General features: G+C 35.5%; 5 protein-coding genes across 6 annotated transcripts; 2 read left to right on the top strand and 3 right to left on the bottom strand.

Moving 5' to 3' along the window:
• The first annotated feature begins 12,747 nt into the window (after window positions 1-12,747).
• LOC140860395 (phosphoglycolate phosphatase 1A, chloroplastic-like) lies at window positions 12,748-19,777 on the top strand. Its single transcript, XM_073263410.1, has 11 exons — window positions 12,748-13,062; window positions 15,489-15,556; window positions 15,919-16,011; window positions 16,094-16,165; window positions 16,602-16,673; window positions 16,775-16,834; window positions 17,548-17,600; window positions 18,241-18,338; window positions 18,902-19,001; window positions 19,247-19,350; window positions 19,470-19,777. Exons 1-11 carry the CDS (start codon window positions 12,780-12,782, stop codon window positions 19,574-19,576), a joined length of 1,110 nt encoding a protein of 369 aa, XP_073119511.1. The 5' UTR covers window positions 12,748-12,779; the 3' UTR covers window positions 19,577-19,777.
• Window positions 19,778-20,617: 840 nt separating this feature from the next.
• Window positions 20,618-28,386, top strand: LOC140865576 (ycf20-like protein). Of its 2 annotated transcripts, XM_073270257.1 has the most exons (5): window positions 20,618-20,801; window positions 20,936-21,022; window positions 24,904-25,023; window positions 27,384-27,556; window positions 27,806-28,386. In XM_073270257.1, the coding sequence occupies exons 4-5, from the start codon at window positions 27,399-27,401 to the stop codon at window positions 28,245-28,247; spliced, it is 600 nt and encodes a 199-aa protein (XP_073126358.1). In that variant the 5' UTR covers window positions 20,618-20,801; window positions 20,936-21,022; window positions 24,904-25,023; window positions 27,384-27,398; the 3' UTR covers window positions 28,248-28,386. The 2 variants fall into 2 exon arrangements, with proteins under 2 accessions (XP_073126358.1, XP_073126357.1); XM_073270256.1 differs by lacking the exon at window positions 24,904-25,023 and having other exon boundaries at window positions 20,621-20,801.
• Window positions 28,387-29,256: 870 nt separating this feature from the next.
• LOC140863402 (phospholipase A(1) LCAT3) lies at window positions 29,257-34,982 on the bottom strand. Its single transcript, XM_073266803.1, has 11 exons — window positions 34,657-34,982; window positions 34,411-34,502; window positions 33,913-34,040; window positions 33,622-33,757; window positions 32,567-32,618; window positions 31,675-31,775; window positions 30,849-31,028; window positions 30,517-30,674; window positions 30,050-30,104; window positions 29,707-29,760; window positions 29,257-29,569 (listed from the first exon to the last, which is right to left on the bottom strand). The coding sequence occupies exons 1-11, from the start codon at window positions 34,862-34,864 to the stop codon at window positions 29,369-29,371; spliced, it is 1,365 nt and encodes a 454-aa protein (XP_073122904.1). The 5' UTR covers window positions 34,865-34,982; the 3' UTR covers window positions 29,257-29,368.
• Window positions 34,983-37,067: 2,085 nt separating this feature from the next.
• On the bottom strand, window positions 37,068-38,991 carry LOC140867217 (large ribosomal subunit protein eL38z/eL38y-like). The gene is made up of 3 exons (XM_073272296.1): window positions 38,872-38,991; window positions 37,516-37,699; window positions 37,068-37,269 (listed from the first exon to the last, which is right to left on the bottom strand). The coding sequence occupies exons 1-3, from the start codon at window positions 38,872-38,874 to the stop codon at window positions 37,247-37,249; spliced, it is 210 nt and encodes a 69-aa protein (XP_073128397.1). The 5' UTR covers window positions 38,875-38,991; the 3' UTR covers window positions 37,068-37,246.
• Window positions 38,992-39,958: 967 nt separating this feature from the next.
• Window positions 39,959-46,035, bottom strand: LOC140865195 (uncharacterized). The gene is made up of 12 exons (XM_073269753.1): window positions 45,949-46,035; window positions 45,769-45,824; window positions 45,643-45,676; window positions 44,492-44,590; window positions 44,237-44,385; window positions 43,631-43,669; window positions 42,880-42,972; window positions 42,500-42,598; window positions 41,823-41,903; window positions 41,275-41,358; window positions 40,779-40,844; window positions 39,959-40,357 (listed from the first exon to the last, which is right to left on the bottom strand). The coding sequence occupies exons 1-12, from the start codon at window positions 46,022-46,024 to the stop codon at window positions 40,271-40,273; spliced, it is 963 nt and encodes a 320-aa protein (XP_073125854.1). The 5' UTR covers window positions 46,025-46,035; the 3' UTR covers window positions 39,959-40,270.
• Window positions 46,036-51,591: the final 5,556 nt, after the last annotated feature.

Raw genomic sequence — 51,591 nt, 5'->3', positions numbered from 1 at the left:
TCGGAGCTTCCGATCTCACCCCCGATCAACACTTGTCAAAACTCGCGGCTGAGTCATCGGGCAAAGCTGGCATCCGGAGATCGGAACTTCCGTTCCTGGATCGGAGCTTCCGATGAGCTTCCGAAGTGGCTGGGATCGGAGCTTCCGATCTGGGTTCGGAGCTTTCGATCCGGCCCAAAAGTCAAAAGCCCAAATTCTCTTTTGAAGTCCAATAATACTCCGAAATTGATTAATTACCAACCCTTAATCATGTTTAACATATTATTATCTTAAAATGGAATCTGGGTTACTACACGGCCTCTAGGCCCGGGTCGGTCATCATGGCCAACCTTGACTGCTTTTTGTTCTATCCGTACTTCTTCTACATAGCACTTGCGAGAAATCTTCTGATCTCCCTGAACCTCACCAACTTCATTACCCACAGGAAATTTGAGCTTTTGATATAATGCTGATGCTACAGCCATGAAGATAGTCATGGCCGGTCTTCCCAAGATAGCATTGTACGCAGAGGGTGCATCCATGATAATAAAGCTGACAATCCGTGTTTTGATTGTACGGTCCTTTCCCAAAGTGAGCGGTAAATTGATCAGCCCAGTAGGTCGGATGGCATGACATGTAAATCAGAAAAACGATGTCACCATTGGTTCTACCTTATACTCTCCTAAATCCATCTGATTTATGGTTTCTTGAAATAGTACATTGACTGAGCTTCCGGAATCCACAAAAATCCGGGCCACATCGTAATTAGCGACCAGCTCAAATAACCAGTGCGTAATTATGAGCGGTATCTGACAAGCCCTTAAGATCATCCGGACCAAAAGAAAGGGTCGGGCCTGTTCTAACCATATGATCGGCTATCTCCAGGTTGCTCAATTTCCTACTGCTCGTTTTCCTTGCTCTATTGGAGTCTCCATATGTTGGTCCTCCGAAGATAATGTTAATGACTCCTCTCGCGGGTGGGGGCGGCCCCTAATTGTTACCCGGTTGATTTGGATTCGGGCGCTGAAAGTTGCCCCGTGGTGGCTCAAGTCTTTGTCTGGGTCCTAGGTGTTCGGAATCATCCCGACCCCTCTTATTCGATTGATATCCTCCGTTTTGCTTACCTAAGATGTCTTTTATCCTCAGATTTTGTTGAATTATTCTTTCAATTTCTTGTTCCAATTGTTGACAATCATTGGTGTTATGCCCGTACTCATTATGAAAGTCACAGTACTTGTCTGACTTTGGCCTGCGAGGCCCTGCTTGCTCCATGGGGGCCTTTGTAAAAGTTGTTTTTCTTCGCATATCTGGAGGGCTCGAGTCTTGCTCATCCTTAGGGGGGGTGAAAGAGGTGAATTGTCCAAGCAGCTCGGGTCGAGGAACTGGTTCCGCTCTCCGAGGCGTGTTAGGAGTTCTAACATTCTTTGGACTCAAGGGCTTGTCCGTCCACCCATTCGACCGGGAAACTTGTATCTCTTCTAAATTCACATATTTTTCCGCCCGGGCAAGCAGCTCGTCATAAGTAGATGGTGGTTTTTTGATCAAAGATTTAAGAAAATCCCCCGTAGCAAGTCCTTGGGTGAAAGCGTTGATGAGAAAATCAGTAGTAGCAATAGGCACTTCCAGGGCCAAAGCGCTGAATCGTCGAATATATGTGCGCAAATCTTCTTGGCCTTTCTGTTTGATAGCAAAAAAACTAAGAGTAGTTGTAGGGTGTTTTTTGCTACTAGCAAAGTGGTGTAGACAGACCTTGCTGAAATATTTGAATTCCTTTATATCCCCCGATCGTAGCAGATTAAACCATTGCTGCGCTGGCCCAATCAGGGTATTGAGGAAAACTCGGCACTTGATCGGGTCAGAATATTTGTGTAGCAGTGCGGCATTCTCGAAACGGGACAAATGCTCTTCTGGGTCTCATTTTCCATCATATTCTCCCACATGTGGGAACTTAAAATTTTTGGGGAGTTCGGACTCCAATATTTTGGCAGAGAAGGGAATATTTCGGACTGGCATGGCTAGATATCCGGATTGTTTTTTCTTCAAAAGCTCCATCTCTTCTTTCAATTTCTTGATCTCCTCTAATTGCGCGTTCTGATCTGGTGGTGGGGGAGGGAGATTGGTTGCCCTTGCAGCCATAGCCTTTTCAACAACGGCCGCAACCAATTGCTCCATCTGTGTATCTACTCCATTCGTGCCAACCATCTTAATTCTGTTTTTTCAAATTCCCACAGACGGCGCCAATTGATGATGTCGATTTTTTCCTCCGGGTTCGGTCTGGTAGAGCGGATCTCCAAATCTTCAATAAATCGGTTCGAGTCGGGCACAACAGAGCTCTGCACAGACAGAAGCTAAATTAGGGGGCGCCGAAGGTGTTTCGGCATGACCCCTCCGATGCCTAAGTCAATGCTCGAAAGTAAGAGAACTTGACTAAAAGTAAGAACAAAAGAATATGCATGCGTGAGTGTGTGAATAAGAAGTGAATAGAAGATATTAATGACTAAATCATGAACCATACCTGTATTTATAGGGGCATGTTACTTTGTCAAGGTAGAACATGTGTTAGAGTAGGACTCTAATTGATGAGTCTGAAATCATATCAAATCTTGGATTCATAAGATATTGTCCTTATCTGTTGCAGATCTTCATGTGTCCGAGAGTACTGAAAGGTTCTAGATATTGGGCCCTTCCTGGGCTCAGGTCGGGATCCAACCATACCAGTTAGGGCTCAAGCCCATGAATTTATAATCATGAGCACATTCCCTAACAGGGTCATCTCAAACTGGGTTTTTCATAAAATAAGACTAGATGGACCTTACAATATATTTCCAAAAATATGAATTATTGGGTTCGGGTTGAAAGAGTGGGTGCCCGGTGAGCCAACTTGTGGCTAAGAGCTTTGATGACTCTTTGTATAAACAATCTTTTGTTTAATATAATTTACACTTTTATTAATGGCAATGACTTTATCTTTCTTCATATTGTTGTATTGTGATATACTATTGTTGTTTTGATAAAGACCTTGAATATACTATAGTGTATGTAAGATGTGGTAGAACATGGAGATGTCTATCATGAAACACATCTTATAGTCACTGTATATTCTAAACTATTCCTAGTCGATTGAGCCGTCCGATAATAAGGATAAGGATCGCTCGAGTTTGAGACTAGCATTTGCGATGCAGAGTACCACGTTTCATTGGTAAGGAACATAGAGATGTTCGAAGCATGCAAATGGATATTCATATGATGAATGATCGAACTACCCTATCCGGACTTTCCAAGTGGTTATCACTTATCGAGTGGATAAAGTCCGCGGTTTTGGTTGTACACCATTAGTCCTTACTACTTGAAACATCATTGAGACTCTATATGCTAGTACTGTGCTTTGACTCGTTTACCGACTCTATTGGGGTCATCAGGTGTCGGGATTGGGTACAGTTACAACACATATAGGAGTCGATGCTTTGTTGTCAATGATTTACCACATACTTGCGAGTGTGGATATCCTATGCGATCTGAGGAGATATTAGTGTGACGAATCTCTGGCCAGAGTACATGATGTGATTTAAGAAATGGTTTCTTAGTAGCACATGCGATGTCACTATTTGATCTTCAAGATGTATTGCATAGTTATCGAATCTCGAACGACTCTCGATATACCAATGGTTGTTGATTCGATCGGGATATATGGATGAAGGGACCGTACTGTACGCTAACCAAAATCTATTGGTTCTTGCAGGCACTATCAGTGATACCTAGGGAATCATGGGGCGATGTTGCTAGGCACTCTTACCATGATTCGATGGGCAAGTCGGAAATTGTTGTTCCGAGTCACAAGGAGTTGTGAGCCCACGGCTAGCTGTATCCCTGAACCATTGAGGGTCACACAGAGTAATGGATTTTTAATCCCCGTTGAGATAGTTAAATTTAAAGAGTTAAATTTAATGAACAAAGAAGTTGGACTTCTTAATTATGAGTAGAGGAGTAAGATTTCCTAAAATGACATAGGGATGGACATTTTTGGAAACCACTGAATTCGGATTCAGAAAAATTTATCTTGACTTTAAAAGGTGCAGAAATGGTTTCTGTACACATTGGTGAAATCGGTTTATCAATCGGAGTCATGATGAATTTTATATTAATTTCTGAACATGCGGGCTTTGCTTGTCGGGCTTGAACTTATGACTAATGGGCCCTAAGATGTTAGTAGCCTACATTATAAATAAGTTATTGCAGTACAGAAATTACACACAACAGGTCACAAATTTTCGAAAACCTAGTGATTTTCTCTCAGTAGTGGCCGCCCCCCTTCCCCCTCTGCTCGGCAAAATCCAGTCTGTCAATTTTGAATTACAGTCTGGTTTAACGGATCAAATTCGTTAATCTCTTCATAGAAACTTCTGATAGATTTTCTAGTGCAATCTATCAGAGGGATTAAATATCCGTTCGTGGACCTGATTGAAGAACAGTTCGTCCATCAGTTCCAGGGATATACAACAAGAGCAGAGCAATCTGTTGGTGTCCATAATCTCGCTTCGAGATTGGAGGTAAAAATTTATAATCGTTATTTAATTTTTACACACACACAATTTAATCGTAAGGTTGATACCCATTATGGAATCGTTCCATATAAAATTTTAAACTTTCGCTGCACCGGGTATCAATCCTGATTGATCTGATCGCCGTGTTCTCCAACAGTGGTATCAGAGCCAGGTTGCTCAGATCAAGCGATTAAATTAATCGATTGTACAAAAAATTTTTTAAGCCTCGGTTTTTGAAACAAAATAAATATTTAAAAATAAAAAAAAAATTTCGGGCAAAAACCCGGGCAGCGATCGGCGCTGCCCATGGGCAGCGACGTGATCGCTGCCCTAGGGGCAGCCGGGCTGCCCGGCCCGAGCCCTATGGGGCGCGGGCAGCCCGGGAATGTCCCGGGCGGCCCGCGGAAAAATTAATTTTTTAGTTTTTAAATTAAATTTTAATATGTTAAAATTCTATTTTTGGTCCGATCGAAAATTGTTTTTGATTGGTCCACGAGGCGTCGGATCGAATTGTTCGAGTCCGAAAATTTTAAAATTGATTTTTGGATAAATTTGAATTTTTGGAAAATTTAAATATTTTATCCGTTAAATTGAATTTTGAAATTAATTATTTTTGGTACAATTGATGATAAGATATGATCTTATGGATATATTGAGTAAAATATGATTTTATGTATAAAATTGGATTTTATAGATAAAATATGATTTTATTTGATAAAAAGATAAAATATGATTTTGTATGTAAAATAAAATTTTATATATGAAATATGATTTTATCCTTTTAAATTTAAATTGCCATTGCATGTTATCCAATAAATTAATTTTGAATTAAATGTTATTGGATAAGGATGATCGATTGCCATGACCAATTTTGTAGGTGTATGTTAGGAATTTACATTTGTTTTTATTGTTGTTGGATTTATTAATGGGCCTGGTTTATGGCCCAATATGAATTGTCATATGTAATAAAAGTGGTATTGGTTTATGGCCCGTTCCCACCCCTTAAAAATGTATCCTCTACTTGTCATTGTTATTTATTGTAAATACATTAGATTTAGTGGGAGATGAAGATTTGAAGACGGAGGTGGGCCCAGCAGACAATAAAGACAGAAGAAATGTAAATTGGAAGCTCAATGTAATAGGATTGCATTGCATACTGCATATTACCTAGGATTGGACTAAGACTCGTGATTGGCAACCACGGGTCGATTAGAAATGGAATCGATCATCCTATATAATATGTGATATTATTGTTGTATGCATGTTTTAGACAAAATTGTGTGAATCCGGCAAGCATACAAAAATTTTAAAAATGATGAGACAAATTTTCATAATTAAAACCCCTCATTTTAAATATGATTTAAAATTGATATCAAGATAAATAAAGGAAATTTAAATTTGTTTAAATGTTCCTACCTTCCATCAACGATCAATGTATGAGATGCTACCCGCGGATACGGTCCGGCTCATATTATTGGGGGGGCCCGTTCGTCGGAAAGTTGTACATTGGATCGACACATGTTGTAAGTTGGGTGGAACTCCCATGGGATCGGCTCATATTATTGGGGGATCCACATGGCGACCGTCCATCACAACTTAATATTGACGGGTCATCTTGACATGTCACAATAATCGGCGTCATATTATTGGGCCCTTATTGGACATGAGGTAAACACGTGGAGGTTGCTTTGGAAGCAATTGGGCTCTACCTTTTGAAAATTATGGTTGGCTGATATTATTCGGGACCATAGTTTGTCAATTGGACTCCATGTTCTCACTAAGGAAAACAGTTTTCCGTTTTCACTAGAGGGTAGTGAAATCGTTAAAATAGTGGGAGTGAGATTCATAAAATAAATTTTGCCTATTTTATGTCTTAGTAAATTGCTTAAACAATCACTGATATTTGTCTGTTTCTTTTCAGTATTTCATAAAGATGAATTCGCGTAATCCACTTTTCTCGATCCTCGAACAAAATAAGTTGACTGGCGCAAACTATACGGAATGGTTCCGTAAGTTGAAGATTGTCTTGACTTCGGAGAAGATGCTCTACGTGTTAGAAAAATCTCCTCCAAAGGAAGCACCAGCTGACATAAGTCCGGAAGAGTTAGCCAAACTTGATACATGGTGGGACCATGATATCAAGGCCAAATGCTATATGCAAGCCTTGATGTCTGATGAACTCCAGAGGCGATTTGAGGACACCGTGAATGCTGCTGACATTCACGTACAACTCAAGGAACTTTTTGGGGCTCAATCGAGGGCTGAAAGGTTCGCTACTGTAAAGGAGCTAATGACGTGTCGCATGCGTGAAGGGACTTCGATCCGTGATCATGGGGTACGAGTGATTTGGCTCATACAGAAGTTGGTAACCCTTGATTTGGTGTTGGAGCATGAACTCAACGTGGACTTACTACTTCCGTCTCTTCCTTCTTCGTTTGACGGATTTGTGGTGAATTTCAATATGAACAAGATAGAGGCCTCCCTTGAAGAGATGGTCAATATGCTTGTGACATATGAATCCACATTAAAGAAGGATAAACCGGTTTTCTTGGTGGGCTCCTCTTCTTCTGCTAAGAAGGGGCCAAGTACAAAGGGTAAGAAACGTTCTGCCCCACCCAAGAAAATCGAACCAGAGAAGAAGTACAAGACAAAGGCTTCAAACATGGAAAAGTCCAAGGATGTTTGCCATTACTGCAAGAAGCCCGGTCATTGGAAGCGTAACTGCAAGGAATATCTAGAGCAGTTGCGAATTGCGAAGGGTATGTTCTATATTGAAATAAATGTTTCACTTAATACTACTTCTTGGATATTGGATACCGGATGTGGATCTCATATTTGCAATGATTTGCAGGTGATGACAAGAAGTCGCAGGCTTAGAATGGGTGAGACCCAGCTGAGGCTCGGAAATGGTTCCAGAGTTGAAGCTAAAGCTGTGGGAGATATTTATTTAATTTTGCAGAACGGTTTTAAGTTACTTTTGAGAGATGTTTTATTTGTTCCGGATTTGATTAAAAACATTATTTCTGTTTCTATGCTTGATAGAGATGGTTATTCTTGCAATTTTGTGAATGAGATTTGCAATATTTACAAGAATGAATGTTTGATTGGAAATGGACAACTTGAAAATGATCTATATAACTTAAAACTAAAAGACGTTCCAATAAATTATGTTGATAAACCGGCAACAACAAACAAAAGGAAAATCGATAGTCAAAACCCGGCAAACCTTTGACATGCTAGGCTAGGTCATATTTCCTCAAGGAGGATGAACAAGCTAGTGGGAGAGGGCATGTTTGATATGTCTGATATTAACTCTCTACCTACTTGTGAATCCTGCCTGAAAGGAAAAATGACTAAATCTCCTTTTAAGGGGAAACCTGAGCGTAGTCAAAATCTGTTGGATTTGATCCATACAGATGTTTGTGGTCCATTTAGAGTTGGTACTCAATATGGCCACACCTACTTCATTACCTTTACTGATGATTATTCTAGGTATGGGTATTTATATTTAATGAAATATAAGTCTGAAGCATTTGAAAAGTTCAAAGAATTCAAGGCTGAAGTAGAAAACAAGCTAGGTAAAAGTATTAAAGCACTTCGATGGGATCGAGGTGTAAAATACTTAAGTACCGAGTTTTTGGACTATCTAAAAGAGAATGGGATTCTCTCTCAGTGGACTCATCCTATGACACCACAGCTGAATGGTGTATCGGAGCGTCGTAATCGAACTTTGTTGGACATGGTTCGATCCATGATGAGCTTCACTGAGCTTCCACCTTCGTTTTGGGGCTATGCGCTTGAAACGGCGGTATTGTTGTTGAACAACATCCACACTAAAGCAGTGGACAAAACACCATACGAGTTATGGAATGGCAAAGCTCCTAAGTATTCGTACTTGAGGATTTGGGGATGTCCTGCTTACGTGAAGCGAACAGTGGGAGATAAGTTGGATAGTCGATCCAACTTATGTTATTTTGTAGGGTATCCGAAGAATTCAATCGGATATTATTTCTATTATCCTGCTGAAACAAAGGTGTTTGTTTCAAGGAATGCCACCTTCTTGGAGAAGGAGTTCTTATTGGATAAGAAAGGCGAGATGATGGAACTCGAAGAAATTCGAGAAGAACCCGAAATACAAAATAACGATCCTACACCTCAGGAACCATTGATAGACACGCCTGTACCTAGAAGATCCGAGAGGACTTCTAGATCTCCTATTCGATATGGTCTTCTTCTTGAAGGGGATCAAGATGAACCCGATGTTGGATGTGATCCAAGAAAATTCAAGGAAGCAATTTCTGATGCGGATTCAAATTTATGGCTTGAAGCTATGCAGTCGGAAATAGATTCGATGCATACAAACCAAGTTTGGTCTTTAGTAGATCCTCCCGATGGAATTATTCCAATAGGGTGTAAATGGATCTACAAGAGAAAGCTTGGGCCTGATGGTAAGGTATTGACCTACAAGGCGCGATTGGTGGCCAAAAGTTATACTCAAAGACAAGGAGTTGACTATGATGAAACCTTTTCACCAGTTGCAATGTTCAAGTCCATAAGAATCCTTATTGCCATAGCTGCTTGGTATGACTATGAGATATGGCAAATGGATGTGAAGACTGCTTTTCTTAATGGAGACATTAAGGAAGAAATCTATATGAAGCAGCCTGAGGGTTACACATCCATGGGAAGCGAGCATAAGGTATGCAAGCTTCAGAGATCAATTTATGGTCTAAAACAAGCATCAAGAAGTTGGAACCAGAAATTTGATGAAACAATAAAGGATTTTGGTTTCATCAAGAACCCGGAGGAACCATGCGTGTACAAGAAAGTAGTTAAGGATGCTGTGACATTCTTAGTACTTTATGTTGATGACATCCTACTCATTGGGAATGACGTAGGGATGTTGCAGTCAACAAAGATATGGTTATCAGGTAGATTCTCGATGAAGGATTTGGGTGAGGCATCCTATATTCTAGGGATACAGATCTATAGAGATAGATCTAAGAGAATGATAGGACTCACTCAATCAACCTACATCGACACCATATTGAAACGGTTTTCAATGGATGGGTCCAAGAGAGGACATCTACCCATGTGTCATGGAGTTTCTCTATCCAAGTCTGTGTCCCAAGACGGATGAAGAGATAGAGAAAATGACACATGTACCATATGCGTCAGCCATAGGTAGTATCATGTATGGGATGATATCTACCAGACCGGATGTAGCATTTGCTCTGAGTGTCACGAGCAGATATCAAGCTAATCCCGGTCAAATGCATTGGAAAGCCGTGAAGGACATTCTTAAGTACTTACGAAGGACTAAGAATATGTTCATGGTATATGGAGGAAGAGAACTAAAATTGGAAGGCTATACCGACTCTAGCTTCCAAAGTGACGTGGATGACTCGAAGTCAACCTCTGGATTTGTGTTCATGCTCAATGGAGGTGCTGTCTCTTGGAAGAGTTCCAAGCAGGACACCACAGCGGATTCCACCACTGAGGCAGAATACATTGCAGCATCAGCTGCTGCTAAAGAGGCCGTTTGGATGAGGAATTTCGTCCAAAAGTTGGGCATCATTCCTGAAGTTGTTGGTCCAGTCCCGGTGTACTGTGACAACACGGGTGCCGTTGCTCAGGCAAAGGAACCAAGGTCTCATCAAAGATCCAAACACGTACTGAGGAAATACCACATCATCCGGGAGATTGTGGAAAGAGGAGACATCACTGTCGAAAGAGTGGCCTCTGCAGACAATATCGATGATCCACTTACTAAGCCCTTGCCAGGACCATTATTTGACAAACATCGCGAAGCAATGGGTCTGCGTAGTATGACTAGTTGGCTTTAGGGCAAGTGGGAGATTGAAAGAGTGGGTGTCCGGTGAGCCAACTTGTGGCTAAGGGCTTTGATGACTCTTTGTATAAACAATCTTTTGTTTAATATAATTTACACTTTTATTAATGGCAATGACTTTATCTTTCTTCATATTGTTATATTGTGATATACTATTGTTGTTTTGATAAAAACCTTGAATATACTATAGTGTATGTAAGATACGGTAGAACATGGAGATGTCTATCATGAAACACATCTTATAGTCACTGTATATTCTAAACTGTTCCTAGTCGATTGAGCCGTCCGATAATAAGGATAAGGATCGCTCGAGTTTGAGACTAGCATTTGCGATGCAGAGTACCACGTTTCATTGGTAAGGAACATAGAGATGTTCGAAGCATGCAAATGGATATTCATATGATGAATGATCGAACTACCCTATCCGGACTTTCCAAGTGGTTATCACTTATCGAGTGGATAAAGTCCGCGGTTTTGGTTGTACACCATTAATCCTTATTACTTGAAACATCATTGAGACTCTATATGCTAGTACTGTGCTTTGACTCGTTTACCGACTCTATTGGGGTCATCAGGTGTCGGGATTGGGTACAGTTACAACACATATAGAAGTCGATGCTTTGTTGTCAATGATTCACCACATACTTGCGAGTGTGGATATCCTATGCGATCTGAGGAGATATTAGTGTGACGAATCTCTGACCAGAGTACATGATGTGATTTAAGAAATGGTTTCTTAGTAGCACATGCGATGTCACTATTTGATCTTCAAGATGTATTGCATAGTTATCGAATCTCGAACGACTCTCGATATACCAATGGTTGTTGATTCGATCGGGATATATGGATGAAGGGACCGTACTGTACGCTAACCAAAATCTATTGGTTCTTGCAGGCACTATCAGTGATACCTAGGGAATCATGGGGCGATGTTGCTAGGCGCTCTTACCATGATTCGATGGGCAAGTCGGAAATTGTTGTTCCGAGTCACAAGGAGTTGTGAGCCCACGGCTAGCTGTATCCCTGAACCATTGAGGGTCACACGGAGTAATGGATTTTTAATCCCCGTTGAGATAGTTAAATTTAAAGAGTTAAATTTAATGAACAAAAAAGTTGGACTTCTTAATTATGAGTAGAGGAGTAAGATTTCCTAAAATGACATAGGGATGGACATTTTTGGAAACCACTGAATTCGGATTCAGAAAAATTTATCTTGACTTTAAAAGGTGCAGAAATGGTTTCTGTACACATTGGTGAAATCGGTTTATCAATCGGAGTCATGATGAATTTTATATTAATTTCTGAACATGCGGGCTTTGCTTGTCGGGCTTGAACTTATGACTAATGGGCCCTAAGCTGTTAGTGGCCTACATTATAAATAAGTTATTGCAGTACAAAAATTACACACAACAGGTCACAAATTTTCGAAAACCTAGTGATTTTCTCTCAGTAGTGGCCGCCCCCCTTCCCCCTCTGCTCGGCAAAATCCAGTCTGTGAATTTTGAATTACAGTCTGGTTTAACGGATCAAATTCGTTAATCTCTTCGTAGAAACTTCTGATAGATTTTCTAGTGCAATCTATCGGAGGGATTAAATATCCGTTCGTGGACCTGATTGAAGAACAGTTCGTCCATCAGTTCCAGGGATATACAACAAGAGCAGAGCAATCTGTTGGTGTCCATAATCTCGCTTCGAGATTGGAGGTAAAAATTTATAATCGTTATTTAATTTTTACACACACACAATTTAATCGTAAGGTTGATACCCATTATGGAATCGTTCCATATAAAAATTTTAAACTTCCGCTGCACCGGGTATCAATCCTGATTGATCTGATCGCCGTGTTCTCCAACACGGGTCAGATTAGATCCGTATATTTTTTAGGAACATCAGTATATTTTATGCCAAAAAATTATTGTGAGACGGTCTCACTGATTAATTTTACGAGAAAAATTCTTATTTAGATAATCAATGAAAAAAATATTATTTGATGTCAAAAATATTATTTGTTTATTGTAAAATGAGTAGAGATGACCTGTTCTATAAATAAAAATCTGTGAGATCGTGTCACAAGATACTTACTCATTTTATATATTTCTTTCTTAAAATATGGACTTAGACATTTTTAGAATTTTGACTTTTTTTTCACTTGCTAATTCTATAAATTTGTATTTAATTTTCAAATGAAATACTTTTATTTTATTTTTCCTACTATACTGCAAAATTCATAATTAATTTTTTTTGAAAGACAAATAAAATTTTTAAATGATCTTTTCGTAAAAAAAAAAAAAACTGTTAAAATATTCAACACATGGGATAAAACAAGCGCAATCCCAACCATACAAAGCAAGCCCAACCCAAATATTAAACAAAATTCAAAATCCAACCAAAAACCAACAGCCATCAAAATGCTGACAACCAGATTGTCATCTGCTGCTTCTTCCTCCACTCTGCTCTGGAATCCTCGGAACGGACCAAATTTATCCGGGAAAATCCCTTCCATCGCGAACCCATCATTGTACAATTCCCTAAGACCCATAATCGAATGGAGTTTTCGCACTAAATTTCGTCCCAGAAACAAAATGGATTCATCTGTTTCAAGAATTGCGAGTCCTCGTGCTTCTGCTCAGCAGCTGAAGGACCCTGATCAGCTCATTGACTCTGTGGAGACGTTCATATTCGATTGTGATGGTAACTCTTTCTTCTTTCACCGGTTATCATTTTCCATGTTTCTGATTCTGATGTTAATGTGAAACCAAACTGTTCGAGAGAATGATTGAACTACTGTATGTAATTGGACTTTTGAACTTCAATGTTCCTGTCACGGGATTTTAACAAATCGAGAAAACCATTCTTCCCTGGGTCGTCTTCAATCCATCATGTAGGATTTGCACCAATATATAATCCATACGTCGACCATAAAACTCATATCTAGTTTATCCGGGAGATTTCTACGCAACAACGAGCATTTTCGGTGTATTTGTTTCAGACGTGCAGCCGAACATCTCGCTCGAATACAAAAAAATATAGTAATGAATCCCACGTGTTTGTTTTCAAGATGTTTCCCCTAACTCAATCCAAAATTAGTTCAAGGAAGAGGGTTGTCGTTGTTATCATGGTATAAAAATATACAGAGGGGGTGTAGCATACAATTAGCACCTGGTCTAACTCCAAATCCCATTCAAAGAAAGATTCTTGAAATATTCCCTTATATTTTATTTAGTACGACTATTTTATTGCACAAAATATTTATTTACGCATTTATTTAATATATATCAATACTTAACCATTGTCAAAATTGGTTAGATTCGTTAGTCAGGCCGGCCTGCCTCATGAAATAGGTGGATTGTATTGGTAATATTCCGACCCACCAAAATATCCTCTCAGGTTGATAATTTTGCGACCCGCCAAATGCTAGGATGGGCCGTTTGACCGTGCTAATTAAATTTATGCTTATTATTTTTAATTAATTTAATTAAAATAAGTAATTAATTTTTAAAACTAATCTAATCAATTAAATAATTATTTCAATTCTATGACAAAATTAATTGTTATTTCAATAATCTATAATATATATATATATATATATATATATATATATATATATATATATATAATGAACCAACCCCGTAGACTAACTAGCTTGATCATCTTGATGGATGGACAAAATTACCCCTTATCATTTTTTTCATCCAATACAAATGATGATAATTTACTAAGCATTGTTTGGTTTGATATATTATTAATCTATGTATAACTTATTCCAATGAAATTCGCCTTATTTTCGTCATGTTATTTATCTATTTATTAATTAATAATTTTACATAAATTAAATCAAATAAATTATAATCTATCAAATCAAATAATTTATAAACTATTTTTTTCTTATTTATTTTTAATTTACATTATATTACTTATCTATGAATTACTTATCTTATCACTCAAACCAAAGGGTACCAAATAAAATGACTAATTGATTTGTTAAAAATCTTAAAAAGTAATTAAATATGTTACAAATGTGTGCACACGATAATTCAATTCAAGTTAGTTATTACGTTTATATTAGTTAAGTATTAAAATAATTACATAGTATAGATAAATAAAATGGCAAAATTGATAACAAATATTCAATACACAGATTTAATGACTTTTAGTAACTTTTTTGAATACTATGCTTTGTTGATTTGATTGATTGATTTTGGTTGACTTTTATAGAATCTCACATATTTCTTTATGGACTCTCTCATAGATTTGCAAACAGATTTCTATGAACTTTGATAGACTTTTGCAAGGTTTTTATAAACTTTGTGAAATTTTTCATGAAATTATATAGATTTCATATCTAAATTATACTTTATTCTTTTTCATCGATTTATTTGAACTAAATATTATTTAATGTAGATACAACATTTTCAGTTTGAAATAAATTTTCTTATTTATTAATGCATATAGATTTTACTTATCTAAAATTTAAAACGTTATAATCCTTACATGTATGTGTATATATACTTTGTATATCATTAAATTTTAAAAAAATAGTGTCAATGTATTAACTCAAAAACCTTGAGTTTGAATTTACAATATATATCTTTACGTGAAAAAAATATTTAAAAACATTATTACAATTGTGTAAATATAATTTTTGAATAAATATATAATAGTTTACATAGTAACTGATAATACGAAAAAAATAAATTGAAAGAATTAATAAAACAATTAAATTTTATTTATTGAAAAAATTACTGTAATTTTCAACTCTATGGCTAACAAAATTTTATGATTTCCGTAATATTTTTATTAAAAAAATTCATATTTCAAATCATTGTAAAAAATTTGTGAATTTCGTACCTTGATGGCCAAAAAAAGAACGAAAAAAATCTAAAGATAATTGTTGACAATTTACACTTGTACTTTCAGAATCAACAAGTAGAACTAAAATATAACATGCATATGACACTCCAGTAATCTTCTCTTCTGGAATTGTAGTACTTTTCTTGATACGAGTTCAAAATTATCTCTGTATTGGTTTATACCGATGATAGGAGTTTTTGATATGTCAAGATAGACATGACAGAGGCATTTATCCTGCCAATACATTGCTGCTTAATATTATCCAGGGGTCATATGGAAGGGAGACAAATTGATCGACGGAGTCCCAGAAACTCTTGACATGCTTCGATCAAAGGTTAGCACTTTAATACTTTTCAGGACTCGTTATACATTGCTGTGCTTCATGCTACCAGTCTGTTGCACACTTTTACAGTGGTGAAGCCACAAATATGAAATGAGGGGCAAAACCGAAAATCGTTTTTTTTAAAATTAATTTGGGGTTGGGGTGAACTCCATTATATTTTTCTTATAGAAAAAGGAAAGTACATTTTTTTTATAGAAAAGTTCTGAGAATGGGAAATCTGCCACTGCTTTACTGCCTTATCATTGCTAGCTACAGATGTTGGACAGCACAATCTTTAGTTCAAGCCTTCAAGGTACTAAATTATCCATGCTTCTTCTTTGGTGATTTTTAGATTTGAATGCATCTTGATGTAGGGGAAAAGATTGGTTTTTGTCACCAACAACTCTACAAAATCGAGGAGGCAGTATGGGAAAAAGTTCGAAACACTTGGTCTTGATGTCAAGGAGGTGGGTAGCTAGTCATTTTGTTATGCATTTCTCGTACTATTGAGAAAAAGCAATTTGTCTAATTGACTTTTGATGTTTTCAGGAGGAAATATTTGCTTCATCCTTTGCCGCTGCTGCATACTTAAAATCGATTGATTTCCCCAAAGATAAAAAGGTTAGAAATGAAGTATCATTAAAAAACCATTCCGTAACTGAGATGCTAATCGTACTTCTTTTGTTATAAAAGGAGTTTCATTTACCTCCAGATAATATGTACGGAATTCTTATCTAAACAGCTAGTTATCCCCATGGTTTCCCTGGTTCTTGAGTTAATTTCCTTCCATCATCATAATAACTGATACATGCATGATCCACCGCACATGGATTTTTATTAACTTAAGCGATTTTATCTAAGCCCTGTACGGTTCTTGCTATTCTGCACTATTAATCTTGGTGCCACGCAATACCAATTATGAGTTTTTCTCCAAAACAGTTGAGAGTTTTACTTTTATAATGTCATGTGTCTAACACACTTAAGAATGGGTATAGAGGCATGTAAATCATGGGATGTGAATAACTGACGACTAGTTTTCATTCTGTCATACATCAAGGTTTATGTTGTTGGTGAGGATGGCATCTTGAAGGAGCTTGAGTTGGCTGGGTTTCAGTATATTGGTGGGCCAGTATGTAACAGATTTTCAATTATTTTCATTCCACTCGAAACATACAAAATTTTCTGCTCCTTCTTGATGGGATACAATGATGTGACTTTTTATTCTTGCAGGAAGATGGCGGGAAAAAGATTGAACTAAAACCAGGTTTTTTGATGGAACATGATGAAAATGTATGCATTAATCCTCTTATGCTTCTAAACCAAGTCAAATAGATTTTCGACAGAAAAAACACAATGTGGAAAATTTTTGTTATTGGTGGAATGTGGTGATCTAAATTCTGTTTTGTTAGGCTTGAATTGTTTGCTTTGGGATAATTTTTTGAAAACCATTTGTGGGAAAAATTAGAGGTCTATGGTGGTAATAGATCACAGAGCCACGTCATCTCTTTTGTAATGAGCGGATATCTTATCCGCCTTTTGTAAGATTTTTTGATTGCATATAATATATACTAGTTTCCTATCAAAAAAAAAAAAAATAGATCACAGAGCCCAACAATGAGTTTGTGAAGGTGAACTGCAGATCCCACATGGTCTGAACTCTGAACTAGTTTGTCCTCCTGTTTACTGTTAGGATTTTATGTCTCTCTCTCTCACACACACACACACACATATTTATTCATTTTTTATATGTTTTTTATTTTTCAAGGATATATCAAAGAGCAAGTAAATAATTCTATCAGATAGTAATCCTTATATGATAGAGTCGAAGTTCAGCAGTTTTCACCCTTTTGGTTTTTCCACGTAAATTGTGTGTCCAATTGTTCTATATCCTTTGCATAAGCTTTGCATGTTTCTTACAGTAACAATCCTTCGAAGCATCATCATATAAACTGTTGCAATTAAAGTAGTCAATTCGCATTAATATGTCATGATTTATTGATCAGGTTGGAGCTGTTGTGGTTGGATTTGATCGTTATTTCAACTATTACAAAATTCAGTGAGTTTCCTGACAAGGTCTTTCTTATTTTTTTTTTTTCAAGTGAGATGCATGGTTTCACCTTATAGATTTTAAACTGGAGATGACAAAAACTAGAAATGAGTTGAAAGTTTCTAATGGTGGAAGAATATTTGTATTCCTTTCCCTTGAATTCATTGGAGGGATGAATCTAACCTATTATCATTATTTTTCCAGAATGCTATATTCTCTTCACAAATCATCTTATTTTCTTTCTTTTCTACTTTCAGTCCTTTGTTGGGATCTGAAACGCTACTCCACCTCTCTTGAGATTCCTCCAATTTGATCCACCAAAATGATTAAACTCCTTCGCATCCCTCGATGTTTCCAAAGTTTATTCACCGTTACTGCCATTCAAGTCAAGGGACAATAACAAATTCCTGCTATTTGCTAATTAAATATTTGAAAATTTTTAAAAGTCAAATTTATATACTTAATTGTATTATTCTCTCTCTCCTTCATTGGATGTATAGACAATTAAATATAAACTTCACTGACATCAGCAAATGATATTTTGAGTGAAAGAAGGGAAGGAGTAAAATTTTCCAGGAATTATATGTACATAAACTTGAGTCACTCATTAACCATAGAAGTATGATTTGTTTTAATTTTATTTTTGAAGGTATGCAACTTTGTGCATCCGTGAAAACCCTGGCTGTCTTTTCATTGCTACAAATCGTGATGCTGTCACACATCTTACAGATGCTCAAGAATGGGCAGGTTACTATATTCTAATTATTTCCGTTTGAAGTAATGATGTTAGTTTTAAAGATTACGGGCACAAGTTCATGTCTGTCCGAAAACATTACCATTTTATTTTTAAAAACTGAAGGGAAAAATGTTTTCAGCACTGTATAGGAAACAGAAAAATTGGAGGTTCTCTCTGATAATGTTGAAACATATATGTCTGAGTTGATCTAACCTGCAAGTTTCTAACGTTTTTGTACCTTCACATCTTGGCACTGTTACCAGGGCCTTGCAGGCTAAGTTGACTGCATCAGAAATTAATAAACACATGTGATTGTAATCAATTTTCTGGAGATATGAAAATGTTAATCACTAGGCGTTATTAACTCTTGCCATAGCATTCGGTAACTGTTTCACTTGTGACTCGACTGAGTATGAAAAACATTGCATACCACTACTGTACTGTGTGAATCAGGAAATCAACTTATTCAAGGTGCTTCTAAGTTCGTGAATGAAATACATCTATTACTTTGTAATTGTAACTTACATATTAAATTGATGTCCAAGATGCCTACCTCGTTTTTGCTTGCAATCAGGTGGTGGTTCAATGGTAGGTGCCGTGCGTGGATCCACTCAACGTGAGCCACTTGTTGTCGGAAAGCCTTCAACTTTCATGATGGACTATTTAGCAAATGAGTATGTGACCCTTGACTGCATAAATAAAGGGGCTGGGATGAAATTTAGTGAGAGGAGATTCCATATATTCTGAAAGGCAAAACTTGTTATGAAAAAATGTGAAATTTGATTTCTTTTGTTTGAGGTCACACCCTCCAACCTCCAACCCAAGCATTAAAGTAACGCGAATTTTTGGTTCATGTCATGCGAATGTATTTAGACGGTTGACTAGCTTCTAACAGACATTCATATCTTAAATTACATAGATTCGGCATCACAAAGTCCCAGATATGCATGGTTGGAGATAGGCTAGATACTGATATTCTTTTCGGACAAAACGGTGGTTGCAGAACTCTTCTTGTCCTGTCAGGTACGTGATCAAAATGAACTTACATTTCTGTGTCTAACCTTATGCACCCTTCCGTCCCAGAGGATTTTTATGCTATTGCTATAGTACACCGCGTTTAAGATTTTTGATGTTACTTTCAGGCGTGACATCCATGTCAATGCTACAAAATCCTGAGAATCCAATACAGCCTGATTTTTATACAAACAAGATTTCAGATTTTCTCTCTCTCAAGGCTGCAACAGTATGAGAGCGATTTTTCAGCTCAACAATGCCATTCTTTGGTTCTGAATGTATTGTTACAAACATTAAAATTTCTTCGTTTAGAAAAGTTAAAAGAGCTCATGAATTCGGAAATGCTGTACCTGCCTAGCATCAATGTAAATTTTATCTACATTTATTATTACCAACATAAAGTAGCACAAAGTAGGCGAGATCTACCTATTATACATGATAGGTGTGATGAAATAATACTCATTCAAGTGGTTTATCATCATGGGAAAAGGTTAGAGGTGTGAAGAGATGATGACATATTATTAGCTTAACATCTGATCTTTTACTCAATTTTACAGTAGTTCACTTGAGAGAAATGTTTAAAATGATTTTAATGTGAATGACTTTGAAGTCGATTGTAACCATTTTTATCCTTAATAAATTTATGTTTTCTTTTCAAAAAAATTAAAAATAATAAAAAATAAAAATAACCAAGGGCAATATAACTTTCTCTTAAAAACTGATAAAAGGGTTGAAATTTTCAATGTACTTCCACTTATAAGTTATGACGCACCTGCTCGTTACTCCATGGATGTTATATGGAATAGTGATATTAAATAATAATATTTCCGTTTGATTGATTAATAATGGAATTAAAATTATGTCTAAAAGCTATTTTATAATTTTATCATCTACAATTATAAATAATGCTATATTTATTTTGTTTGGCAGAGCACAATTCAGATCTTAGAATTATAATTTTAAAATTGAATTACTTCCCACACGATAACAATATATTTAACTACATAGGTTTTTTTTTTTAAATTTAATATGTTACGATTAAGACCTATATAACTTGTTGGTTGCACTCCTTTCCAATGTTTTCTTTCCCAGAGAAACCACAAAACATTCAAAAAAATATATATATTTCACATGGCAAAAATAAATTTATTCATATTAACACGAAAAATAAAACTAAATTAAATAAATGAAAGGATTGAAATTTTAGTTTGCATCCGTGAACAAAAAGTCAAAAACCAAGGAAAGTGGATAAAAAGAAGACAGGATAAAGCGTGCAGCCAACCAAACGCGACTCTAGTGGCCCTGTATTGTACAGTTTGTGGACCGTGTTTGATCTGCGGCTTGACAGGCACAATTCAAGAATAGGATCCCACTCCTCAAATATTCTCTCTTTTTTTTCTTTGTTTTGTGTGTTTTTTTTGCTCTGCGTGGAGCTTTGGGTCTTGCTGCAATTCTTGATGGTGGGTTTTGGATTCTGAATGCTATTTATTTTTCCTTCTTTTGTTACTCAATCGAAACATGAAGTTGCGTATCAGCATCATTGCTTTGAAATGTAGTCACCTTGGGATTTTGTTTCTATTTGTGCATTTTGCAGGGGTCTTTTTCATCTGGCGGAGTTTCCCTTTCTTTCTTTTACCAAGTGTGGAATTAATGTGTAGCTGCTGTTATAATTGCATTGCTGGTAATTTTATTGTTTTTGAAGTATGGATGCTTATTCTCTTAAATTTGACTCCAAGGTTGTGTAATTTTACAGCCCTCCCTCGTTTTCGGAAGTTTTAGTTGATGTGATAGTTGATACATTGATAATTCAGCATATGGATGGAGGCATACTTGGTAAAAAAAGATTTAGAATAGTGAATATTTAATTTAAGAACCAGAATGGTTTCTGATAAATGTTTGAAAGAGGACACTTTTCTTTGTAGCTTTGAAAAGAATCTGTGGTATGGTCAAGAATATGAGTAGTGAATAACAAGCAAATAATTGGACACCAGCACTTAAAGTGACTAGTCGTGTGTAATTTTTACTATGTGGTTATTTAGTTACTTCAACATTTTCTTGCTTTCTCATGTTTCTGATTCACTGCTCATGCGGGGAAGCCGGATGCTTGACCATGAGCAGCTTGTGTGCCCCAAGTGCAGCAATGCTGTGGGGCTGTGTTTTGTTTACAAGGCCAAAACCATCAGAAGCACATTACGCCAAATTCTGCCGTTCTTCATAAAATGGCACAAACAACTGCGGAGGGGTTATCCAATGTTGTTCAATGATTTAGTCTTGACCCAAGTGTTTTCTTCCACTTTAGCAGTTCGGATTGGGATGACCTTCACATATCTATTTAAGTTGGTAATATTACGATTTAGGAGTTAAATGAAAGTTTCAGTGGACAAAACCACACTGAAATTTATTTCCCTTCATGCGTACGATATTATATTTTACTTGTATCGTGCTCAGTGTTTTGTAGAGAACATATTTGTCAGAAGAATGTAAATCTCATATCTTCTTCAACGTATATACACTGGTTTAAATAATTACAGGGAGAAAGACTAAAAAAGGAAAAAATATAAACTATGAATTCATATCTACACATTCCATAATCTATAGCAATTTAAGATTCACATAATCAATCTAATTATATAGCCGATTTGATTGTGATCTCCAACACTCCCCTCAAGCTGGTAGATATGGATCTTTCATTCCCAGCTTGGAAATCATGTCTTGAAAGGCTGGATTGTTCAGATCTTTAGTGAGCACATCAGCGAGCTGACCATTGGTAGGGACATACGGTGTACAAATAAGTCCACTATCAATCTTCTCCTTAATAAAGTGTCTATCCACTTCTACATGTTTCGTCCTATCATACTGCACTGGATTGTGGGCAATATTAATAGCAGATTTATTATCGCATAAAAGTTTCATAGGTCCTTCCCACTTGATTTGAAGATCATCCAGAATTATCTTGATCCACAATAACTCACATATCCCCAAGGCCATTGCTCGAAATTCTGCTTCAGCACTTGATCGTGCTACGACATTTTGTTTCTTGCTTCTCCATGTCACCAAATTTCCCCCTAGGAAAGTGCAATATCCCGATGTAGATCTCCTATCCACAGGTGATCCTGCATAATCTGCATCGGTATATGCTTTGATGCTCAATCCAGTATTTCTTTTAAACAAAACACCCTTGCCAGGACTTGTCTTTAGATATTGTAGTAGCCGATGGACTGCTTGTAGATGTCCTTCTCTTGGATCATGCATAAATTGACTCACAACACTCACTGGATATGCAATATCCGGTCTCGTATGAGAAAGGTATATAGGCTTCCCTATCAGCTTTTGATACACTTCTTTATCGACCACAGGGTCTTTAGTGAATTCTCCAAACTTCTGATTAACATCGATTGGTGTATGGGCTGGTTTGCAATTCAACAGTCCTGTCTCCTTCAATAAGTTTGTGACATATTTCTGCTGTGAAATGAAGATGCCTCTGCTAGAATGTGCCACTTCAATTCCAAGAAAATATTTCAGCCTTCCAAGCTCCTTCACTTCAATTTCTTTTGTCAGACATTTTCTTAGAATCTGTTTTTCGTTTTCATCATTCCCAGTCATAATTATGTCGTCAACATACACTAGGAGGATTGTGACTCCCCCTGAGCTTGAGTGTTTGAAGAAGAGCGTGTGATCTCCTTGACTTTGTTTGTACCCAAATGTAAGCATTACTTGTGTAAATCTTCCAAACCAAGCTCTTGGTGATTGTTTGAGTCCATAGAGAGCCTTTTTAAGTCTGCAAACTTTATTATCCCTTTCACCGCCCTTAAATCCTGGTGGTATCTCCATCTAGATCTCTTCATTCAAGGTGCCGTGTAGGAAAGCGTTCTTCACATCAAATTGATTTAATTTCCAGTTAAAGTTGGCAGCAAGAGAGAGTAAGATCCTCACTGTATTCATTTTGGCAACTGAGGCAAAAGTCTCATGATAATCCACTCCATACGTCTGTGTGTACCCTTTCGCAACAAGTCTGGCTTTGTACTTTTCTAAGGATCCATCAGAGTTGTATTTCAATGTATACACCCATTTGCAGCCCACAATCTTTTTTTCCGGTGGTAGATTAGTGATCTCCCAAGTGTTATTCTTCTCTAGTGCCTGCATTTCCTGTTTCATAGCAAGTCTCCAATTCTCATTAGATAAAGCCTCAGACAAAGAATTAGGAATATCAATAGTGTTTAGACTCGTTAAGAAACTTCTGTAGGATGAAGAAAATTTTTTAAATGTAACATGATTTGCCATAGGATAAAGGGGCCTTGTGGTACATTCTCTAGTTCCTTTTCGAATGACAATAGGTAAATCATTTGTTTGGACAGATTATGAGGCTGGGATTTCAGTTTCAGACCATACCTCAGTGACCGGATGTGGTGAGGCTTCTTGGACTTGTGCTGGATCAGCGTCAGGCCTTCTCCTCCTTGAGTATACTTGGTTAAAGCGAGTATGACCAGTTTCATTGGAGGGTGAGGATGAGTCACTCACTGCTGGAGTAGAATTTGGTGCTGAGGTGGTAGAAGGCAGTTCTAACAAGAATGCATCCCTATCTTCATCACTAAGAGATGACAAGTGTTCTTCAGGTGAATGAGGCTGGCTGAAATATGAACTATGTTCATCAAATGTGACATCAATAGAGACAAAAAATCTTTTTGTAGGTGGATGATAACACTTGTACCCTTTCTTAGTAGAGGGGTATCCAACGAAGATACACTTTACAGCTCTAGAATCTAGTTTCCCTCTATTTTGACTATGGATGTGAACAAAAGCAGTGCACCCAAAGATCCGTGGGGTAAGATTATTCGATGGTTGTAGGTCAGGATAAAATTGAGAAAGAATTTCCAGTGGTGTTCTGAATCCCAAAACTTTAGAAGGGAGACGGTTTATGATATGTGCAGCGGTTAGTACATCTTCCCCCAATAGTTTTTAGGAACCTTTTTGTGAAAGAGAAGTGCCCGAGTAGTGGCTAAGAGGTGACCATTCTTGCGTTCAGCTACTCCGTTTTGTTGTGGAGTATTAACGCATGAAGACTCATGAATGATTCCTTCTTTTTCAAGATATGGAGATAAAATTTGGTTGAAATAGTCTTTAGCATTATCTGACCTTAATCTTTTTATCTTAACCCCAAATTGATTTTGGATCATGGTATGAAAATTTCGAAACACATCACTTAGTTCAGTTTTGGATTTGAGAAGAAAAATCCATGAAATTCTAGTGCAATCATCCACAAATAAAACAAACCATCGAGATCCAGAAGTATTCAAAACATTAGAAGGTCCCCAAATATCACTATGAATTAGATAGAAAGGGCTGGAACTTCTTTTACTGCTAGCTGGAAAAGAAACACGTTTGTGTTTTGCAAACTCACACACATCACAATGAAGGTGTTTATTTTCTAAACCTTTAAACAAAGATGGAAACAGAACTTTTAAAATTCCAAAAGACGGATGTCCTTATCTGAAGTGTTGAAGCCAAATGCTACTGTTATTTGATGAAGATGAAAGAAAGGATGAAGATGTTTTATTTGTGCAGGTTTCCTCAAGGAGATAAAGGCCATTTGCCTCCATAGCAAGTCCAATCTTCCTCCCCGAATCCTGGTCCTGAAAAATACAGAATGAAGGATAAAACAAAACATTACACTTCAAATCAAATGTAAGCTTTTGAATGGATATCAAGTTTGTTGATAGTTTGGGCACATGGAGAACATTTCTTAGTGTAATCAATTCACTAATGCCTACATCACCAATTCCTGCTACAGTGGTAAGAGAGCCATCAGCCATGGTTATTTTCCGGTTATGGGACAAGGTGTGTAAGTAGTGAATATAAGAGATGAGTGTGCCATGTGGTCAGTGGCTCCGGAGTCTATCACCCATGAATTTCTAATATCTTTATCTGAGACATTTATTCCTAGAGAAATTGGGTACTTACCTGAAAGCGCCAAGGAACATCCTCCAGATTTTACTCCACTAGACTTTTCAAGGGACAAAATCATTCCCTTGAGTTTTTCAATTTCCTCTTTAAGGTCAGTCTGCATCAGATTTGATTCTTGACCTTGTTGGCCGATGCTGAGGTTGGCCTGTCCAGAATTGCGTGGCGGCTGTGGTTGTGATCCTCCTCGTTGAGTTCCTTCACGTGGTCTGCCGTGAAGTTTCCAACAAGTTTCCTTTGTGTGTGAAGACTTTTTACAATAAGTACACCAAAGATTCTTTTTGTTGTCACGTTCGAATGTTTTTGGGAACTGCACTTCCTTCGCATTTTCTTGGATTGGATGGGAATGTTCTGATTTTGCTACCACCATAGCAGATCCTTCCAGATTTTGTGATTCAAGCATCACACCCCTTCTACTTTCTTCAGCTTGTATCATAGATATTGTCTCTTCCAGAGATGGAACTTCATCTTTCCCTAGAATTTGAATTCTAACTTGATCAAATTCAGAGTTTAACCCAGCCAAAAAGTCATAGACTCGATCCTTTTCGATGAATCTTCGGAGTGTGGTTGCATCCTCAGGGTCCTTCATTTCAATGACTCTATAATGGTCAAGTTCCTGCCATAAATTCAGCAATATATTTGCATACTCAGTAACAGGTTTGTTCCCCTGTTTCAACGATCCCACTTTCATTTTTATTTCAAAGACGTGGGCTGTGTCTCGAGCCTTGGAGTAGGTTCGACGGATTGACTCCCATATTGCTTTGGCGGTGGTTAAGAACATAACGGTGTCACTGATCTTGGGATCCATTGAGTCCCACAGTCAGGACATAACCATAGAATCAGCTTCGTCCCATGAGTCAAAGCCTTTTTCACCAGGTTTTGGTCCCTTGCCCAGAAGGTGACTAAGCTTGCCTTTGCCTTTCAAGTAGGTCTGCACGAATTGCGACCACTTCAAAAAATTTTTGCCATCCAGTCTGTAGCCTACCCGAAGATTCTGCAACTCTCCAATTGATTTATTGGGGTTAACTTCTTCAGTTTGAGTTGTAAATTTTGGTTCTTCAACTGCCGACATAATGATTGACTGGGGCTTTGATTAGAAGGAATAATAGGCTATAAAGTGGATGAGAAAGAAACACAAATCGCAAGGTTTAAAACCTAGCTTTGATACCATGTCAGAAGAATGTAAATCTCATATCTTCTTCAACGTATGTACACTGGTTTAAATAATTACAGGGAAAAAGACTAAAAAAGAAAAAAATATAAACTATGGATTCATATCTACACATTCCATAATCTATAGCAATTTAAGATTCACATAATCAATCTAGTTATATAGCCGATTTGATTGTGATCTCCAACAATATTGGATGTTATATTGGAAAATTTTTCTTAACATGTCTAGATTCTTCGATATCTTATGCATGTTTTTTCAATAAGGTGCATGTATCAACTTATGCCATACACTTAGGTCCAGGGAACCCATGTATCCGCATCTTGCACCCTTGACATCCAATATACATTGAGTTACAGATACTGATATTCCATGAGTAGGTAGTGATGAATAAGAAACTTTAAAATTGTCAAATTTCGCAAGAGAAATGATGCTTCATAACTTTTACTGTGGCTTGATCAAGGTTTTAAACCAATGTTGTTGATCTTGGTGTAAAGTGTAACCGAATCAAATTGCATACACTTTATTTTGTCTCTGTTAGACGATTTCGATTCAGATTTGATTATGGTTTGAACAGATTGTATAGAAATTTATTCAAGGGAACCATGATCTGTCCACATTTAGTTAGTGCTTATTACTTGGACGAAATATTTGGAGATCTTTTGTTTTATACATCATGTATGCTGGCCTTCAATGTTAGAGTGATAGATACAGATAAATAACATTCATGCTATTCACTGGTATCACCAATATATGGAATAGGCCTGGTGATTGTACACCTATGTTTGTATCTCGTCTGTTTGAGGGCAAATAAAAAATGAAGTGTATTTCATCAGTGGATTATTTTCTATTTTGCTTACACATTGGCCTAGATTCTATTTTCTCGTAGGCCTTAGTGTCGTGTATTTTGCAGTTAAGGGCCTCTAGGATGGATGTTTTAATGTTGCAGTCTCTGACCTTCATAGAGAAGGAACGTCCCGAAAGATCATACGAGTTTCTTAGACATTATCATGGTATCCAAGATTGTCTGTATGCGCTGAATTTATCTAGACAAACTTCAAAGCTTGATATTCCTTATAGAAACAGGTAATTTCTGTACTCACCGGATTGTAATTATTTGAGATATCACTGCTTATCCGGACATTTAAAATATGATAAATGATAAATTTTTTAAGTTGAATTCGGGTTGAAAGGTATGTGATTTATTTGAAATCCTTTGTTTTTACTTGGTCTTTTGAAATTATATGAAATAATATTTTGGGTATATTGTTGTTAAACATCGAGCAGAAATTTCATGCCATATGGGCTTTTTTTGACATTTGTTCCTCAAAACAGTTCTTCATCAAGTAGGCGCAGCTTAAAAATAGCATTTGCTTTAAATACCGATGGATTTACCACTGATAACAACCAAGGTAACCTCGATGGAGACAACAGTGTTCTTGGTGGAACACGTTTGGGCAGGATAGTCAGTGCTGGCGGCAGGCAGCTATTGAGCAAGTTAAACTCCGCTCGGAAGAATTTTCCCATGAAGGTGTTTCTTCTGCTTCTGGGTTTTTACATGGCTAACGCCCTTGCTACTATTCTTGGTCAGACTGGTGACTGGGACGTACTGGTAGCAGGATTTGTTGTCGCTGCCATCGAAGGTATTGGCATGCTAATGTACAGAAGAAAGCCCCTCCCTACCGAAAGATTGCAGTCGTTGGTGGTGATGGTAAACTATTGGAAAGCCGGCGTTTGCCTAGGCTTATTTGTCGATGCTTTTAAGTTAGGTAGTTGATTTTAAGCCTTTCTTGATTTCCTCCACAAAATGTGGAAGGATTGTTGTGAAACCATTTAGAAACTTACCTGCCATCTAGGAAATTGGATCATGGGAATGTGTAAACTTCTATAACATTTCTTGAGTTTATAGATAATAAGAGTGTTTAAAAAACGTAGCGTTGTTCCGTAGTGTTTTTGTCATGTCATAGCGTAGCGCACAGTTCAAGCTATTCTGAACGACAATTATTTAATTAAAAAATAGTAAAATACTTATTTACAAGTAAATTAGTGAAATAATTAGTCATGAAACCATAATAATTGATCATGCTAAAATATACTTTCAACATCCAACAATCATTTTCACATCAACAAGACCTAACCTTGTTTGTCTCAACCTTTAATTTTGGTTAAAATATTTCAATTATGAATCATTAGTTTTTGTCCAAATAGTGTACGTTATTTGCGCTATGACTATCACGCTCTTTTCTTGAGAATAGGGTGTGTCATTTGTGCAAAAGGCTAGAGCTATGTAGTGGTACGCCATAAAATTGCGCTATAGCGCGCTACACAATGTGCTATTTAAAACACTGGATAATATAGCAATTCGAGATATTATTTTTCACTTAACTTTGTATGCAGTCCCAGGCATATATATCCTTTTTCTTTGCATCAGCTTTCCAGTACAGGATGAACTGCATTTTTAGCTCTGAAATCTAGGTTTCGCATTGCTGTCACATTAAATTTCACATCCTTAAATGATGCATATTAATTATTCTATATAACTTCCCGTAATTTTTTTTTTTATTCTATATAACTTCAAATTTTATGAAATAAATAGATATTTTAATCTCCAGAATCCCAGATTGATTATTATTTTAATTGATTCCCACGTATATTAAGCTTATTGGAGGCCAATTAAATAAGCCCATATAGCTCACAAGTAGTTGCCTTGATGTAAATTTTTTTTTCCGCAGTCGAAAATCCTTTTCGACACATTATCACAATATAAATTTGCCATACAATCAGAATTCAGAATGAGAAATTCCATGCTTTGAATTATAAAATAATTCAAGTACAGAGCATTATACACATTGGATTACATTTATTCTCAAAAGGATTACTGTGAATACACCCCTGTTTTCAAATAGAGAGTGCTCTTATTTCCTCTTGAGGTTGATTCAAACACACATCCATTACTTTAGAAGTTTTTGAATGCTTCACTTTAACCTCAGAGGAGACGCCTAACCAGTTCTGTATAAGCTGAAACACTTTCTTATTGGTTAACAATCCTCGATGACTAGCAGCGACTCCCACTCTTTCCACTGCATCAAAGCTATCAGCCTGCATGATATACACGGTGAATAGGAGATCAAGGAGATCAAGTTTTCGAATTACTACATGAACTAATTAGGCTATTTGACAGGTATACCAAAATCTCAAGATAGGAGGAATAATATATCAAGAAGAAGATATTCTACCATTGCTGATTCAGCCGGGACAGTTCCATCACCATCTGTGTAGGAGTACTCAGGCTGCAAATGATGAAATCATTCCGTAAGCACTACTCCGGCAATAAATTATATTGTCACGAAGTTTTATATCTAAAGTTGTTCTTGTGGTTAACATTGAAATTGCATGCACATAATACGGGGTAATTCATGTTTTCATGTTCTCAGGACCTTTAGACTCGAAAATTAATATAGCAAAAAAACTGTAAACAAGATACAGAGGGGCTGTGTGCTTGTGTACTTCCCATATAAAGACACTTGGGATTCGCTCAAGTTTCCAGAGGGAGGAAATCAAAATCCAAGTAGCACTTACCATTGTGTGGCATATTTCAGATACTTCACTTATGGGAGAACTTTCTGAACCATAGCTGCAAGAAAGAGAAGTATGGACACCGGTCAAAGTTGGTGCAGATTTTTAACTCTGAAATTTCAAAACACCAATGCAAAATGTCAAATATTATGCAAACTATTTACACCAAAACGAAACTAGCCTCTCCCAGTTGTGCAATCCTACAGAAAATCTCAGATATGAAGATATGGCTGTCTCTGAATGATGTTTCACATCTCCCTTCTTTTGGGTTCAAATTTATCAAGTTTCCTAATCAAGGGTTTCCTGATCCGTGCTTGCTCAAATTTCTTATTCACATATAATCAAATCTCACTGAAAGGTTCATATGGATAGCAATTAGAATTCTCATGACACCATCAAGAGAATCCTTGCAAATTGTAACTTCAACTTCACTGAAAATCAAAGAAGAGATGAACAACTAAGCCACCAACCAAACATCAAAAGGTGTGTCGTTAGATGTTCCGTAGACGTTGTAGAAGGAAACTCCTTGGGGAAGTTGAGTTTCATTGAGAACCTTCCGGGTACCAGTAGCCCACTCTAAAATCTTGAAGTTGAAAGGGAGAGCAATTGTTTTACCATCATAATTTAGCTGCAACATTCAAGAAAAAAGATTACCATAAAATAGGAAACGTGGAGTTGCAACTTGCAATTAAACACAAAAGGTCATATAAATGTGAAGAATAAGAACACAGAGCGACACAATAACATGCATTTACATGTTCCAAGTTTCGAGCACTTTCTCCAGCTAAGGTTAGAGAAGTACCTCGTTGTTTCTTAATGCTTCTTCAAAAATAGTCACACATTCATTACAGCCATAGGATTCCTTTCCAACAGAAGTTTCTCCATCCTTGGATTGCTTTCGCCAGACTTGAATTTCAGGTTGTTTTTTCCAATTAAAATCAGGGTTTGGCAGCATCTCATAAATGGATGGACACTCTACCAACTAGCAGAAGTAAGGTCAAATCAGAAGACAAGACAAAGCAGAACATGAGATAGGGAGAAAAGTCTAGGGCAATGTCTCACAATAGGAGGTATATTATTAGAAACGATACAAAACCGATAGATATTCTAGAGAACCAAATAAAAATTGTAATTTGAGAAAGTATTAGAGAAAAAAGTTCATCATATTTGCATCAACAACCTAACACACAACTAACAATTCACTGAAATGTTATGGGAAAATGTAGAACTACAAAACATAAGCGACTGAATTCGAAGTTCACTTCAAGAGGATCATCCTAACAACTCTAGTTGACATTACCATAAAACTGAAAAGTTAATGACGAATCTTAGATATTTTTCATTACATGCTTGGTGGTTCATGGTATAGCAAGTATACTATGCTGTTCCCAATCATCATCGTGTTTTAGCGCATCCAGACCTGCTTTAATATGATGCAAACATCGTTCATGGTAGCACGTTGTACTAAATATGAATATGATTGGGAGGAGGAAGGAAAACAAGAGTGGAAGAACAAAAATTTGCCTATAAACCAGAAAGAGTAGAATCAAAAGCCCAATAGAAGTGTACAGCAAATGCTACTTTATTTCAAGATTCAACACAAAAAGTACTTGACCCGTGCAGTTTACCAGTTGATGCATTGACCATCTCGACACAAAAAAGAAGCTTTCAAATCCTTCAACGAACTGCAATCCTGTAAGCAGAGAATCATTGATGCATCCTGGTGCACCTGCTCATAATAGATCAGAATCTATTAAATTGATTGAGTCAATGAATGAAGATGATGTACTGCATCAAAAGATGAATCCAAGCATGAGAAGAAGCAGTCCACCATAAAATATGTATTCTTCAGAAAAATCATCAGTGCATCCATGGAAACCCGTTTGGTGAAACCATCAGTACAAACTGACATTCTGACTAGAGGGAATGGACTATAAATCTCCTACCAACCTCCAGGATAGCATTTTTTACTTACAGCCAAACTTCATTGTTCTAAGGCTGACTAGTCATAAAAAGTTTTCCGTTTTGATTTTATGAAACAAAAGTAATGGCACAAAAGAGGAAAATCAGAAAGAAAAAAAAAAGGTTATATTCTCCCAGCTGGAGAGCACTCTATTTAAAGGTTGATTAAATTACATCTCATGCTCTCCAGTGCAAGCAAAATTGGTATGGATTAATAGAAAAGAGAACAAATGCAAGGAATAAGTGGTGGCATTATGCTATGCTTCAAAACACAACTGACATCAAATGATGAATTAATGAGACCTCGATTTTCCCCTTAGATTCCCTAAATATCCAAGATCCAAGGATTGGCGCAACGCTAGTTTCCAATATAAAGAATCGGAATGCACTTCAATGTTTAGAATGACAGCTTGAAAACTACTCTTGTTTATGATGACTAAAGCAAAGAAAAGTGTTTGGTGCCATTTTCCAATTTTCCTTCCCAGTGGAGCAGCATTTCAAATAACAGTATAGTTTGTCCTATAACTGTGTCCAACAATGATACAGAATTAAGATCACCTTGGAAGGGAGTGGCAATGGTAATCCACTTGTTTACATATTTGGAGAAAGTCTGCAGCAAATATTAAACTAGTCGTCAAGCCTCCATTTCCAACAGCATAAAAATAAATGAGTTGATTTGTTCTAAAACAGATACCGAAATGTTCGCATGTAAAGAAAAGAAACATAAATTAGAAACTAAACAAGTGAGGCGAAAATAAATAGATCAATTTCCATGTGTCAGGAGGTTAAAAGAGAAAAATCACAAAAGGTGACAGAAAAAGAGCGAACAGGTTTTCTTCTCAGTGAAATTAAAACATCGAGCAACTAAGGGGGAGCAAACCAAAGTATTCTTGAACTTTGCATTAGCAGTACAAAAAACTCCGATCAATTTCTTCTAATACAAAGAAATGACAACTACGAACAAAAGTATGGTGCTGACTATGTTGACTATTCACATGCACATGAATAATTTTACTTATAAAATAATTCTTGTTGAGTGTTGATTGGTGTTATCTTACAGATACAAGTAGGTTCAACTTTTCACTTGCAATAGTCAAGAATTATCTGTGAATATATGCACTGTAAAAGGGTTACATTTTGAAACTAAGTCTCCATTTAAAAAAAAGAGGACTTTGCACCAAGATACATTCAAAAAGAGAGCATATTTAACTTTTGATGGCGATACAAGGCCGAGTATTCTCAAGATAAAATTTATCGTATAATAAAACGTATTCAGACAAAAGACAATACCGTACTTATCTGATGTTCACAGCGTTCAGGAACTTGTTAGGATGCACATGAATTTCTAGAAACTAAACATCAATATTTGGAGCAAGAAACAACTAATATGTTAATATTTGAACCGTATAGGTCAATTAATGGAAAGTTACAGCTAGTTAGATGTACTCCAGACAGTGTTCCTGGCAATGATTTTCCACGCTTTCCCTCGTGTGTTCATAATTCTAGTATGCGAGGCTCAACACGATAGTGTAGTTTGATTCATTAATTACTTGAAAGCAAGATGATATAGCAGTAATACATGACATGAGAAACCATAAAAGGACTAAGCGTACATCACTATTAAGAGAGATGAAACATGACACCAGCAGTCCGCCCATTGAGTGAGAAATTATATTGACTTTCCTTCCCCCAGAAGCCTTATATGCAGCCTCCAATTTTTCTTTTAGGCCATCGATTAACTTGCCAATCCTGTAAAGCAATAAGACATAAGAAGTAAAGGTATTTAACTATGTTTTCACCACCGAAAAGGATGGAAGCTCAAAAAAGTAAAAACATAATAGTCATCTGCGCATAAATAGAAAAATGAAAGGCACCATGGCGGAAATTTGCAGCAGAAAAACTACCTATTGCTTTGCCGAAAATCATAACCATATCCAAACAATGTTGTTCCTTTCTTATACCCACATCCAACAAGCATGTCAATCATATCGTGGAAATGGTACACATCGGTCAAATGTAGGCACTTGACGAACTGGGAAATCAAAAATTAAAATCAGTATCACAGAGAGACGGAGAGAGAAACTAAGACACTAAAGAATGGCTAAGCAATGGAAACTCCTTATAGCTATAGAAAATGAATTTTCTTGCTGGGTTCAAGTAAACATTCTTTACAATGAGATCACTGGCAAAGTACTCGCCACTAAACAGCTAAAACAACTAGGAATGCCACAAAACGGGAATATGACAATATGTGGTTTAAAATATCATTCTTCTTCTCACAAGGTAGCAAAACGATCTACCCGTCGTTCACAATGTCGGTAAATCAGAGAGAAACGTAATGAAAAGCACACACCCAAGAACGGGCTACAAAATTCAGAAAATCAAACAAATAAAAAGCTTACTAAAGAAGGGTCCAAAATATCAATGGCGTAGAGCCCATAATCATCTTGCGGCACAATTATCTCCGTAGCATTATCCAACGACTCCGTATACCCTGAAGAAAACGTAGTGCTCCACAAACTTAACACAGCAAAAACGAAAGACAAACGAAAAAAGCAGAGATTTTTCAACGCACGCACATTACCCAACAGATAAAAGCAAAGAATCACTAAACAAAAACACAAAAAAGTAAAACCCAGAAAAAAAACCTGTTTCTGAGTTGTAAACGGACCAAGCCTTCTTCTTGAACTCCAAGTCAGCCAACATTATCCGAACCCAAACCCGGGTCTCAAACCCGAATTTCTTCCTCTTGGAATGGAGGATCGAGCCACCGATACCCGACACCAACAGAACCGGGTCACGATCAACGGTATCGTCTGTGTCGGAGCTCCCACAACAGCACAAGTCCCGAAGCATTTTCACTGAAAAATCCCAACTGTTGAAGGTGGGTTGGTGGTGGATTTTGGATTATGATCAATGGAGTTGGAAGTTGGGAGGGAAGCTACTATAAAGGAGGTTTGGCATTCAGTACAAATCTGAACTATTCTTTATTATTTTTTCCCAAATTATATAGAAAATTAAATTGATGACATTTTGTAGAAAGAAAACATTGTAATTAGTTTCGAAAAAAAAAAACATTGTAATTAAAACTTATAATTAGAATATGCTTCTATCCTTATATATTATATTATATTATATTATATTATATTATATTATATATACAGCAAATAAACGAGTCACATTGAGATTTGAGTCATCTTGTGTCTTATAATTAATTACATGTCCCCACATAATGTTACATACAGATATAAAATTTTGATATTGTATAGTTTTTGCAAAAAATTAGAAATATGAATTTAAATATGTTTTAATGTTCTTATAATTATATAAAATAATTTTTAATGTGGTGATAATTGTTGTGTTCTTAAATATATATATGTTGTTCTATAACAAATTTTAAAATTTTCGGAGTATGGACATATAATCATTTCCATGACTACCACGAGATTATAAAATGGTTACTTTAGACTTTCAATATTAATATTATAATATATTATCTTATTTAGGATATAATACAATGATCGACGTGGGTGGCTCAGCATTTCACATTCATTAAATTGTCACCACGTGTATGGGTAGGTGGAGATAAATATTTTATTAATAAATATAATATAATATTAGCTATTAAAATTTTAAATATAAATATATTTACGAGTTCTATAAATGTTTGTTCACAGAAAATTATTATTATTTTTTTAAAATGTGTGTCTTGATTTTGAAGCATCCCCTTGTAGTTGTAACCATTTCTCATAGCCTCTGGAACAAATCACCATCAGGCATCAGCAGCCCGATACGTTTTCTTTCTTTTTTAGTTTTTAAATTTAAATATAAAAATCAAAATGAGATGAGAAAGTATAACCTAACATGTATTTTTAGGGTAAGAATTTATTAAATTTTATCAAAACCTAAAAAAGGTCAATAATTTTCTTCAAATATATTACCAAATAATCTGATCTGAACAAGATATTGTGTTTGCTGCATCAAGCTATATCATTATTGAAAAAAAACGAGATTCGTGATTAACTAATATGTTTACGATTATTTCGACTCGAGGAAATTAATTTTCGAGTTTAGAACTATGATTTACGTTCATAATCCATAGCTTGTAGCACAAGTTTAACTCATAGAAAATATTGAAGATAATCATTTTCCACATTTATTTGAAAAAAAATTACCTTTCATCAAGAAAGTTCTATCTCAAGAGCACGTATAAGTTGAAACTTGAGAATTAAAAACAATATTTTTGAAGGAATATTCCGAGAATATATATAATTGTTGAATAGTTTATCTTGAAGTTGCCCAAATAATGGCGCATATGAACGATAATGTCCTTGTCAACTCAGGAAAAAAATGTACCATGAATAGGGTAGAGACCCTATAATTTTGGTCTATTGGCATTTGGAGCCAAAGAAAAAGGTGATTGACGGACATTAATTGGGAGAAACGCACAAAAAATTATCATTGCAGAGCGTCAAAATGCGAATTATAGTGATTATTTTTCTGGAAAGAATAACTCACTAATTATCGACCCTATCTTATGGTTATTTTGATTGCACATATGAAAATGAAAGACTAGAAACCAAAATCCAAATGCGAAATTTCAAGAACTAACAGTAATAGGAGAGAGGGGTATAATTAACTAGGGATTCAAGGCGCCTCAAATGTAAGTCTAGATGGGAGAGTCGCCTAATAATGAACTCGACTAGCATTTAACATATCATCTATGATTTTAGCAAGAAACCTTAGTTCGAGAGGTATTTTGCTTTTATTTTATCTTTCCCGATTCAAAATCAGAATCGGTTTATCAATAGTGTTCGGCCAAAATCCCCTTGTTGACTCTGCACCATTGATTCCACTATTATTATCGGTTATTAGTCCAATGTGAAACCAAAAAGCTACTGAAGCACGAATTGCCTGTAGGATCTGGTAGCCGACCGAAGATGAATCCTTGACCACTTTCAGAGAAACTTTGAAAGATCTGAAGGATGGTTTCTCTATATTAATATCTTTTGTTCTTTAGTTTTATTTTATTCGTCCGAGGTTCTAAGACAAATCAATCCACTTCATAATTCATTCAGCTTTAATGAGGAGAAACCAGGCATAGATTTCAACAGTAAATGACAATGCATAAACTATGATAAAAAGGGTATCTGTAACAAAACCAGAAAAGCGTAGAACCCCAGACTTCTACTGCCAAATGCCTATGTCGAAAAAATTGTCAACTTCTGCCATCAATCTCTACAGTTCTTGTACAGTCAAACCTACACATGATAGAGAAAAAATCAATTACTCAGTGTAACCTGCCGAGATGATGAAATGAACCGACGCTACAAAAAAGCACAAAAAACAGACTACCTACAATAAAAGTTGTCAAAAATGTGGGCAATCATCTAGTAGCTAGTTTTGCTTCAACACAACAGATTAGAGTTCATCGTCCCTCAAACACACAACTATTTAAGAACTGACATAAATGTATAGACATGCCTTGAGGAAAAAGAACAACGTACCTGGTGGGAGGGATTGCTTCAACTTGTCGGCCTTCTCAGTGTCGAACACACAAAGTGTGTAAAGGTACTTCGAGCAACGAACCTTAAACTTCACTGCATCCTTGCTCCTCTTAATTTTCACAGAACGTGCGTCCTTCCTTCTCGCAGTAAGAAGGAAATCCTTGATCTCATGAATTTGCTTAGGCTGGAGATTAACAAGGGCCACCATATTTTAATTGGAAACTCATACAAAGTACTTTAAGCTAACTAGAATAAATATAGTCAAGGCACACAAGAACAGGCTATTTTTGGACCCATATATTTAGAGAAGCTTAACCGAGAGTATTAAGGTAACAGGTAGAAATGCAGAATGCAGTAATCTTTTCATGTCCAAGTAAACTCTCTCTGATTTTAAGATGAGATTGAATCACAAAATAAAATAAAATCATCAGCACTGGATTTTTTTAAATGAATTTGATGCAGAAGATTTAGCATCCGCATAGGTTATAATTTTATGGGTTTTATAGTTTATTTTATTAACTTGAAAAGTAACTATATTGTTAATTTTTAACTCAAAAACAATGAATTTGTAACAAGGGGTTTCACAGGAGTTGTGTAATAGACTTTAGATTTGTCATTTCTATTCTTTTATGCTGATAACATCATTACAGAATCTAAAACATCAACAGCAACATTGGTTCCAAATTATCTCCTAAATTATATACTTAATCATTATAACATAGAATCAAACCCATTCAATATTGTTATCATTCATACTCCTTGTTGTACAATGAAGTCAAATCCCATGATAATCATATTTAAAACTTCATGAATCATCACTATTTGCACAAAAAACCCTCGAATAATGGTAAATGAAAACCATTCGAACCTCACTCCCGAGAGTAGTAAATTGCCTCAGGCCCCTTACAGAATTATATGTTTGTCTGGGAACGCTAATGAGCATACTAACTACTGAGGACACAATCAACATAAAGCAATATGAAATATCACTAACCAAGAAATTTATGTTCGCCATCTCAAATACACCAATTGTCTTGAGTAAATCAATTAATAGTCAGTGATTTTAAACACAAACTAACTCCTTGAACATCTAATCTTTCACGAAGAATTAAGAAAATGAGGTATTGTTCACAACAGCATTGTTCTAAAAGCAGTAAATCACATCAGATGAGCACGAAACTTCATTCTAAACATGGGCGGAATCCATATTCTCTATTCATTTTTCATAAAATATATCACGAAAACTTATAGCATTTACCACAAAGATTCAAGGCATCGCATATAGAAAAGTCTCAATTACAAATATCGGCTAAACAGGATAATCTAGCTTTTCAATGCGTGAAATAGCACACTCACCATTGTCTCCGCCGATCCTAAGCTTCTGTCCTAGCTTGCCGGGAGTACTTGCAGTAGGAGCAAAAACCCTAGATCTTGAATTTGCATATTTATACCAGAGGGGATTTAGCTATGTGCTCGTCTTAAAAAAATTAATTATGGACCCGAGTTCGACAACGCAAGTGTTTAGCCCAATATAAATTGGGCCTACATTGGGTCCATTCGGAAACTGTTTTGGGCTTTTACGCATAAACCGTGGTTTTATGAGAAATCTTGGTGAGATGAATTATACTGTGATTTTTTATTTTTATTTTTTGGAAACAAGTTTGTTACAGTCTGGTTCCAAAACCCCATATCCTGTTTAAAATGTGAGATTTTGGTATTAAATAGGAATATAGGATATGCGTCATCGATGTGTAGGCTGAAATTTGATTACAGGTTATAATGTATATAATAATTCTTGGTATAAAATATAATCCGCAAGTTTGATGCATTTTTTTTAGAAAGTTTGATATATTTTTATGTAAGTTTCATTTTTTTTTTTGTGACGTGGGAACCCGCAGCCGCTACGGTGCGCACTGAGTAAACCCCTGGACTAACGCAATAACCTCCAAACTACGTTAGCCAGATAAACACACTGAGCAAGCCCTATATGACAGGCTAGTCCAAGAAAGTGCGCAATTGATTATATATGACATGGTTCTCTCGCTTATTTTAGGTGGCATAGATAATAATATATAATATAATTCGAGTATTCAAATGGCGTATGAAATTAATCATATTTGCTTAACACAGTAAATTTAAATAGTAAATTTTAATTATAATATACGCTTAAGGTTTTTTATTCAAATTTATTTAAACTTTAGGTTGTATATTGGTTTCAATTTATCACGTTTGGTTATTATTTTTTAAAAAAAAAAAAAAGCGTTGAAAAGAGTATAAAAAATTTATTATGAGTTGGTATTGTCGAGGAACATTTAACTTAAAATGTTATAAATGCACAATAGATTCAATACTCGAGGATTGGAAAATAGAACTAAATTTAGATTGTCCATTTAGGTTCATCAAAATTTGGAGTGATAAAAATTGGATGAAAGATAGTGACTGATTAATAATATAATATTTGTGCTTTTTTTTATAAAAAAAAATCTGAATTTGAGACACACGTAGCCAAGTGCACTTGTCAAATTCGAAAACGTTTGTGTAGGAGTCATGTTTATCTAACATACAAATACAAACACGAGAGAATGGGGTCTATTGCTATGAGAAAACAAACGTATCCCAAAAGAGAATGAAGTAGTGATCACATCGATCGATGACCTACTTCTTCTTCCTAGATCATGCAACAGGTATTCGTGAGGAACTTATTCCTATTTCCTTCCACACCCCACGAGTTCGTGTTACCTACAGGCGTCTTCAGTCACTGTGACTTGGTCTTCCCGAAAAGCAAATTTATCGAATATGTGTTCCCCTTCTGTGCCGCAGTTTCTACGCGCTTTGCACCAATCTAAAATCATTTGCAACAAAAGTTTAGATGGGCAGAGAGAACACACTACCAGATTGAGTTCCCGAGAATATGAAAACTTGAAATAATCAAACATAAAATAATTAAATAACTCATGTTCAGTATGCCATACATTTTAGCTTGGATACGGAGTAGTCAAAAGTTTTCTCATGACATGTAGAAAACCATGGATCTTTACCCATGAGCAATCAACTAATGATTTATTTGTTGTCAGATATGGATTTAGCAAGGCATGGGAGAGTTACATGATCAACTTGACCGGGTAAGGTTCAAAAGGGGTTCCAGGGAGTAGGAATATTAGGAATCAAGTTGTCGGTCTCTGCAGTTTTAACTTTCTTTCTGTTGGTAGCTAGACAGTGAAGACGGCAGATGGTAAATATTAGATAACAAGAGCTGGTAATACCTTATCCATGAGCCAGTATCCAACTGTCGGCATATACTGCATTATGTACATGACAGCAAGCACAGGCTGCACTAAGAAAACCTTAGCATCACAATTCTAACTTCTAACTTCAAGTACTTTTCATGAAAACAAACATGAAGAGAAAAGTTAAGAAATAGATTTTTTATTTAGATAAAAGAAATGGATTTGTTATAATTCATATGCGCAGGATGAAGAAATATTATATCCCTTCATTAAGTGAAAATCACGAATAAAAAATACAACCCGAACATATCCCTGACCCTGATCAACTCCATTCCAGTCTGGGCCCTCCAGAATCCAGAATCCAGAATCCAGATCCAAAATAAGATCAAAGTAAGATTTGGATTCAAAACCTGATATTTTCTCTCATTTTTCTCTCATTTTAGCCAGCTAGAGACACATGGACAACAAGGTGTCGATGTTTGTGCAATTCTAAATTAGACTATGACGTTGAACCACACCTCAATTAACGAACCTGATATGAAATCCAAGCTTCCTTCAGACCATGAGTTGCAGCGATTATTGTGAGCTCTGCACACCTCTCTGATGACACTCGTTTCTGGAAGTAATAAACAAACACATCAGAAGAACTTCATCAAGTCACTCTTTTTCCATCCAAAAGTTATGCACCAACAATAAACGAAGTAATAATGGCTCAATAACATAGTTTCTTCAAATTGATGAAACCAGAATCTGAAATGCTGCTTCCCCCAATGGAAGACTAATATTGAAAATAAATCCTACTTTGAAAAGAGCGTAGAAGACTGCACAGGCAATTCAACATTTAAAATTTGATTGGCCGTTGGCATTAGTAGATGCTTAAAATATTGATGTACTGCAAGGGTATAGTAATTCACTTAGCATTATTCAGTGATTCCGGATTCTACGCAAACTAGAATTCTGATGTGAATAGTGATTGAGATAACAATCAGGTCGATTTCATCCTTTTATCCTACAAGCCAGAAAGAACAGTAGTCAACAAGGTAAAGTAACCTGAATGGACAGGCTATTAAATGCGTTTACCTCAGAAGAACTCTTCTCTGAGGTACTTGTCTTCACAGGCCCAGGATGAACGACAGTCACCTTGATTCCTCTCTTACAAAGCTGAAGATAAAAAAAGAAGGCAAAGGTAGAAATAAGAGTTATATCTAGGATTCCACGTTCGAAGTCAACAAACTAGTTTTGTGAATGTCATCATGCATAAAACATAATTTCTTCGTCAACCCTTTCAAATATCGTAACCCAAGTTTTTCAAAAAAACACACTGTTGAAAATGATTAACAAGTTTGCTCCAATATTTAATGCTATTTTATTTTCAATAATATCCAAGCTACAACTTGGATTGGTTAGGATGTTATCTTCCTGATTTTTCCAACTCAAAATTACAGGACCAAATGTTGTTTATATTCACTGCAGATGTACACATACAAGAGACTGATAATACAGAGATTCTATTTTCCTCAACTTTTACGGTATCAGAGCAGGTTCGTTAAAACCTTTCTCCCATGGTAAAATGGCAATGACCAAAGCCAGAAAAGGAGATTCATCTAAGTCCCCAAAGTTATATTACAAAAAAAGGTTGTCATGCTTCAAATGGATACTGTGTGAAAAAAATAACACCAAAAATGAATACTGTGTGGAAAAAAATAACACCATACACACTTTATGAAAAATATTATAAATATAAATGAAAGCCACACCTCAGATCGCAGTGTATGAAAGTACCCATTCATAGCAAATTTGGAAGCAGAGTACACAGCCTGTCCAGGAGCAGGCGCCTTTCCTGCAGCACTGCTCATCTATGCAAAAGCCGTGGAAAAGAAATTTAACGGGTGAGAGATGGATACAACTTGAAAACAAAATTTGTAGGACATTCATACAATCAGTCAGGCATATGACATGCTGAAATGGGAGAATAAAGAAGTGTAGAGGCTTGGAAATCTTGGACATCGATTTATAAAACAAGATGGTTGAGCATAACTCAGTTAAAAATGCAGCTTATTTTCATGTCAAAGTAGTTCCAGACACGCAAGATGGACCACCTGCTAGTCCGCGAAATGAAACATTGCATGAAACATACCACTACAAAATGGCCACTGCCCCGCTTCAACATGTGAGGTGTCAAGAGTCCTGTTAGAGATATTGGCCCCAGTACATTGACATCAAATGTAGCCTAATAAAAAAGCATATAGTCAGATGATTAATCTCCGTACAACATAAGTAACATAATTCAACTCTAATAATAAACTTATTTGATGGGTAACTGAATTTGATATTCCTTCTATGCAAAAGAAATAAATGAAAGTTGTATGTTCAGTGAGTCAGCTTAGTGATGCAGAACAGCAGAAGTAACAATACAGATACTGTATGGATATGATATGCAAGAGTACATATTCTTGTCGATTCTATTCAGTTATGAAGCATGCCACTGCAAACTATGACTTTCATGTAAGGAAACAAGAAAAAATGAAAGATGGGTGAAGAAAAATGCTGATAATTCTAGAAGCCTATTAGATGCAAAGTAAAAATATGGTAATTTTCAGTTGCCATTCAAACGTTTGTATAGTCCCTTTCTACAAAGTTACACCTTCATGCACCTGGTGTGTTCCCCTACTATCTTCTCATAAGAAGCCAATTATTCTACCACTTGAATAACTTGGTTGGCCAAGTTTCGCATATAGAAAATGCTCAAAAACTTGATATTACAAAATTATTTTTGGGTTTCCAATCAAACTGTCAAGCTAGACCATGAATATTAATCGGAAGAAACAAACAAAAGGAACATTCGTGACAGGTAAAATAAAAGGAGACATTTTAACCCCAGGCAATACCTTGAGACTTTCTTCTGTCACATCCAATGCCGTTGTTTTCTGCAAGGAAAACAGAGTTAAATAACTATCCCAAGAGAGTCACCACTCTGGAAATACTCAAAAATAGTTTCATCATAAAAGATCACAAAAGTCCAAATTAAAGTTAAGAGCGGAAAGTTAGTTGGATCTAGCGAGTCAAAAGGTCTAATTATCTATAGTTATGGCATTTAATATCAGTGGTTAGTGCCGATGGACCTTAACTTCCAAACTCCAACCCACGAAAGTCAAATGATACATAAACGAAAAAAAAGAACAAAACAAAACAAAGGTACAAAGAAAGGGTGCTTCTAATTTTTGCTATGAACCTTACTTATATTTATTCCTCACAAAAACATATTGTAAAAAAATCTTTCATCTCACAGTCAATTTATTCTCACAAAATCACTGTTAAAATTCTAGAAGAACCAGCGGGTGTCACTTGAGTCTTTGGTTTCTATTCAGAGAAGAGTATACAGATATTATTTCTATCCGTCTCTTACATAAAATATAGTATTAGTTCATGAGCAATTCACTTGCATATATATTCTGTTTTACTAAAGCTATTGTACGAGAGGCATATCCACATACAGGGCGTTCATATGCTGCATTGTGGAACATGTAATCCACACCAGCACCACCAAAACAAGATTCTGCTTTCTGTACAGCCGCTCTCAGATGTTCTTCGCCTTGAGACAAATCCAAAGGTAATATCATTACCTCATCTGGTGCATATTTTCCTGTCTTAGCCATTAAATGGTCAACAAAATAGAAGACTACAGATTTTCATATCAACATTTCCAAAAGATGTCAGAAAGGTGGTAAAAAATATTGCAATTCACAAACCAGTCAAATTTTTCTTCACTCGCTCCAATTCCACTTCATTTCGAGCAGATATGATAAGCTTTGCTCCAAAGCTAGCAAGTTGTCTAGCAAGCACTTCCCCTTTACACCAAACACATACACATAGAACAAGTCAGCTGTCAACCATTCGTGTCTGTGAAGAACAGCAATAGAAGGTTTACATAAATGCATTTTGGGGACATGTAATAATATCATTGGTCCAAGACCGACCGACCGAACAGAGGAATAACATTCCAAGCATTCTCATTCCAGCATTCATTTCAGAAACCAATGCTAACCAACCTAAATATTTGAATAAATCTAGCTGTTTAGTTACGACGGTAACTGCTTTCATGCGTTAATTGTTATACAGACCTTGAATATATAGCTAATGATTTTTGAATTTTTTTTTGGTGCACTTTGTAATCCCGCAAGACTCGTGTTTCAGATATTGGGTGTTCTAGCTCTAGTCCCCCTCCCATGTACATTCTTTCTAGTGCTCAATAAAAATACCCTTATATTAGAAAAAATCCAACTGTTCAGATCAATTTATAGCTAAACTTAGAGGAAAACCAAACTGAAGGGCTGCAGTTACGTAACATGATAAACTTCAGGAATATTCTTATTCAAATGACACAATTTTACAGAATCTTGAACACCGTTAGACAACCAAAATTTTCATTTACAAACAATTACGAGAGAAGATATCTATTTTCACAACCAAGTGAAATAAGTATCCACTAAAAAAGTTTTAAATTTAACATTCAGAAAATAGTTTTTCCAAAGTTTTCAAGAAATTTACTATCTCACATTTTGGATTGAAAATGCAGAACAAAAGTATCACAAGTTCCCAGATTTGCCGCCGCACCTTGTTCAAACACATCCTTTCATTTCACCTTTCTAATTCAATCATCACAAATATCCCTCACTCACCATAAAAATTTCAAATCCATAATCTACTCGTTTCGCAAAGATCATACAATCCATTTTTATACATTTTTCACTCGAGTTTAGTACAGAACCCCACCAAACTTCGTAACAGATATTGATGAAAGATTGCCAACACTTCAAATGATAGCATAGCATAGGGGGCTAGGCAGAGTCGAAGAACCACCAATTAGAAAATATAATATCAACATTTTAAAACCACGTACCAATTCCGCGGCTGGCTCCTGTAATCCACACAACCTACTCATTCATGCAGAAGAAACGCATATGATTAAAAAGAAAGAAACCACTTAAATTCAACAGTACAAACAAAGAAACAAACGCTTCCTAACCTTGTCCTCAATCTCTTCGCGCTTCGCCTTCTTCCTTGACATCAAAGTAAAATCCCCTGTAAATTTCGAGAAAGAGATGCTACTGAAAATCCTATATTTCGCAACAAAAAAAAAAAGAAGCAGCAGCACATAGAGAGCAATTCATCCAGCTGAAATCAGTGAAACAATCATCAAATGTACCATCCGCCTTCAGGAATTTGAAGAAGAATGCAAGGGAAAACACGACGAGCATTGAAGAACATATCAGGATCAGCATATTTCTCTCTGGTTAGCTAGCTTGTTTAAGGAGAAAATGAAGATAACCGCGGATGATTTATATAGATGATAAGTTGCTAAAAGGGCAGCACGTTTCTATGACTAGATGCGCCTTTCCGGTTCATTTTATAAAACCGCATCCACGGGCCGGGTGGTTTTTAACTCTAGCGTGTAGATAATTATGTTGTACTAGTCTGGAATTATGTTCTACTTATGGAATTAGCTAGTATATTTGTTTGCATACTCTCAAAAAAATAAAATTTACTTGTTCGCATGCTAATGCGTTAAAATAAAATATACTAAAATAGCATTTTGACATTACTTGATCAAAGCTCACATCAGAGTTTCCACTAATTTCATTGAAATGACGGTAGAGTCAATAGTATACAAACTTTCACTAGTGAAAGATTCGAGAAAAATAATTAAATATTTCGATCATGAATTATGATAAAAAAAATTTCCAACCTCGGAGACCTACCACCTAGGTGAAACCCTCAGCACTTCAAATAGACATTCGACATTCTGACAAATAAAAATACCAGCATGCTACAATATAAAAATTCATTTAACTCGAAGTCGTCATCTAACAAAGGACTCTTAAATTAATCATAATTATTATTATCATCACCCTCGCTGCTTTGTTGAATTTTGGTTAAGCAACCGATTAGCTATTAATAAATAGTGTTTTTTCCTCAAATAACACATATTATATAGATGTATACAAACTCAAAATTTGATAGAAAGTTTAAAAATCACCAACATTTAGTTTGGAGGATTATTTTGCAAAAATTTGAGCACAAATGTAAACTCGCAAATAAATTGAATTACTCATAAAAAAATTTAAAAATTCCTTTTTGAGGGGTCCGAGTTATTTTTGCATATTTCAAAATTTTCAATTAATGATTTACCAATAAAATTATCAAAATATGTGTAAGTTGTAAAAGTTCATATCCCTTTAACACTTATAAAAATATATAAATAGAGGAACATCCTGACTATCCAAAATACATTTTACGTCTTAAGCTATTTGTTTGGATATCATTGAGTTGTTTATTAACTTTAATACTAGAATGTCTTTGTCGAGCAAGTACTCTCGACGTCTCTTACGTTTGTTAGTTACGCATGTGACAAAGTTACAAAACTTATTGTTCATCGATTATTTTGACTCATTTACAAACCATTCAAATGTTTTTATTTAAATTTACGTAACTCGGCTACATTTTTTTTACCCTATTATTAAAAATGGTATTAAAAAATAAGAGACGTAGAATCTTCTTTAATATCTGAAAATACTATATGTTACTAAAAACGATAAGAGTTAAAGCGGATTTTAAAAGGGTTAATTGTCAATCACTCCCTAAAATACTTTATAACTTATTTATAAATCCCTATATAAATAAAACTTACTTTCAACTCCCTGGAGAGAGAAACTTTTGTTTCTAAATACCAATTTTACCCTTATCTCTTAAAAAAAATGAGAGAATAGATAATAAAAACAAAACTAATCCAAATAGTATATATATAAAAATTCAAATTAAAATCAAAGAACATAAATCATATCATATACATGCTTATGTTGATACAGGAGCAAGTATATGTTTAGGAAGCAAGCATATACTTCCAAATCATTATTGGAAGAAATATGATAAAGGAGTAAAAGTTCGAATAGGAGATGGATCAATAATCATGCTTAATACAGTAGCAGAAAAATTAAAAATAGAAATAGAAGAAACAAAATTTGTAATACCCATTATATATCAAATAGAATCAGGAATGGACATTATAATTGGAAATAACTTTTTAAGATAATATATTCCCTTTACACAATTTGAAGATCACATAACTTTAAACAAAGGATCATCAATGATTTACATTCCCAAAATACGAATAGCATTTCGCGTAGGAAATGAAGGATTTACAAAGAATTTTCATAAACGAAATACAAATCCAATAGAACTAAAAATAGAAAATATTTTAACGATTAATCCTGAAAAAGAAATCATGAGGAAATTTCATGATATATGTTCTGAAAATCCCCAGGACAAAATTAAGAAAAGAAAATAATTCATTGCTTCAATAAAACTCAAAGACCCTAATATCACAATCCGTGAAGCACCAAGAAGATGTAACATGGATGATGCAAAAATATTTGAAAAAGAAGTTCAAGAATTATTAAAACTTAAGATAATCATCCCTAGTAAAAGTCCACACTTTTCACCAGCCTTTTATGTCAGTAAGAAAGATACTAATAAGAAAAGAATGGTAATTGATTATCGAAAGATGAATAAAGCAACAATTATGGATGGATATTATATCCCAAATAAGAATGATTTACTATCTTATATAGGAAAAATGAAATATTTTTCCAGTTTAGATTGTAAATCAGGATTCTGGCAAATTCAACTAGAACACAAACACAATTACTTATAGCATTCAGTTGTCCAAAAGGACAGTATCAATGGACTGTATTACCTTTCGGACTTAAACAAGCACCAGGTATCTTTCAAAGATATATGGATGAATCTTTTAAATCATATATAGATTTTTGTTGCATTTATATAGATGACATATTAATTTATTCAAAAACACTAGATCAACATTATAAAGATCTCATGACAGTTTTAGATATTTGTCATAAAGATGGAATTATACTTTCTGAAAAGAAAGCACAATTATTCAAAACAAAAATAAATTATTTAGGATTACAAATAGAAGATGGAATGCATTGTTTACAACCGCATATACTTAAGAAAATTCATGATTTTCCTAGTGAAATCAAGGATAAAGATCAATTAAGAAGATTTTTAGGATTATTAACTTATTCTGGAAATTACATTAAGAAACTTGCAGAAATCAGAAAACCTCTTCAGGTAAAACTTAAACAGGACTATAAGTGGAAATGGTCGAAAGAAGATACTAATTACATAGACACTATTAAAAAAAATAATTAGTAATCTTCCTGAATTATATTTTTCTTCAAATAAAGATATAATAATAATTAAAACAGACGCTTCAGATGAATACTGGGGAGCATGTTTAAAAGCTTATACTGGAAAAAGAAATTTAGAAGAACTTACTAAAACAGCTACTATAAATAATGAAGAATTATGCAACTATACATCAGGAACTTTTCAAGGTGCACAATTAAATTATCATTCGAATGAAAAAGAATTATTAGCTTTAATATTCACAATTAGAACTTATGAAATTTATCTTATTTCTAAACCGTTTTTAGTAAGAACAGATAATATGAATTTAACATATTTCAAAACAAGGAAAATATCAAGAAATGCAGGGAGAAATGCGGCAAGGCTAATTAGATGGCAATTGGAATTGAAACATTATCAATTCGAGATCCAACATATCAAAGGAACGGATAATTCATTACCCGACGCATTAACCAGAGAACTTCATCCAAACTATACTATCCGTAGTAACGGAATAATAAAGGAGATCCTAAGTGATCCAAAAAATGACTGTGAGTCATCCGAACATGCCTCAGAAAGCATGGGGAATATAAATTGATGAAGTGAGATTTATATTCAGAAACATGAATTATTTTATGACTTTCAGTCATCCGAACATGCCTCAGAAAGCATGGGGAATATAAATTGATGAATTGAGATTTATATTCAGAAACATAAATTACTCTTTGAGTAAAATAATCAAATTTAAGATTGATTCAATTCTTGCAAAAAAATTTATAAATGCAATGATACGCATAATAAAACTATCTGAATTACTCACGAAAAGAGTTATTTTACTAACCATTATATATATAAATATGTTTTCTTGTGCAGAGTATAATCAAGATGGAGCAACTAAGTCAATTAAAAGAACAATTGATTGAATTGCAGGAAGAAATTCAAGTTCTTCAACTAAAAGAAAGGAATTTGAGTAGAAAAATTCAAAGGACAGAAGAAAAGATGATAACTTCATCATCATCATCCTCACCAAGAACACCAATCAAAATGGCAACTCCATTTGACAAAATAATGGAGATAAAAGAGAAACAGTCAGTGGTCACAGTCAACACTGACAAAGAAAAAGAAAAGAAAAAAGAACCGGTGGACACAGCCAGCACCGAGAAAAATAAAAAAGAAGAAAGGACGTTTAAAAGTGCCCTTGAAAAGAAAGAAAGAAAGATGGTCAATCTGCGATTACAAAAACCAATTTTTGAGAAAACAAATTTTTCAGAAAAACTCAAGACTGAATTCTTTGAAACACTAAACTATTTGAGAATAGCCAAACCATCTGCAGAATCTTGGCTACAAACTTGTGACACACAGAGCATATCAAGAGCAAGAACACTGCAAGGTGCTCCAGCGCATGAAGTCGCAAGATTCTTTTCAAATGGATTATTAAGTTGATTGGAAGTCAGTCCCAACAATCAAGAAATAGAACTATTTCCATATCAGTTGAGAAATAGTATCATCCAGTTCAAGAAAGCAGTCTTTAAGGACGATCCAGTATTAACATTGAGTATTCACTCAACCCTTCCAGATTGGGATGATAACAAATTCTATCAACCAATGGTATATATTCAATGTCGAAAACAAAAAGACAAGTTCTTATTCGAAGGATCAAATGAAGAGAAACCAGTAATGGATATCTCAACACTTCCTGAGATAAGAATAAAGACATTGATTGATATGATCTCAAAGACAGAAAAGATTGATAGAAACTCAAAGGTTAAAATAAATTTTGCAACCAGTAAAATTTTATTAACCACTGGACACAAGGAGACAATCCAAAAGAAAGAACAAGGCATGTTAGCTCAATTCGAAGTTCCAATCTATGAAGCAAGAGTTGACATGACCCGAGAAACCCAACAAATGTTATGTCAAAAACTAAGAACAATGATATCCACTCACAAATGTGGACATTGCCAACCTATTCAGACAGAAGAAGCAGATGTCAAAGAGGACAAACCAGCTGTCAAAGAAGACAAACCAATAAGGAAATGGTCCGAATGCACCAGTGATTCAGAGAGTGACACAATATAAAAACAAATGAAATCGTGGACCACACCACATGTTAAAGGCATCCACTCAGATGTAAAATGAGCTGTTTCCATTATGTAGTGTCGGGTGGTCTCCCTCTTTTCTTTTATTTTTAATTATATATGTGTTTCTCCACGCCTATAAAAGGAGATGTTTTGTGCTGTAAAAAAGTAAGTGAAGTTTGAGTATCTCTCTCTTCTTAAAGTTCTTACAATCTGGTTCATACAAGACGTATGAAAACTATCAAAAACTAAGAAACATAAAATCAGAAACAAAATAAGCCTTATGACTAATAACTAAATGCTACAACTTAAATTGTAATTCACCCAAGTGTAGGTTGTCTGCAAGTAATATACTCGTGAGTACGAGATCGATCCACGGAGAGGATGTTGTAAGTTTAATTTTAGCAATGATATATTATAGATGAAAATATTATTATAAAACTTCAAATACACAAATTATAAAATTGTCAAGGCTTCAAAGGTTCATTGTTGGTTTATTTAAGATTGTTTAATAAAAATAAATAAAAGAAACTAAAATAAGAATAAACATAAAAGAACAATGA

The sequence above is a fragment of the Henckelia pumila genome, chromosome 4 (assembly GCF_033568475.1).
Source record: "Henckelia pumila isolate YLH828 chromosome 4, ASM3356847v2, whole genome shotgun sequence".
NCBI lineage: Eukaryota > Viridiplantae > Streptophyta > Magnoliopsida > Lamiales > Gesneriaceae > Henckelia > Henckelia pumila.
Note: the sequence above shows the minus strand (reverse complement) of the source record. Positions and strands in the feature narration are given on the sequence as shown.

What these genes read in the sequence shown, in the direction of transcription:
- LOC140860395 (XM_073263410.1), top strand. Translation starts at nt 12,780, where the DNA reads ATGCTGACAACCAGATTGTCATCTGCTGCTTCTTCCTCCACTCTGCTC. An exon ending in AGATGCTCAAGAATGGGCAG is followed by an intron (nt 18,339 to 18,901) that starts GTTACTATATTC and finishes GCTTGCAATCAG; the next exon opens with GTGGTGGTTCAATGGTAGGT. An exon ending in ATGGACTATTTAGCAAATGA is followed by an intron (nt 19,002 to 19,246) that starts GTATGTGACCCT and finishes TAAATTACATAG; the next exon opens with ATTCGGCATCACAAAGTCCC.
- LOC140867217 (XM_073272296.1), bottom strand. An exon ending in GAAGCAATCCCTCCCACCAG is followed by an intron (nt 37,270 to 37,515) that starts GTACGTTGTTCT and finishes TATCATGTGTAG; the next exon opens with GTTTGACTGTACAAGAACTG.
- LOC140865195 (XM_073269753.1), bottom strand. Translation starts at nt 46,024, where the DNA reads ATGCTGATCCTGATATGTTCTTCAATGCTCGTCGTGTTTTCCCTTGCA. An exon ending in GCGAAGAGATTGAGGACAAG is followed by an intron (nt 45,677 to 45,768) that starts GTTAGGAAGCGT and finishes ATGAATGAGTAG; the next exon opens with GTTGTGTGGATTACAGGAGC. An exon ending in AGTGAAGAAAAATTTGACTG is followed by an intron (nt 44,386 to 44,491) that starts GTTTGTGAATTG and finishes TGGCTAAGACAG; the next exon opens with GAAAATATGCACCAGATGAG.
- LOC140865576 (XM_073270257.1), top strand. Translation starts at nt 27,399, where the DNA reads ATGGATGTTTTAATGTTGCAGTCTCTGACCTTCATAGAGAAGGAACGT. An exon ending in GATATTCCTTATAGAAACAG is followed by an intron (nt 27,557 to 27,805) that starts GTAATTTCTGTA and finishes TCCTCAAAACAG; the next exon opens with TTCTTCATCAAGTAGGCGCA.
- LOC140863402 (XM_073266803.1), bottom strand. Translation starts at nt 34,864, where the DNA reads ATGCTTCGGGACTTGTGCTGTTGTGGGAGCTCCGACACAGACGATACC. An exon ending in AAGCATTAAGAAACAACGAG is followed by an intron (nt 30,675 to 30,848) that starts GTACTTCTCTAA and finishes TGAATGTTGCAG; the next exon opens with CTAAATTATGATGGTAAAAC. An exon ending in TCCCGGCTGAATCAGCAATG is followed by an intron (nt 29,570 to 29,706) that starts GTAGAATATCTT and finishes TATATCATGCAG; the next exon opens with GCTGATAGCTTTGATGCAGT.